This window comes from Capra hircus, chromosome 29 (assembly GCF_001704415.2).
Source record: "Capra hircus breed San Clemente chromosome 29, ASM170441v1, whole genome shotgun sequence".
Lineage (NCBI taxonomy): Eukaryota > Metazoa > Chordata > Mammalia > Artiodactyla > Bovidae > Capra > Capra hircus.
In genome coordinates, this window is record NC_030836.1 from 37,348,840 (window position 1) to 37,420,928 (window position 72,089).

At 42.6% G+C, this 72,089-nt stretch overlaps 1 pseudogene; it reads right to left on the reverse strand.

Annotated features, from left to right (window-relative positions):
- LOC102181842 lies at positions 28,099-42,066 on the reverse strand (annotated as a pseudogene).

The following is a 72,089-nucleotide window of genomic DNA, read 5'->3' on the forward strand; positions in this document are numbered from 1 at the left end:
CAATAACCTCAGATATGCAGATGACACCACCCTCATGGCAGAAAGTGAAGAGGAACTAAAAAGCCTCTTGATGAAAGTGAAAGAGGAGAGCAAAAAAGTTGGCCTAAAGCTCAACATTCAGAACATGAAGATCAAGGCATCTTGTCCCATCACTTCATGGGAAATAGATGGGGAAACAGTGGAAACTGTCAGACTTGATTTTGGGGGGCTCCAAAATCACTGCAGATGGTGACTGCAGCCATGAAATTAAAAGACGCTTACTCCTTGGAAGAAAAGTTATGACCAACGTAGATAGTATATTCAAGAGCAGAGACATTACTTTGCCGAGTAAGGTCCGTCCAGTCAAGGCTATGGTTTTTCCTGTGGTCATGTAGGGATGTGAGAGTTGGACTGTGAAGAAGGCTGAGCGCTGAAGAATTGATGCTTTCGAACTGTGGTGTTGGAGAAGACTCTTGAGAGTCCCTTGGACTGCAAGGAGATCCAACCAGTCCTTTCTGAAGGAGATCAACCCTGGGATTTCTTTGGAAGAAATGATGCTAAAGCTGAAACTCCAGTACTTTGGCCACGTTATGCGAAGAGTTGACTCATTGGAAAAGACTCTGATGCTGGGAGCGATTGGGAGCAGGAGGAGAGAGGGACGACCGAGAATGAGATGGCTGGATTGCATCATGGATTCGGTGGATGTGAGTTTGGTTGAACTCCGGGAGATGAGGCCAGGCGTGCTGTGATTCATGGGGTCACAGAGAGTCGGACACGACTGAGCGACTGAACTGAACTGAACTGATTCTGCTGTCTTTCCAATTTTTGTTCTATCGTGTCTGTTTTTCCTTCTGATTACATTTCTTTGGTTGATTGTTTTAAACAATGAATTATCATGCACCTTTGAATAGTTGTCCTATTTCTTGTCGTTGAGTTAATTGAACTTCTGTGTTAATGGGTTTAAAGATTTCATCATATCTGGAAAATTTTCAGCCAGTAATTAGGACGTTCTTTTCTCTATTCTCCTTCCTTCACTTCCTGTGGGATTCTATTTACATATATTTCAGTATTCTTAAACTTGTTTCAAGTCTCCATGATGCACAATTAATTGTTTCCCACAGTCTTTTCATTCCTATTTTCCATGTCCCTATTTAACATACTCACTATTCTTCAGCTTCATGACTCTAAAGATTATTATTCTAGGAAGCATTTTAATGTCCTTCCCTGCTAATTATGTAATATATATTTTAACAGTGTTTTTACTAATTGATTTCCCCCTCATCTTGGATATTTTCTTGCTTCTTTACACATTGGAAAATTTTTTTTCTTCTTAAATTTATTTATTTATCTTAATTAGAGGATAATAAATTTACCATATTTTGATTAATGTAGGACAAATATTTTCACAATTCATATGGAAATTTTAAGTTGGATATTGGATATGGCAATTTTTACCCTTTGGATGCTGGATATTCTTAATTTTTAAAAACTATTCATGGCACTGTTTGCAGACACTGTTAATTTCTTAGAAACAATTGTATTTATTGAAGGCTTGTTGTTCAGGTTTTAGCTGATATAAGACCAGCCTTTAGACCAGGTTTACTATTCCCCACTGCTGCTGCTGCTGCTAAGTTGCTTCAGTCATGTCTGACTCTTTGCAACCCCATAGACTAGCATGCCAGGCTTCTCTGTCCTTCACCAATTCCTGGATCTTGCTCAAACTCATGTCATCGAGTCAGTGATGCCATCGAACCATCTCATGCTCTGTCATCCTCTTCTTCTCCTGCCTTCAATCTTTCCCAGTAATAACATCTTTTCTAATGAGTAAGTTCTTCACATCAGTTGGCCAAAGTATTGGAGTTTCAGCTTCAGCATATGTCCTTCCAATGAATATTCAGGATTGATTTCCTTTTCTATGGACGTGTTGGATCTCCTGGTAGTCCAAGGGACTCTCAAGAGTCTTGTCCAACAGCACAGTTCAAAACCTTCAATTCTGCGTTACTCACCATTCTTTATGCTCCAACTGTCACATCCATGCATGATAACTGGAAAAATAGATTTGATTATACTGAACTTTTGCAACAAAGTAATGTCTTTGCTTTTAAAAATGCTGCTAGGCGTGTCATAACTTTTCTCCAAACAAGCAAGCATCTTCTAATTTCATGGCTGCAGTCATCATCTGCAGTGAATTTGGAGCCCCTAAAAATAAAGTCTGTTACTGTTTCCATTGTTTTTCCATCTATTTGCCATGAAGTGATGGGACGAAATGCAATGATCTTCATTTTTTGAATGTGGAATTTAAACCAGATTGCCGGGAGCCAGCGTGGGGAATTCCACCCGTGGCAAAGGTCATGAAGAAAGGGTCCTAACAAAATGCAAAGGTGAGTTCAGGCCTCGAGGAAACTCCTCTGGGCTTTCTCGAGCATCTACCCCCAAAACCAGAGTCTGCCTGCCTTACTGCATTATGCTTTCCACCTATTCTTCTGACATTACAGAGGGGCTATCTCTGACCAACTTTTTCTGGAAAAGGTTAACTTAGAGCTCCAGTTAACAGTCTCCTGCATATAAAAGTAGTGTCTCAGCTCAAACCCCTCTGATGGTTCGCTAACTTGCCTTACCCGGACATTTACAACTACTCATGTGATTTTTTACAGCCCCCCAACTGTGAGCAGCATGGGAAGCCTGAATCATAGAGCCTTTCAAAGACTTAAAAGTTATTAGAGTAGTACTGGTGTAAGATTTCATTATTGGGCCAATGCTTGTTGCTAAGTTCCCATATCTCTTATCCACTGCGCACCTTGGAGTGCATTAATTAACATAGTTGGAATGTAAGAAGACAAAATAGTAGCCTTGAAATTAACCACATCAGAATTTGAGCTAATTGGTTCTTTCTTTGTTGTAACTTACTGCACCTTTGCTCCGTGAGAAATGTAACTTTGTTTGATCCTTTCTGAGGCTAACATAGATTAGAAATATAAAGAAAAAACACTTCAAGGGAAAAATAAGTTTTCTGGTTGAGCAGCCTTTATCAAAAGAGGGTCATAAAGTGTTTCACAGGCCTGAAGACCAGAAGATAATGTACACAACATCATTTGTGGGAAAGGTATAAAAATCTTTTTGAAAATAAAAGTAACGGGCTTCACTCGAAGAAGCTTGGTCACCCCGTGTTTTGTTTTGTTTTGTTTTGTCTCACTTACTCTTTTTTCAGGCTGATCCCTTGGAGCATAGAGGCTCCCTGCATTCACTTATCTGCCCGGGTTTCTAAGACCTGAACAGGAAGACGTTCTACGTCTTCACTCCCTTGGGAGACCGGGAGGGCACCTGTGGCCTCCGTGAACAGGGCAAACTCCATGTCGGGGGGTTTTATTGGCTTTCTATGTAAACCAAGGAATATCAGCCTCTTTCTCTCCTCTATTTTCTTATCTACAACATTCTTTCCTTATCTCTCTCTAAATCAATCGCCAACTCTTTCCCCACTTCAAATTACCCTGGATCCACCGGGGCTGGACCCCGGCACCAGTTGTTTCACTCTCTCGTTTCACTTTCATTAAGAGGCTTTTTAGTTTCTCTTCAAATTCTGCCATGAGACTGGTCTCTTCTGCATATCTGAGGTTATTTATATTTCTCCCACCAACCGTGATTCCAGCTTGTGCTTCATCCAGTTAGGCATTTTGCATGATGTACTGAGCATATAATTTCAATAAACAGGGTAACAATATACAGCCTTTACTTACTCCTTTCCTGGTTTGGAACCAATCTGCTGTTCCATGTTCAGTTCTAACTGTTCTGTCTTGACTTGCATACAGATTTCTCAGAAGGCAGGCAAGATGGTCTGATATGCCAATCTCAGTAAGTTTTCCAGTTTGTTGTGATCCACACCGCCAAAGGCCTTTACATAGTCAGTAAAGCAGAAGTAGGTTTATTTCTGGAATTTTCTTGCTTTTTCTATGATCCAATGGATGATGGCAATTTGACCTCTGGTTCCTCTGCCTTTTCCAAATCCAGCTTGAACATATGGGATTTCATAGTTCATGTACTGTTGAAACTTTCTTGGAGAAATTACTTTGGTAGAATGTGAGATGAGTGCAAGTGTGTGGTAGTTGAACATTCTCTGAAATTGCCTTTCTTTGGGATTGCAGTGAAAACAACTTTTCCAATCCTGCGGCCACTGCTGAGGTTTCCAAATTCGCTAACATATTAAGTAAGCACTTTAACAGCATCATCTTTTACGACTTGAAATAGCTCAACTGCAGTTCCATCACAACCACTAGCTTTACTCATAGTGACACTTCTTAAGGCCCTCTTGACATCACATTTCAGGATGTCTAGCTCTAGGTGAGTGATCACACCATCGTGATTATCTGGGTCATTAATATCCTTTTTGTATAGTTGTTCCATATATTCTTTCAACCTCTTCTTAATGTATTCTGCTTCTCTTAGGTCCATGTCATTTCTGTCTTTGATTTGGCCCATCTTTGCATGAAGTGATCCTTCCCTACCTCTAATTTTCTTGAGCAGATCTCTGGTCTTTCCCATTCTGTTGTTTTCCTCTATATCATGCACTGATCACTTAGGAAGACTTTTTTAAAATCTCTTCTTGCTATCTTTGGAACTCTGCATTCAGATTTGTATGTGTTTCTTTTCCCTTTTGTCTTTCCTTACTCTTCTTTTCTAAGTTATTTCTTGTTACAACCTCACCAGAGCCACGACAGGCTCAGAGAGGTGCACTAGGCCAAAAATAATCCCTGAGTCATGCTTTTGGGGCTTCTGGGGATGATAACTCTGGCCAATCATAGAGATGATAACTCTGGCCAATCAGAGGGATGATAACTGGCCAATCAGTAAATACCAGGAAACCCTTGCAGCCAATCAACCCTTGCCAACTTCCCGTCTTTGTTCTAAACTTATGAATACTGCTGTAAATCTGGGCTCGGGGCTCTTGCTCCACTTCACTGCATTGGATGTGGTGGGAGGCCCTGGCTCGAGCTAGCAATAAACCCCTTTATGCTTTTGCATTGCTGTGGATGTCTTATTCTCTCAGTTTTGGGGACTTGGACACTGGGCAAAACATTTGGGGGCTCATCCAGGATCCCTTTAACTGGGAAGAATAACATTCTCCCCGTAGAAGGGGTTTCCTCACTAGGAGGAGAGATATCTGAACACCGGTGTTAGTTTTGGATTAAGTCCAGCATAAGGCCGAGGCCCAGTATTGTGCCGGGGAGGCGGCTGGCTCTGGTTACTGGACTAAGTTCAGCATAAGGCCAAGGCCCAGCATCGAGCTGGGGGGGCGGCTGGCTCTGTGAACATCCTGTAGGTAAGATTGAATGCATTGTTGGTGGCCACCTTGCGTTTGTTATCTGTTTGTCTATTTGTGGTGTCTGCATTGGTCTTTGTGTGCTCTGTTGGCTCCCAGTGTACTTTTCTATGATCATGGGACAAACAACTTCTACTCCTTTATATCTTATGACTAACCACTTGTCTGATTTTAAGTCTAGAGCACAGAATCTATCATTGCTGCTGAAGAAAAGCAAGTTAGTAACTTTTTGTTCTGCCGAGTGGCCTGCTTTTGATGTCGGCTGGCCACAAGAAGGTACCTTCAGCCTACCTACTATTCAAGCTGTCAGAGAGAAGGTGCTCACCCCCTACCCTTTGGGGCACCCAGACCAAACTCCATACATTCTGGTCTGGCAGGACCTGGTGGAAACCCCCCACCCCCCCGCCAGCCTGGCTAAAACATTTTTTTTTTCAGCCCCTCACTTCCCTTCCCTCTTCCCCGTCCTCAGCTTCATTACGTCCACAGGTACTAGTTGTGGAAGCATCCAAAGAGAAAGAAGACAAAAAGCGCAGCAACCGGGTGAAACTGGTATTCCAGGAATCCTCACTATACCCCAATTTACTCAACCTGGAGACAGAACTCTCCCCGCCCCCCTATGGGGATCCACTTTTGCCCCCGCATGTCCCTCAGGTCTCTTCTGGAGGGATACAAAGGGACACCGAGCCTTCGGCCCCAGCCCGGGAAGGAGGCCCCACCCAAGGGACTCAGGGAAGAACCAGGGGCATCACCAATATGGCGGAAGAAAACAACCCAGAGGCCCCCTCCTCCACAGTCTGGGCATTTCCAGTTCGGGTGGGGCCTGCCCGAGCAGACAAAGAACGGACATACCAGTACTGGCCCTTTTCCACCAGTGATCTTTACAACTGGAAAACTCAGACCCCTTCATTCACTGAAAAAACTCAGGGCCTCATTGACCTTTTAGAATCTATCCTTTTCACCCATAACCCCACCTGGGATGTCTGTCAACAGTTGTTACAAGTGCTCTTTACTACAGAGGAACATGAACAGATCTTGTCAGAAGCACGAAAGAATGTGCCAGGGGTAGATGGGAGACCCACTACACAGCCTAACCTGATTGATGAGGGATTTCCTCTGACGTGGCCCCGCTGGGACTTCGAGAGCGCTGAGGGTAGGGAGCATCTCCAAGTGTACAGCCTGACTCTCATGGCCGGCCTCCGAGTGGCTGCCAGGAGGCCAACAAATTTGGCTAAAGTAAATCTGGTTAGACAAGAGCCAAATGAGAGCCCGGAAGCTTTCCTTGAGAGATTAATGGAAGCTTTTAGGCAGTACACCCCCATGGACCCACGAGCCGATGAGTCGCACGAAGCAGTCATGCTAGCATTCGTGAATCAGGCAGCCCCAGATATCAGGAGAAAACTACAAAAAATAGAGAGGTTGGGAGAGCAATCCCTGCAAGACCTGGTGAGAGCAGCAGAGAGGGTTTTTAATCACAGAGAGACACCAGAGGAAAGGGAGGAACGTGTTAGGCTAGAGGAAAGAGAATTCAGGGCCGAAGAAAGCCGTAAGAATCAGAAAAAATTAGCCCAGATATTCTTTGCAGGGGTGGAACAGGGAGCTAGTTCTCAGAGAACAAGGGAAGTCCATTCGAAGGGTGAAGGGAAGCCAGCGAGGCAAGGACTTAAAAAGGACCAGTGTGCATTTTGCAAGGAGATAGGACACTGGAAGAGTAAATGCCCCAAGAGAAACCTAAGGGAGAGACCCACCAAGCAGGAGGTGTCCTCCACGTCCTCCACGGGGGCCCACATCCTATATGCAGAAGAGGATAGTGATTAGGGGGGTCAGGGCCCGGCACCCCTCCCCAAGTCCTGGGTAATTATACATATGGAGGGGAAACCTGTTGGCTTCATGGTGGCCATGGGAGCTCAATACTCGGTCCTTAACCAGAAAGATGGACCAATGTCTAAAAAGACCAGCTGGGTACAAGGGGTCACTGGGACTAAATGATATGGATGGACTACTAAACGTCAAGTGAACTTGGGGGCCCAGCAGGTGACCCACTCTTTTCTTGTAATACCAGAATGCCCAGCACCCTTACTATCTAAAGTTAATGCCCACATTCACTTTGACCACAGAGAGATATCAGTTCTAGATGGGACCAGACATCCCATACACGTTTTGTCTCTGGCACTGAGAGACGAATACAGACTGTATCAGCCAAAGCCGCTCATGGCCATTGACCCCAATGTACAACCTTGGCTCCAAAAATACCCTCTAGTCTGGGCAGAAACTGCGGGGGTAGGACTAGCCAAACAGAGACCTCCCATCATTGTCAAACTGAAGTCAGACGCCACCCCTATCCGGGTAAAACAATACCCTTTGAGCCTAGAAGCCCGGTGACGAATCGCACCACATATACAATGGCTTCTGGAGGCAAAAATTCTTAAAAGGTGCCGATCTCCATGGAATACTCCTTTGTTACCTGTGAGAAAGCCAGGGGGAACGGACTTTAGGCCTGTGCAGGATCTTCGTGAAGTCAACAAACGGGTGAATGATATACATCCAACCGTCCCTAACCTGTACACCCTTTTGAGTGGCTTTCCGCCAGACTACGTCTGGTATACTGTTCTGGACTTGAAAGATGCCTTTTTCAGTTTACCCTTGGCCCCCTTGAGCCAAGAGATCTTCACATTCGAATGGATAGAAGAAGGCAGCCAGACCTCAGGACAGCTAACTTGGACTCGACTTCCGTAAGGCTTCAAGAATTCACCAATGCTATTCAATGAGGCTCTGGGTGAAGACCTCCATGAGTACCGGGTTGATAACCCCAACATTGTTCTATTGCAGTATGTTGATGATTTATGCTAGCCTCAACCACTGAGGAGGCATGCCTAGAAGCAACAGGCAACCTTCTTCAAACTTTGGGGACCTTGGGGTACCGGGCTAGTGCAAAGAAGGCCCAAATTGCTAAGCAGCAAGTCATATACCTAGGGTATAAAATAAACAAGGACGGAGATGGCTGACACAGGCCATGAAAGAGGCCATATTGCAGATCCCTGAGCCGGCAACTCCTCAACAAGTGAGAGAATTTCTTGGGGCTATTGGGTATTGCTGGCTATGGATCTTGGGATTTGCTGAAAAGGCCCGACCACTATATAAAGGAAGTAGAGAAAATAAAAACTGGACTTGGACTGAACCAATGAAACGGGATTTTCAAGAACTCAGACAGGCTCTGCTGGAAGCCCCAGCCCTTGCTCTCCCTGACCAGTCCAAGCCCTTCCAATTGTTTGTAGATGAAAAACGGGGAATGGGAAAAGGAGTCTTGATGCAGCGGTGGGGGCCTTGGAGGCGACCAGTGGCCTACCTATCCAAACGACTGGACCCAGTGGCTGCAGGGTGGCCACCTTGCCTCCGAATCATTGCTGTACTGCTCTCTTGGTCCATGATGCTGACAAGCTGACTTATGGACAGCGACTCCTGGTCTACACTCCCCATGCCATTGAAGGGATTCTGAAGCAGCCACCAAGTAAATTGATCTCTAACACCCGTTTGACCCATTATCAGGCTTTGCTGCTGGACACCCCATGGATACACTTCCAGACGACCTGCTTCCTGAACCCGGCTATTCTCTTACCCAACCTGGAGGAAGACAGCTCCCTCCACGATTGTGGTGAGATATTGGCTGAGACGACGGCAATACGAAAAGACCTAACAGATGTGCCTTTAAATAATAGTGCGCTGATATGGTTTACAGATGGAAGCAGTTTTATAAAGGATGGACAGAGAAAGGCTGGAGCCAGTTGATGACTCTGGGAAGATAATATGGGCTGAAGCCCTTCCCCCAGGTACCTGTGCCCCAAAAAGCGGAACTAATAGCCTTAATACAGGCTCTGGAGAGAGCACAAGGGAAAAGAGTCATTATTCATACCAACAGTCGGTATGCATTCATCACCATACACATCCAGGGCCAAATATTTAAGAGTGGGGGTTTTTGACAGCCGAGGGAAAAGAAGTTAAAAACCTGCCTGAGATCCGCAGACTCTTAGCAGCTGTCCAACAGCCTTGAGCAGTGTCAATAGTACATGTCCCTGGACATCAAAAGGGAAGAGACATCAAGGCTTGAGGCAACTGAGCCGCTGATATGGCGGCTTGTGAGGCGGCAGACAAGGACTGCACTGCCCCTATACTAACTGTGGGGCTGCCACCCCCAGGTATGGGAACCTTGCCCCCAACCCCCAAGTATTCCTCTTCTGATCTCAATTGGATTAAAAAAAAATGCCAGCCCTCAGGAGGGTGAAGACAGATGGTATCGGGACCAAGATGACAACTTGATACTTTCAACCAACTTGGGTCAACACCTCTGTACGCACCTACATCTGACCACCCATCTAGGAGAAAAAAAGACTCTAACTCTCTTACAGACAGCATGTTTGCGGTTTCCCCGACAACGGGCGACTGTACAAGACATAGTCCAGGCCTGCAAAGCTTGCCAAATGATGAAGCCAAGAAAAGGACAGCATACGGGAATGAGGGACTGGGGAGAGAGGCCAGGGCAACACTGGGAGATAGATTTTACAGAGGTAAGACCAGGCAAGTATGGGTACCGTTATCTGTTAGTTTTGGTGGATACTTTTTCTGGGTGGGTGGAAGTATTCCCTACTAAGGGAGAAACAGCAATGATAGTAGCTAAAAAGATTCTAGAAGAAATAGAACCTAGGTTTGGGCTGCCGGTGACTATTGGCTCTGATAACGGGCCTGCCTTTGTGAGTCAGATTGTACAGGGACTGGCCTTAGCTCTGGGGACCAAATGGAAGCTGCATTTTGAATACAATCCCCAGAGCTCAGGACAGGTTGAGAGGATGAATCAGACTCTAAAAGAAAATTTGGCAAAGTTGGCAATAGAGACTGGCGGGGACTAGGTGACTCTCCTTCCCTTCGCTCTCTTCTGTGCGTGTAATACCCCCTACAAGCTGAACCTAACCCCTTTTGAAATTATGTATGGGAGGCTCCCTCCCATATGCCCTATTTTTGAGGGAAGAAAACAACCACCCCCTACTTTAGGACAATTCCAGGAAGCCCTGATGGCATTAGGCAAGGTGCATACGCATGTCTGGAAATTGATCAGGGAAATCCATGAGGGTCAGAACAAGGGGACCATCCCCTCACATAATGTTGGTCCCAGAGATTGGGTCTGGGTCAAGCGACACCAACCCAAGACATTAGAACCTAGATGGAAAGCTCCTTATGTTGTTCTTCTTACCACCTCCACTGCTTTAAAGGTCGACAGTATTGGACCTTGGGTGCACTGCAACCACGTACGCCAAGCCACTCCAGAAGAGCAAGAAAAGGCCCAAAAAGAATGGGAGGTAATGCCACACCCTTCAAACCCCTTCAAGATAAAGCTCATCTGCCAACAGGATCCAGACAAGTCATCCTGACTGTCCTATTGGTGACCATCCTTCTCGACCCTGGAGCCACCCATAACAACCTGCACCAGCCGGCCAAAATCACCTGGAAGCTTCAAGACGGACTAACACAGGACGTGCTCAACTTAATCACAGAAGTACATCCTCCGAACACCTGGTAGCCAGACCTATATTTTGACCTAAAGCCGGTGGTGGATGTACCTTGGGCAAGGGGTTTCCTCCAGATGCAGGGGTTCTGGGCATGCCCGGGCAACCAGAGGACCAAATGGAAGACTTGTGGGGGGGTACAAGATTATTTTTGTAAATCATGGGATTGTGTTACTTCTGATGATGGGCCTCGGCGCTGGGAAGTAGGAAATCGGGACCTACTTAACTTCTTGTTCGCAAAGCCCACCCCCAGAGCCCCTGGGGACCCAACTTTTGAATGTGGAGAGAGTTGTAACTATGCACAGGTTAAGATAAGGTTCAATAGGAAAAAAGCAAAAAAAAAAAAAAAAAAGAGAGGGCATGGATTTCTGGCTTATCCTGGGGAATACAAGCAAGAATGGTGGCAGGTGCGCAAATTTACGGAGGAATTATAATTATAAGCCAGGTTCTAGAACCAACACAGATACACAGTATAGGTCCCAACCCAATGGAGAAAATTGACGTAACTCCCAGCCCGACCACAGCGGTTTCCACATCCTTAGTCTCACTCAATCCTCCGGGTCCCATCCGCAACCTCAAAAACTCAGACCCATTATGAAAATTAGTTAAGGCAGCCTATATAACCTTAAATCAAACTAACCCGGAAGCAACTAAATCTTGCTGGCTTTGCCATAATCTATACCGCCCCCCCCACCCCCTTACTATGAAGCAGTGTGTCTTAACGCCTCTTATGGCCTCACTGATCGTATAGATCCTCCTCAATGTCGCTGGAGAGAATGGAAAATGGGCCTCACAATGAAAAAGGTTTGGGGAAAGGGACTCTGTGTGGGCAGAGTTCCACCCGAAAATTCCCCCTCATGTACCTACACAACCAAACCCACAGAGCTAACTGAGATTAAATGGATTATCCCAGAGGTGGGGGGATGGTGGGTCTGCTCATGTACTGGTCTAACCCCTTGTTTACACATCTCAGTATTCAATCCTAAAGAAGAGTTCTGCATCTTGGTGGCAGTTGTGCCAAAAATCCTGTACCACCCTGAAAAGATAACGTACGACTACTGGGCCCAAAAAACAAACACCCAGTCAAATGATACAAGGCAGAACCAAGAGAGAACCTATTACAGCCATCACCACAGCGACCATGTTCGGCTTTGGGATCGCTGGGGCACGGACTGGGATAGCAGCCTTGTCCCTCCGAGGCCAGGGATTTACTTCATTGAGGCCATAGATGAAGACATTACCCGCCTAGAAGAGTCAATTAGTCACCTAGAAAAATCGCTGACCTCCCTGTCCGAGATGGTCTTGCAAAACTGAAGAGGGCTAGATCTAATTTTTCTGCAGCAAGGGGGGCTCTGCGTGGCCCTGGGAGAAGAATGTTGTTTCTAAGCAGACCACACCGGGATAATAAGAGAATCTATGGCAAAGGTGAGAGAAGGACTAGCCCAGCGAAAGAGAGAGCGAGAAGCCCAGCAGGGATGGTTTGAATCTTGGTTTCAACAATCTCTGTGGCTGATGACATTAATTTCCACCCTGGTGGGACCTCTTATGGTGCTTTTACTAATACTCACCTTTGGCCCATGCATCCTCAACAGGCTCATTACATTTATAAAAGAGCGTATTAATACAGTTCAACTATTTGTGCTTAGACAGCAATATCAAACTGTACCCCAGAACAAAGAGGAAGATTCCTCTATATGATCTAAAGACAAGGGGGGAATGTTACAACCTCACCAGAGCCATGACAGGCTCAGAGAGGTGCACTAGGGCAAAAATAATCCCTGAGTCATGCTTCCGGGGCTTCCGGGGATGATAACTCTGGCCAATCAGATAGATGATAACTCTGGCCAATCAGAGGAATGATAACTGACCAATCAGTAAATACCAGGAAACCCTTGCAGCCAATCAACCCTTGCCAACTCCCCATCTTTGTTCAAAACTTATAAATACTGCTGTAAATCTGGCCTCGGGGCTCTTGCTCCACTCCACTGTGTTGGATGTTGGGGGGGGGGGCCCTGGCTCAAGCTAGCAATAAACCCTTTTATGCTTTTGCATTGCTGTGGATGTCTTATTCTCTCAGTTTTGGGGACTCGGACACTGGGCAAAACATTTCTAGGGCATCATCAGACAACCATTTTGTCATTTTGCATTTCATTTTATTGGAGATGGTCTTGATAAGGTATGTAGAGATCAAAAAAAAAAAAACAAAAAAAAACAAACCGAAGATTACTGCATCCAGTTCCATTATTTCATGGCAAACACATGGAGAAACAATGAAAGCAGTGACAGAGTTTATTTCCCTGGGCTCCAAAATAACTGCAGATAGTGACTGCAGCTGTGGGAAAACAAAACAAAACAAAACAAAATAAAACAAAACACTTGGTCCTTGGAAGAATAGCTATGAAAAACTTTGACAGAATACTAAAAAGCATAGACATTACTTTACCAGCAAAGATCTGTAGAGTCAAAGCTGTGTCTTCCCCAGAAGTCATGAGTGGATGTGAGAGTTGGACCATAAAGAAAGCTGAGCACCACAGAATTGATGCTTTTGAACTGTGTGCTGGACAAGACTCTTGAGAGTCCCTTGGACTGCAAGGGGATCAAACCAGTCCAGCTTAAAGGAAATCAGTCCTGAATATTCATTGGAAAGATCGATGCTGAAGCTGAACCTCTATTATTTTGGCCAATTGATGGGTAGAACTGACTCATTATAAAAGACCCTGACGCTGGGAAAGATTAAAAGCAGGAGGCAAAGGGGAAGACAGAAGATGAAATTGTTGGGTGGCATCATCAACTTGATGAACATGAGTTTGAGCAAGCTCTGGGAGTTGGCGATGGACAGGGAAGCCTGGCTTGCTGCACCCCATGATATAGCAAATACTGGACATGACTGAGAGATTGAACTGAACTGATGTATTGAGGACAATCAGGGAGCAGGCAGAAGTCTTTAAGGAAGGAGGAAGGAACAAGTCCTGGATAGCTGACAATTTTGGGTCAGCAGGCCATTTCAAGCTGGAGAAGCTGTAGGGAAGCAATTCTATGCCAGGTGGAGAGAATGGTAAGAGAAAGGCAGGGCGGCAGTGCTGGGATTTCCCAGAGGACCAGATCCCACTTCTATTAAACTTTATCAATGTTCAATATTGTTAGGTGATTGGAAGCATGAGTTTTGTTTTGGAAGTGGTAGAACAATATTCATTAGAAGGACTGATGATGAAGATGAAGCTCCAACACTTAGGCCAATGATGTCAATACCCAGCTCTTTGGAAGAGACCCTGATGCTGGGAAAGATTGTGGGCAGAAGGAGAGAGATGAGAGTATGAGATGGCATCCCCTACACAAAGAACATGAGTTTGAGGAAACTACACGAAATAGTGAAAGACAGGGAGCCTGTTTTATTGCCGAAATGTAATTGCAAAGAGTGAGACACGGCTTAGCAACTGAACGATACCAATGAGGACACAGGGTCCAGGGGAGGCTCTGGTCCTGGTTGGAGTGGAGAAAGATTTTGTTGGAAAGAGAGGCTTCCCATCCTCTGGTGCAGGTCCTTGAATCCAAGGCAAGGAGCACAAGATTTTGAATGTGTTACCAAAAGCTGTTCTCTAAAAATAAAAAGAAAAAGAAAAAAGAAAACTTTTCTGCAGGAGAGAGAGCTTTGACTGAATTTGTTCTCTAAATTTTACTGAGGGATGTCAAAGGGATCTGGAGTGGGCTGAGTCTGCAAAAATTAGGTGACCAGCTACAGGAAGGCCAGGATTATTGTAGACATTCTGCATTAGGTAGAAAACAAATCCATAGAAAAAGTGTCCCTTCTGGAGTGTACATGCCAATGTATCACAGTGTTTCAGGAGATCACTTCAAAGTTGTTTTGGGGCAAGCAAGAAACGGATGGGTGGTTTGCTTTTGTCAATTCCTGCGGGTAGTTAGATGACTAAATGTCTGGTTACTTCATTGCATGGTCGGAATCATACTTGGGAAAGAAAACTAGATCAAGTCCACACATATTTGGTCGTTAAACAGAAAGCATAGGAACGATGCTAAGGCAACTGTAGGTAATTTAAACATGAGGCGCCAAATGGAGACAGTTACATTTAACAGGCTGAGATTGGACTGTACAGGTTGCCATAGCTGTTTCTCTGACAAGTAGCCATAACAGCAACTTCTTGCTACGCTGGAGATGTGGGAAACCGAAAAGAGACCAACACGTTACAACTCTCCTTGCAGTGTGATTTCAGGCTAGAAGTAGTTGACGAGGAAAGGCTGACTGGTAAGCCTGAGAAGGGAGCAATCTGAGCCAGTAATGATTAGCTCTTGTTGGGGCCCAGAAAACAGAAGCATTGGCTCAGTCAGAGTTCTGGGTCAGGTTCAGAGATAGATGTCATTTGGCTTGAATCAGTATTTATCCTTGGGGATGTCAGCCATAACCTCTAAACAGAAGATTTCCATTTCCCCAGGTGGCAAAATAATTAATACTTTTTCCAGACTCAGGAACCCAGTAAGCCCTCTCAGGGCCACCTCTTCTTAGCAGGCACACATGCATCTAGAGGTGGAATTATCATCATGGTGCCCATTGACCAGATGAGCAAACTGAGGTTAAGGGACTTGATCAAGGTCATACAGCTAAGCACGTGAAAAGCCATGCAAAAACCCAGGGTAACAGTCCTCAAATTGTGTGTTTTTGCTCTACACCCACTGGGAGTGGTGGGGGGTGATCTGGCAACAATGTTTAGGCAGAAGCAAGAAGTATTCAGGCTTTAATTGAAGAAAGTAAGGAAAACCATTAAAACATTCAGCTATGACCTAAATCAAATACCATATTATTTTATAGTGGAGAGGAAAAATATATTCAAGGGATTAGGTCTGGAAGCTTGAAGATCTATGGATGGAGGTTTGTAACATTTTACGGGAGGTGGTCACCAAAATCATCCCCAAGAAAAACAAATGTGAGAAGGATAAGTGATTACCTAAGGAGGCCTTAAAAACAGCTGAGAAAATAAGAGAAGTGAAAGGCAGAGGAGAAAGGGAAAGATATACTAAATGGAATGCAGATTTCCAGAGAATGACAAGGGGATATAAGAAAGTCTTCATAAGTGAACACTGTAAGAATTAGAGGAAAATAATAGAATTGTAAAGAGTACAGATCACTTCAGGAAAATTGGAGCTCCCATAGGAATACTTCATGCAAGGATGGGCACAATAAAGGGCAGAAAAATCAAAGACCTAACAGAAGCAGATCAGATTAAGAAGAGGTGGCAGGAACGCACAGAAGAACTGTACAAAAACAGTCATAAAGACCGGGATAGGGACGATGCTTGGGTCACTCATGTAAAGCCAGATATACTGGAGGATGAAGTCAAGTGGGCCTTAGGAAGCATCACTAGAAACAGTGATAGGAGAGCTGATGGAATTCCAGCTGAGCCATTTAAAAATCCTAAAGAATGAGGCTGTAAAAGTGCTGCATTCATTATGTCAGCAAATTTGGAAAACTCAGCAGTGGCCACAGTGCTGGGAAAGGTCAATTTTCATTCCAATCAAAAAAAAAAAAAAAGGCAATTCCAAAGAATGTTCAACCGATCATGCAATTGCACTCATCTCACTTGCTAGCAAGGTAATGCTCAAAATCCTTCAAGGTAAGCTTCAACACTACATGAACTGAGAACTTCCAGATCTAGAAACTGGTTTGAGGAACCAGAGATCAATTTGCCAACATCCATTGGATCATAGAGAAAAGCAAGGGAATCCCAGAAAACATTTCCATCTGCTTCACTGATTATGCTAAAGCCTTTCACTGTGTGGACCACAACCAACTGTGGAAAAGTCTTACGGAAATGAGAGTACAGTATCACCTTAGCTGTCTCCTGGAAATTCTGTATGTATGTCAAAAAGCTGCAGTTAGAATCAGACATGGAACAAGTGAAAGATTTAAAACTGGGAAAGAAATGTGACAAGGTGTACATTCTTGCGGGGGACTGCCCGTGAAGGGTTAAGTCTTGGGAGCTGCTCGGCGTTATGCAGAGCCCTAGGACATGTGCCTAAGCTCCCTGTCCCGCCACCCTCAAGAATTTTTATAGCCCTTAAGGCTCCAAGATGTTTGGTTTCAGCAACATGTCATAGAAGATAGATTAGCTTATTGTGATCTGTATACAATGGTACGGGTCTGGTGATTGTATCTGGAGATGAAAAACAATCTTGTAAAGGTCAGAAATCACGTATTTTATCCTATATATACTGCAGCACAATAAAGCAAGGTATCAGCCATTTTGGTCTGATCCTCTCAACCCCATCTTTTGTCTCTCTCTTATTTTCTTAGCGGGGACGCTCCGTTCTCTCCCTGTGCAGGTGCGACTCTTGCTTGTGCTGGCCGCGGCAGGTGGCGCCCAACGTGGGGCTGTTCGACAGTTTTCCTCGCCACTACTCTCATTAATTGAAAAGAGTGAGTATATAAGTATACAAGTGCATTAACATAGAGGAGGAGTAGTAAGGTATATAGTTGAGAGTATAAATATGGGACAGACGCATAGTCGTCACTTGTTTGTACATATGCTATCTGTAATGTTGAAACATTGGGGAATTACTGTTTCCAAACCTAAACTAATCAATTTTCTTTCATTTATTGAGGAGGTTTGCCCTTGGTTCCCCAGAGAAGGTACAGTAAATTTGGAGACATGGAAGAAGGTAGGGGAACAAATCCGGACTCATTATACTTTACATGGCCCTGAAAAAATCCCTGTTGAAACTTTATCCTTTTGGACACTAATTCGTGATTGTCTGGATTTTGATAATGATGAATTAAAACGTTTAGGAAATTTATTAAAACAGGAAGAAAATCCTCTCCATGTTCCCGATTCGGAACCCAGGTATGCTGTTCCCGAGGGAGTTGAAGGTGATCCTCCGCTTCCTAATTTATTGCGTCCTTCAGATAATGATGATTCACTTTCCTCCACAGATGAGGCAGAATTAGACGAAGAAGCTGCTAAATACCATCAAGAAGATTGGGGTTTTTTAGCACAAGAAAAGGGGGCGTCAACATCTAAAGATGAATTGGTTGAATGTTTAAAAAACCTCACTATTGCTTTACAGAACTCAGGAATCAAGTTTCCTAGTAACAATGCCAAATCTCCTTTAGCAACACCTCTTATGTTATTTAACTTCTATATAGGATACATCATTTAATATGCTGGACTGAATAAATCCCAAGCTGGAATAAAGATTGCTGGGAGAAATATCAACATCCACAGATCCCGGGGTCCAGCCCCGGTGGATCCAGCGTGATTTGAAGCGGGGACGGAGTCAGCATCCTTGGAAAAATACATATTTAATTATAGATATAGAGAGAGACTAGAAACGGATAGTGTAGTAGGAAATATTAGTGGAGAAAAAGAGGCCGAATAACTTGGTTTATGTGGAATAGCATCCATGCTCCAGATGAGAATTCAGCCAGAAAAACGGGGAGCAAGAAGGAACGACATGGGAGAATCAGTCTTTCCAGAAACTGATTCCATTTTTTTATTTTTAGGTTTGCTTATATAACTTTTGTTACACATAGGGATGAATACAGAGTCATGCGGGGGTCAGCAGTCCTGACCTTTATCAAAATCAGGTGCTTTACATAAAAAAAAAAAAAAAAAAAAAAATTCTTAGGGGTTTTACATCAGCTTCTGGCCATGAAACCTGCTGACATTTTATGACCCTTTCTTTCTGATAACCAAAAACTTATTTTTTCCAAGGGTGTTTTTTCTTAAACCAGGCACCACCCTCCAAATAAAGTTGCATTCCTATAGGGTGAGGGTGTAGTAAGATACAATCAAGAAAGGAATTTATTTAACCCAAGGTTAACATGATCAATCTTAAAGGTTAATACTTATTTCTCCTATATGCTAGTTATATTCATTATAAAGGCAGGGAATATGCAGATTTAGCAGCAAAACATCAGCCCAACAAATGAAAATCCTTTCACCAATGTTCCCCTTAAGATCTATTTAGTCTTAAGATAGTGATAAAGTTGCATTTTTACATAGCAAGGATACAGTGATTTATAACAAAGTATAGTGATCTATTACAAAAGAGAAAATTCATTAACTCAAAAAGTCTAGTATTGCTAACGTCAAAAACTACTATATTTCCTTTTCTATATTCCAAATACTTTGATTAATATATTCCCAGGTGCCTAAGGATATGGAAGCCTGGCGGCAATCATTGACTCAATGATGAGAAAAGCCCTATGCTAATTAAGACTCTCAAAATACTCCAAAACTCTCTGTGCTGTTTATGGTTGAGAGGTTGTCACACAAGCTAGTCTGTCAGCAAAGAGGTTTGACCTGAGACACCCTTGTCACACCCAAGGCAGGGAGTTAGCAGCAATTATTGGCACAACAAATGAAAAACCCTTCACCAATATAATTCCTAACCAACCCACTATACTAATAATTTCTAATTTCCCAAAAGAATTTGCCTTTAGTAAGTCTAAAACATCTCGTGCCTCTCACAGTTGGGGGGTTGTAAACAATCACATGTGGCTGGACGAACCTGTACAGGCAGGCTAGGTAACCTTCAGAGTTCGTAAGTTGAAACACTCTTGTCATGCCCAAGAATTTTTATTAACTTGGAGCTGCAAGTTAACTCCTCTGAGAGAAATGGTTATGGGGGAGAGCCCCCCATAAAGTACTCTGTTTTGGGGGGTAGATGCTTGGGAACAGGGGGTATCCTGAGGCTTAATCACGCCTTTGTGTATGCTGAAGCCTCCTTCCTCATGACCTTTGCCATGGGCGGAGTTCCTCACGCTGGCCCCCGGCATCTCCCCCCCCCCCCCCCCGCCTTTTTTTTAAATAATCAGGTGTAGCTCAGTCGAGAGCTTCTGAATGCTCTGCCAAAGAATCCTGACAATACAAGGAAGAATGATTATAAGAAGCAAAATTAAAGCACCAACAGCAACATAACTGAAGACATTAGCCAGAATGTTTTTTCCGGAAATAAAGTTAGAGAAGGTGTGGAAAAAGTCATTAGCGGTTCCAGAGGCAGAAATCCAAACGAGAGTGTTCCAAGGTCTGTATCTGATTTATGAAGTTTTCCTAAGTCCAGGCCAATATCAGAGCTGTTTCAAACACCTGAATTATGATTTTTCAACATATTGGGCATTTGCACTTATTGAGTCAATGATATGCTGCCACAGTAACAGTAGTAGTTGTTGTTATTAAAGCTGAATTCCCTAAAATTAGTAAGCCCACTAACCATCCTGATTGTATTAAATCTTAACAAGATGAGAGCATACATTGTTTACAAGACAGTACATTAAGTCCACCTGTGTAATTCATATGAACATTAAGTTTCCCAGAATCATTAACAAAGAGAAAAACATAAGGATAGGGTAAACAAGCTAAAATAGAGTAAATAGAATCATTTGTTGATCAGAGTTCACACTGCAGCAGCTGTCAGTCCCGCCGGGATCCCGATGTTTATCTCGCCTCTTTTGCCGGTGGGCACAGCGGCCAAGCGAGCACAGACTCTGGCGGGGCTGCTGGCTGCAGGCGCGTTGCACTGGGTCTGGTCAGCCAGGCTGGCTCCGCCCACGGTTCCCGGCGCACTGCTGTTCCGTTTGACGGCGGCGGCAGCAGGGGCAGAGGAGTGCCCTTTGAAGCAATGGGGGATCAATCTGTCCGGGAAACTAATTGGTTAATCTGCATCCTGTGGAAAAAATACAAGCACATCCTCTCCCACAAGTTAGCAGTATAGCTGGCCCTTTTCACTCTCCTGTAAGGAGATCTTTTTATTTAACCAGAGGCTGAGTCGTAGCCCCTTTCAAAGGCTGAATAGAAAAGAGTATGTTGGAAGGTTTGATGGGGAGAGGTATACTTAAACTCCCCTTCTTTTAGTTTTTGAATTAACAAAGCATGTGAGGGTAAATGATGCAAAACTTGACCACAAAATTTCCTATAGTAATCTGCCAATCTTCATCAAACATTAGAAAAGCATCAAGTTGTTCCTTATATGGAATTACAATCTCTGCTGGCTCTTTACCAAACAATTTAATACTTTGTTTTCTCCCTTTTAATATCAATGTTGCTATCAAGCCTGGATAAGGAGCCACTACTTTTTTAGCTTGGGCGGGAAGATGGATCCATTCTAAGGGATCCACAGAACTCCCTTAGGTGCTCTCAGGGTTGCTAGGCAAAGGAATTGCCAGTTTACTGTTAAGTCAATTTTTTTGTTTTACATAACTATCAGATAAAGCTGCTTCTACTTTGCCTAGGGCTTCCCAAGCCTCAGCAGTCAATTGTCTTTTAGAAGTAGGGTTAGACTCTCCTGGTAAGATGTTAAAAAGAGAATTTTAGTTCAGCAGTGGTTAATTTTAAATAAGGTCTAATCCAGTTAATATCACCTAAAAGTTTTTTATAAACATTTAAAGTAGCAAGATGGTCTTATTTCAATTGCAGCGGGGCAAGAGTCACAGTTTCTGAATTGATAACCCTTCCTAAGTAAGTTATGAGTGGGTTAGTTTGAATTGTCTCTGGGGCAAGTTTTAAAACTCTAGCTGTCAACGCCTTGGTCAGACCTTGGAGGACAGTTTGCAAATGAGCTCTATTAGTATGAGCTATTAAAATAACATCCATGTAGTGAATCATATATACCTGTTTATATTTAGTCCTAGTATCTTCTAGGGCAGCATTAACAAATTTCTGGCATAGGGTGGGGCTATTTTTTATTTTTTAAGCATCCCAAATATAGAACTTGCTTTTATTAAACAGGGGAAAAATCAACATATTTTCCAAATAGGCAGATATCCCAGTAACTAAAGTAACATCAGTTTGTTTGACAAGGCATTTAGAATTAGCAAACAATTAAATTCTTCAGGTAGGAACAGAACATCAACAAGCTTCAGATTCCAGAATCGTTACAAGCCAACAAGTTAGGCATTGTTTTGCTTAACCATTTTAACTTTAATGTGAATATATATTATTTAGAATATTAGCTTCTGAGCTACATAATGACTTTATCACTGTAATTAAAACCAGGATTTCTGAAACCTCCAAGTAATCTTTTAAAGTTTTCCAATATGGACATAAACTAATCCCTATTTTTCTCCACATATCAAATTTGAAATAACTGTCACAATATATCAACATTTTCACGGAAGAATTTTAAGGCTTCTGGCACATAAAATGTGCAACATCTGTGTGACAATAATGTTATAATTATATACAGAAAATATTTAAAATTCTCCTTGAGCAACTTAAGTTCTAAAGATTAAAAAACTTTTAAGTGTCCATGTTAATAAAATATTAAAACACTATGAGCTTTTTGATAAACTTGACACTGATTTTGTAATTACATAAAGAATGTGCAAGACCTGCAGACTAAGTGATTCATCATTGAAATTAAATGTTAAACTGAATATACTTATTGATATCATTAGTTTTTTAGATCAAACTTTCAGTGCAAACAGGCTTTAATATAACTTAAAAACATTTCCAATTAAACTGCAACGTTGAGGCAGCAAATGTCAGATCTATATTTGCCTAGCTATTTAGGTGTCACATAAATAAGTCTATGAATCCTAATTTATACTTTTGTCTAAGTCGCCATTGTAGATAATGTTTTAATAAGTGGAAAATAAGTGAAATCAACAAAAAATGACTATTTCTCACTATTTAACACCTTGTCTTAAAGTTCTGAACCAGCATATTCAGTTCTTAAGGCAAAAAAGGCCAAACTTATTATAAATTATAAAATCTGGTAATTTTTCTTTTGGCATTAAAAGTCACAGCACAAATTCTCATGCTTTAGTAGATAATATATTAGTGTATATCTCAATATACATTTGCTAACATTCTCCATCAGTATGAAGTTGGGCAGGGCTATTTTTCGTTTCCTGGGGCAAAATCTTCCACTGAAACTGTAGGTAAGGCTGTTTAAGTTTATTTGATGGCAGGCTAAAGGTGAATCGCTTTTTATCCCCAGCATTTAAGGGAATGGTGAAAAAGCAGTCTTGTAAATCAATTACAATTATATTATATCCCTCTGGAACGGCTATTGGAGAGGGGAGCCCAGGTTGTAAAGCTCTCATGTCCTCTATGGTGGCATTAATTGCTCTTAAATCTTGTAAAAGTAGCCATTTATCAGATTTTTTTCTTAATAACAAAAATAGGAGTGTTCCAGGGACTATCGGAGGGCTCAGTATGCCCCAATTTTAGTTGTTCAATAATTAACATTTCAGCTGCCTGCAATTTTTCTTTAGGTAGAGGCCATTGTTCCACCCACACTGGATCCTGAGATTTCCATGCAATGGGGTTGCAGCAAAAACAATAGCCTCCATTATAAATTTGGATACCCTAATTCAGTATGTAAGTTTCTAGGAGTTGGGGAAATTTGCTCAATTATACCGGTTTGTTGTTTACCCAATCCTTTTGATGGATCGTAGCCCATCTGTAGCATTTGAGAAGTCATCAGGGCTAAAAAGTAACACTCCCATTTGAGACAGCACATCCCTCCCCCACAGGATAATGGGGAGTGAAGGAACTACACATGGTTGAAAAGTTCCACAGGTATCTTTAAACCACCAATCTAACATTTTCGCACTTTTAGCTACTGTGGGGGCTTGAGGGCAAATGAAACAAAACTTGACCCCTGAAATCTATCAGGGAGACTTGCCAATCATCACTATTGTGTAAAAGACTTGCAGTTGATCCTTATTGAATGGAATTACTATATTTGCTACTTCTTTTCTAAGAAGTTCCACACTTCTTTTTCTTTCTTTTAAAATTAATTGTGCCACCAAGCTGGGATAAGATAAAACTATTTTTCTTGGGGTCACTGGTAGATGGAACCAATGGGCCTTCTTGTCACAAGCATCCTGGAATAATATAATCTCATCTTTTGGTAATATTAATCCTAATTAACTGATCATTTAAAGCCTTATCCACATTAACAAGAGCTGACTCTGTCTCACTAGTCAACTTTCTCTTAGAACTGTGATTAGGATCGCCTTTTTAAAGCAATCAAACAAAAGCTTTAAATCTGCAGTAGTCAGTTTTAAATGTGGGCGTAACCAATTAATATCTCCTAATAATTACTGGAAATCATTTAAAGTTAGTAAACAACTTCTCCGCAGCTTCAAAGGGGCATTATCAGTTTTCAAAATTTTTGGCAGACTTAAATATGAGAAGCAAGTAAAGAGCTGTTGCACAATATCTTTATAAGCTTTTCCAGTTATCCTTCCATAACCCAAATCTGGTCTATAGTTTTTTAGATGACAAGCAACTATCTAATCATTGATTGAATATCTCCAGCAACGGGGAACTCACTACTCTCCAAGGTTTTAAACTCTCCCTCACCTTTTCCTCTGCAGCATTCCCTCTCCACATACCACTTTCTCTAATCCCATCAACTCATTTTCAGTAGTAAATGGCCAGGAGCTGGACCAGTAAAGATCTTTTAAAGGCCTGGAAGTGGTAATTTCCTGCACCCAAAAAGCTAGATCACTAGATCCAAATCCTCTGGGGTTCCTAGCTTGAGAAGTCAAGGTTTTTCTTGTCTGATAATAAGGTAAAAGCAAAAGCTGTGCTATTCTTTGACTTTTATTAATTTGCACAATTTTAGTAGGTGGCGAGATCAAAACTTTAATTTCCCAGTATAATCAGAATCTGCTACACCAGGTACTACCGAAATTTCTTGAAAAGAAAGCGAGCTAAGCCCTGGCACAAGCCCAGAATGTCCTCAGGCAGGGGGCTAGCCGCTCCCGTTGGAATCAGAGTAACCAGCATGTCAGGGGTTAATATTGTTGCCATGGTGGAACTGAGGCCTAGTCCAGAGCTACCTGGGGTTAATTGGCATGGCTTGTTGTCTCTGTTTAGCAGGACATTGCCAGCAAAAATGTACCCATTTGGCCTCAAGAAAAATATTTTCTATTTGTAAAATCCTTTTTGTTATGATTACTTTTCTTTCTTTTTCTCCTTTTTTGTTTTCTTTCTTTCTCTCTCTCTCTCTCTTTTTTTTTTTTGTCGTTTACTCTTTTTTTTTTTTGCTTAGGTGAGGTCCCCCTGAGGGGGTTTTCTGCAAGGAGCAGGCTCTGCTTTAAACCCTCCTTTGTTTACCCTATCTTTTTCAACTTTATGCAATGTTCTGGGAGGCGCTAGTGGAGGTGGGGTGGTCACCTTAAATTAGAAAATGTTGGATAAATTTTTAAGGGCTTGCATAGAGGGGGAGGGGGCTCACCAGGGCGCCCGACCGCAGCGTCCTGTAAGTCCTCTCCTTCCTAGGGAGGTAGAGGATAGTATCCCTCCTTTTGTTCGCCAATGGCAGAAAATAAGACCTGCATAGAAGGTGGAGACCCATTACCATCCACCGTTATAGCCTCTCTCATAGTCTATTTAACAACCTCATGACAGGGATCCAGAACATTTTTAATCATATTCCACAGAGCAAAAGCATTTACAGGCCCATGCAAAGTATAATAAGTTTTTAGCTGTTTTCCTAGCTTCAACCAAGTATCTAAGTTAACAGAGCCCTTGTCTGGAAACTAAGGACATTGCTCTTGTACAAACGAAAAAATGACTGAATATTGGATTTCTTAACTTTAATTCCTCTCTTACTTAATAACTGTAAAATTACTCCTATGAAGAGCTGTCTTTAGTTTGACTCATTGTTACCCATGTCAGAAAGTTTCTATAGAGAAAGGTTTAAGATTTCAGTACAGATTTGTTGTCAAGAATCAACACTTCAGGTTTCTTTTGAACCTATCAACCAGGTTTCTTTTCAACCCATCAACACTTCCCACTCCTACTCACCCTGTCTATCCTACAAGGGGCTCTGCAACACCCTAAGTGGGGTCCTATCCGTCCCGAGAACTCAACACGGGGGAGTAACCGAAATTACTCGGGTGGGGGGGAGTGATTGAATCACTCTGGGGGGAGCAACAGAGAGTAGTCCAGGGGGAGCAACAGAGAGTGCTCCAGGGAGAGCTTTTGCTCTGAAGAACTTACCTTTAAATAGCCTGTTCCGGGCGCCACTTGCTGGGGTCCAGCCCCAGTGGATCCAGGGTGATTGGAAGGTGGGGATGGAGTCGGCGTCTTGGGAAAAATACATATTTAATTACAGACATAGAGAGAGATTAGAAATGGATAGTGTATTAGGAAATATTAGTGGAGAAAAAGAGGCTGAATAACTTGGTTTATGTGGAATAGCATCCATGGTCCAGATGGGAATTCAGCCAGAAAAATGGGGAGCAAGAAGGAACGACATGGGGGAATTAGTCTTTCCAGAAACTGATCCCATTTTTTTTTTTTTAAATTTTTAGGTTTGCTTATATACCTTTTGTTATACATAGGGATGAATACAGAGTCATGTGGGGGTCAGCAGTCCTGACCTTTATCAAAATCAGGCGCTTTACATAAAAAAAGTTCTTAGGGGTTTTACATCATCTTCTGGCCATGAGACCTGCTGACATTTTATGACCCTTTCTTTCTGATAACCAAAAAACTTATTTTTTACAAGGGTGTATTTTCTTAAACCAGGCACAATGAAGATTACACTGCTCTAATGGCAGAAAGCAAAGAAGAACGAAAGAGCCTCTTGATGAGGAGAGGAGATGCAAAAACTGGCTTAAAACTCAACATTCAAGAAACTGTTCACAAAAATATACTCATTCATGGCATCTGGTCCCACCACATCATGGCATATAGATGAGGGAAACATGGAAACAGTGGCAGATTTTATTTTCTTGGGGTTGAAAACCACAATGGACCTTGACTGCAGCCCCAAATTAAAAGACACTTGCTTCTTGGAAGGAAGAAAGTCTATGAAAAACCTGCACAGTGTATTAAAAAGCAGAGACTCACTTGGCTACAGAGGTCTGTAGTGTCAAAGCTATGATATTTCTAGTTATCATGTACAGATGAGTGATCTGGACCATATGAAATGGTGAATGCCAAAGAATTGAGCTTTTGAACTGTGGTGCTTGAGAAGATTCTTGAGAGTCTCTTATAAAGCAAGGAGATCAAACCAGTCAATCAGAAAGGAAATCAACCTCTGACGCCTGCTGTCTTAGCTGAGGAATGTACTGAGGGGTACAGGTGGAAAGAACGGATGCTTCCACTGCAAAGGTGCTTAACCATGGCAGCTCCAAGCAAATAGTTTGTAGCTCCATCCCTGGAGGAAGCTCAGAAAGGCTGAAGGCTCTGTGTACCCTGGGTCCCCCGATACATGCATTGCATTTTCCCCAGCAGCATTAGAGGCCAAGGAAGGGGCATTCTGGGCCCTGGAGGAGGGAGATGGCTGAGGGATCCCCGGGGCCCACCACTTGCCAAGTAGGACTGGAAAGGACAGAGCAGGCATATGTGGCAGAGAGCTGGTGGCTGGGGTGTGGGAACAAGAGGCAACCATCTCTGCATGAAGTACTTCACCCAAAAATCACCTGGAGGAGAAGCCCATTGATACGTTTGTCTGAGATGGGATGAAGAGAGTCTATTTTATTACTCCTTTTAATTCCTCTGAATGAGGAGGTGGTGGAGTTTGTGGGTCATCACAATCTCTTCCATGGCATAGACCATCTGCCAGTTTATATCCTTGGGGCTGCCTCTCCCCAGCTTCAGTCATGTAGTTCTGGAGGAAATTGACAGCATATGTCCTTATGGGTCAGGGCCAAAGACCATGAAAAGCCAGTCATAAGACCCCATGTCCCTGCCAGGATGCCTGATCTAGGGCTGTACATGTGAAATGAGGTAGGTCATTCAGTGAACACCCTTGAACTCTGAAGTCTGCAAACTTTTTTCCTTACTAGGTGATGCCTTCAGGATTTAAAACCTTACAGCAGGTAGCTTGAACTCCCTCACTAGGTGTAGAAGCCTTAAGGAAAAAAGTTGCCAGGCTAAGACCATAAAAGAAGACCGAAGGGAAATAGCAAGGATTAAAGAGAATTGATGACTTCTGATTTCTTGGGACCAGTCACTGAGATCTTTGTATTTGCTCTGATTCTTGTATCCTGGATTCCCAGAATCATTTCAATGAGTCTCCCCTTTCCTTGAAGCCAGTTGGAATAGGGCTGCTCTCAATTTTGATTCAGACTTGGTTCTAGAACCTTCATACCCAGACACATACAGAAACAACATTTGTTTCAGCACCATTAAGAGTGAAACCCTTTATTCTTTACTGACAATAGGGTGTACAGACCACCAAATACAGTTCACCAGCATCCTGGGCAGGAATGCCCAAAGTGTAAGTGAGTGTGTGTTGGAGCGGCCTTACTGATTCCTGAACCACTTCAAGCATTTACACTGCTGGTGCCAGGCCAATCCTGTCATTTCCTCGATCAAAGACTGAGAAATACAGCCTCAGGAAGACGTCACCCAGTAACCAGCTCTCTGTAGATCCCCTCACTCTTTTCTCTTTAAAGGCGGTATAGCAGTAGCCTCTGGAATCCTGGAGAAGTCAGAGACATGCACAAGTCTGCATGAGCCCTTACCAGTGACTCCCCCCAATATCCAGACCCAGCAAAATTCTTTGTTTTATTTCCCTCTTTTAGTAAGTATCAAGGGTTTTCTCAGCATCAGGAGATATGAGAGTTCATCTACAACCAAAAAGGGCCAAGACATGAGGTTGCCATGAGGAAGGATGTGGTGAGTGGAGGACTGGGATTGGAGAAACAGAGGAATGAAAAACAACAACGTCCTACTGTAGAATGTCAGGTATATATTCAATATTCATTGATAAGCCACATGAAAAACAACAAGAAAAAATATTTTTATGTGTATAACTGAGTCATATTGTTGTTCAGTAGAACTTAATGCAACACTGAAGATTAGCCACACATCAAAATAATTATTTAGAAAAGAACAAGTGTGTCCATAGTTCCCCTCACTCCCTGTTTTTTTCCTTCTGACTCCTACTCCTTATTTACTCTGCAGAGAATGCTGGTTCTCTTCCTACATCCCCACAATCTGTACTTTATTTAAAAACTTTATTTTGCATTGGAGTATAGCTGATTAACAATATTCTGAGTTTCAGGTGGGTAGTAAAGGGACTCAACAGTATGTATCCAGGTATCCTGGTCCCAAAGACACTACTCCCATCCAGGCTGTCATATAACTAAGTGGAGTTCCTTGTGGTACAAAGTACCTCGATGTTGGTTATCCATCTTAAATAGAGCAGTGCCCACAACATGTTCTTGAACAATTAACTCAGGAACTCTGAGAAGCCTCCTTGGGCCCACACTCACCCTCTTTGGCCACTCCAAGCTTAGGTGGGTAACGTACTCTGGTTCCCCATCCCCACTGGTCAGTCTGTAGCCCTCATCAGCCCTAGTAAGTCCCCAGTGCCTTAGTGCAGGCCACCTTGTGATGCCATTTGCTTAGAATCCAGTGCACTTTTGCCTAGAACCAAGCAACCCTCAAAATGGCTCAATGAGTTTGTCGTTTTAGAATTCCTGAAATTCCCTCTCTTCCTCAAATCCTCCTTTGAGTCCATTAGCCTGCCCTGAAGTCTCCAGGGAGCTGACATGAAGGCTCCACCCTGCGCAGGGGCTGAGCATTCACTGGGCACCGTTTATTCACCTTATTATCCAACCTCCCGACAGAGTGGTCGGGTATCCTAACTGACAAAGGAGGCACCTGTCCAGAGCAAGGGGAAGATGCAGGCGAGGACTAGGCTGACCATGCAATTTATCATCCAGACCAGAAAAATCTTGAGAAGGGAAGGCAGACTGTTAACTTATGTTGGGACATCACACTGGGACTGTCCCCAGCCATTCTCCTTGTAACATGACCTATTTCAGGGACGGCTACAGCTGAATTTCATGTTCATGCACCTAAGGGTTCAGATTGAATTGAAGCTCTTTGAGGACTGAGGACCTTAGTATTCTCCTCTCCCTGACTCTCACCATTCCATATGATGTGGCCTCTCCACATTTATTTCAGAAAGATCAGTGTCCCACAAACCCTTTACTCTCAAGTAATTGGTTTTGTGGGAGGCACTGGCCCAGCCACAGGGCTCAGTAGCATCTGCAGTGGTGTGACATGGCCTCCAAAGGGCGCTCTCCTCTCAGCAGCAGCCCGAGGTTTCCTGCCAGTTCCAGTTTGAGAACCAACCATCAGTATTTTCCCCTCACCTTGAGGATGTAGGCTTGAGCTGGCACTGGGTAGTTGATGCCATTGATGGTGAAGATAATAGAGGGCAGAGTATTGACTGCAGAACATGAAACATAGTGCTGTTAGAGAGAGAGGGTTAGAGGTTGGCCATGGTGATCCTTGTTGTGTGTGGAGACTGGGAGTGACCCTAGGGCATGACCCTTCACCTTGGAACCCACTGGCTTGGCACCAGTGAGCTTCTGTATGTTATTGACCAGTCTTCCTGGGCCTCAGATAAGTGATGTCCCAGTGTCCATAAGGGCCGCACAGCCAACAGAACAAGCAATAACCTCTCTTTTCATGGTGATGCTGAGAGACAATGGAAGAAAGCGGGCATCAAGGTCATTCTGAGTCTCCCCAGTTTTGCCCCTCTTCCTGACTGTCTCCTAAATACATCTTCTTCTCTTGCCCTCTTTTCCTTTGCTCTTGACACAGCACCTTTCCTGAAATCCTCAAATGTGGTAGTTGAATACACAAGGATCTTTTGTACCTTGACACAAGCTGGTCTTCCTTCCTAGAAGATTCCACTCCCCTTTGACTAGTATATTTCTTCTCATCTTCCAGATTCCAGCTTAATTATATTGTTTTCGGGAAGTCTTTCCCCTGGTGTTTATCAGTTTCCTGTCTTGGTCACTTTGTAGACCCTTCCTCATGACTGCTGCTCTGGTGCTGCTAATTCACTTCAGTCATGGCTGACTCTGTGCGACCTCATAGAGAGCAGCCCATCAGGCTCTGCTGTCCCTGGGATTTTCCAGGCAAAGTATTTTAGTGGGTTACCATTGCCTTCTCCTCCTCATGTCTAGCATGTACCAAAGTCACAATTCACTATGTGGGCAAGTCACTTCATGTACATTTGCCTTCTTAGATGTGAGGGCGAGTTTTATTCTCCTTACTGAGAGGGTAACAGGCAGGAAGGCAAGGGGTCTCCAAACGGAGGAAATAGCCTGTAAGTGTCAGACATTTTTATCTCTCTTAAGAGGGAGGAGGAAACAAACTAGGGATATTTTTTTCCTTCTCTATACAAATTTAAAAGGAATTTTCTCTTAAAATACTGTGTTGCCATAATGACACCCGGTTTCACCTGAAGTTAAATATTCTCAAACCTAGAGATAACCAATGCCTTTTTCTTATGGAAATGTTTATCTTAAGCTATGATAACCAATGCCTTTTTCTTATGGAAATGTTTATCTTAAGCTATGCTAATGTCTCTTGATGAAAGTGAAAGAGGAGAGTGAAAAAGTTGGCTTAAAGCTCAACATTCAGAAAACGAAGATCATGGCATCTGGTCCCATCACTTCATGGGAAATAGATGGGGAAACAGTAGAAACAGTGTCAGACTTTATTTTGGGGGGCTCCAAAATCACTGCAGATCGTGACTGCAGCCATGAAATTAAAAGACGCTTACTCCTTGGAAGGAAAATTATGACCAACCTCGATAGCATGTTCAAAGGCAGAGACATTACTTTGCCAACAAAGGTCCATTTAGTCAAGGCTATGGTTTTTCCAGTAGTCACGTATCGATGTGAGAGTTGGACTGTGAAGAAGGCTGAGCGCTGAAGAATTGATGCGTTTGAACTGTGGTGTTGGAGAAGACTCTTGAGAGTCCCTTGGACTGCAAGGAGATCCAACTAGTCCATTCTGAAGGAGATCAACCCTGGGATTTCTTTGGAAGGAATGATGCTAAAGCTGGTCCAGTACTTTGGACACCTCATGCGAAGAGTTGACTCATTGGAAAAGACTCTGATGCTGGGAGGGACTGGGGGCAGGAGGAGAAGGGGACGACCGAGGATGAGATGGCTGGATGGCATCACGGACTCAATGGAAGTGAGTCTGAGTGAACTCCGTGAGTTGGTGATGAACAGGGAGTCCTGGCATGCTGCGATTCATGGGGTCGCAAAGAGTCAGACACGACTGAGTGACTGAACTGATGTAATGTACTATACGTTTACCCCAAACTCTGTCTTCAAGTCGGTTTTGCCTTTTGGCTCAGACCCTACTTGACAAACCAGTATGTTATACTCAGATATTGTTCCCCTAATCTATGTAAGTAAAACTATTTGTATGGTGATCTGCCTTTCTTCAAGATTCAGGTTAATCATTTTTGGCCCAGGATGAACCATTTGGTGCCAAGATTATCCCAAAATGCATCTTATGGGTGACGGGCCTGGTGCTTCATTGCTTTCTTTCGTTAACAGACTGCTAGTGATTGCCACCAGTGCACTAAGCGCAGGCGGCTGCGACTGGCACACTAAATGCAGCCGAGAGGAGCTACCCCACGTCCGAGGTCAGGGGCATTGGCCAAGTAAGCTACCCCGAGTCTGAGGCCAAGGGCAGAGGCTGGGAGCAGCCACCCACGCCTGAGGCCAGGAGCGGCAGCTGGGAGGAGCAACCCCATGTCCAAGGAGCCATGGCTGCTCAGGCACAGGAGAGCGTAAAGGAACTATCCCACATTGAAGGTCAGGAAGGGCAGCAGTGAGGAGATACCCCTCATTCAAGGTAAGGAGCATCAGCTGCGCTTTGCTGGAGCAGCCGTGAAGAGATATCCCACACCCAAGTTAGGAGAAACCCATGTAAGGTGGTAGGTGTTTCAAGAAGGCATCAGAGGGCAGACACACTGAAACCATACTCACAGTAAACTAGTCAATCTAGTCACACTAGAACCACAGCCTTGTTTAACTCAATGAAACTGAGCCAGGTCCGCGGGGCAACCCAAGACGGGTGGGTCATGGTGGAAGGGTCTGACAGAATGTGGTCCACTGGAGAAGGGAATGGCAAAACACTTCAGTATTCTTGCCTTGAGAACCCCAGGAACAGTACGAAAAGGCAAAATGATAGGATACTGAAAGAGGAACTCCCCAGGTCATTAGGTGCCCAATATGCTACTGGAGATCAGTGGAGAAATAACTCTAGAAAGAATGAAGGGATGGAGTCAAATCAAAAACAATACCCAGCTGTGGATGTGACTGGTGATAGAAGCAAGGTCTGATACTGTAAAGAGCAATATTGCATAGGAACCTGGAATGTCAGGTCCATGAATCAAGGCAAATTGGAAGTAATCAAACAAGAGATGGCAAGTGTGAACGTCGACATTCTAGGAATCAGTGAACTAAAATGGACTGGAATGGGTGAATTTAACTCAGATGACCATTATATCTACGACTGTGGGCAGGAATCCCTCAGAAGAAATGGGGTAGCCATCATGGTCAACAAAAGAATCTGAAATGCAGTACTTGGATGCAATCTCAAAAATGACAGAATGATCTCTGTTCATTTCCAAGGCAAACCATTCAATATCATGGTAGTCCAAGTCTATGCCCCAACTAGTAATGCTAAAGAAGCTGAAGTTGAACAGTTCTATGAAGACCTACAAACCTTTTAGAACTAACACCCAAAAAATATGTTCTTTTCATAATAGGGTACTGGAATACAAAAGTAGGAAGTCAAGAAACACCTGAGGTAACAGGCAAATTTGGCCTTGGAATGTGGAATGAAGCAGGGCAAAGACTGATAGAGTTTTGCCAAGAAAATGCACTGGTCATAGCAAACACCCTCTTCCAAGAACACAAGAGAAGACTCTACACATGGACATCACCAGATGGTCAAAACCAAATCAGATTGATTATATTCTTTGCAGCCAAAGATGGAGAAGCTCTATACAGTCAACAAAAACAAGACCAGGAGCTGATTGTGGCTCAGATCATGAACTCCTTATTGCCGAATTCAGACTGAATTTGAGGAAAGTAGGGAAAACCGCTAGACCATTCAGGTATGACCTAAATCAAATCCCTTATGATTGTGCAGTGGAAGTCAGAAATAGATTTAAGGGACTAGATCTGATAGAGTGCCTCAATAACTATGGAATGAGGTTCGTGACATTGTACAGGAGACAGGGATCAAGACCATCCCTGTGGAAAAGAAATGCAAAAGAGCATACTGGCTGTCTGGGGAGGCCTTACAAATAGCTGTGAAAAGAAGAAAAGTGAAAAGCAAAGGAGAAAAAAAAAAGATATAAGCATCTGAATGCAGAGTTCCAAAGAATAGCAAGAAGAGATAAGAAAGCCTTCTTCAGTGATCAATGCAAAGAAATAGAGGAAAACAACAGAATGGGAAAGACTAGAGATCTCTTCAAGAAAATTAGAGATACCAAGGGAATATTTCATGCAAAGATGAGCTTGACAAAGGACAGAAATGGTATGGACCTAACAGAAGCAGAAGATATTAAGAAGAGGTGGCAAGAAAACATGGAAAACTGTACAAAAAAGATCTTCACGACCCGGATAATCACGATTGTGTGATCACTAATCTAGAGCCAGACATCCTGGAATGTGAAGTCCAGTGGGCCTTAGAAAGCATCACTACTAACTAAGCTAGTGGAGGTGATGGCATTCCAGTTGAGCTATTTCAAATCCTGAAAGATGATGCTGTGAAAGTGCTGCACTCAATATGCCAGCAAATTTGGAAAACTCAGCAGTGGCCACAGGACTGGGAAAGGTCAGTTTTCATTTCAATCCCAAAGAAAGGCAATGACAAAGAATGCCCAAACTACTACACAATTGCTCTCATCTCACATGCTAGTAAAATAATGCTCAAAATTCTCCAAGCCAGGCTTCAGCAATACATGAACCATGAACATCCAGATGTTCAAACTGGTTTTAGAAAAGGCAGAAGAACCAGAGATCATATTGCCAACATTTGCTGGATCATAGAAAAAGCAAGAGAGCTCCAGAAAAATATCTATTTCTGCTTTATTGACTATGCCAAACCCTTTGACTGTGTGGATCACAATAAACTGTGGAAAATTCTGAGACAGATGGGAATATCAGGCCTCCTGACCTGCCTCCTGAGAAATCTGTATGCAGGTCAGGAAGCAACAATTAGAACTGGTTATGGAACAACAGACTGGTTCCAAATAGGAAAAGGAGTACGTCAAGGCTGTATATTGTCACCCTGCTTATTTAACTTATATGCAGAGTACATCATGAGAAATGCCGGACTGGAAGAAACACAAGCTGGAATCAAGATTGCTGGGAGAAATATCAATAACCTCAGATATGCAGATGACACCACCCTTATGGCAGAAAGTGAAGAGGAACTAAAAAGCCTCTTGATGAAAGTGAAAGAGGAGAGTGAAAAAGTTGGCTTAAAGGTCAACATTCAGAAAATGAAGATCATGGCCTCCGGTCCCATCACTTCATGGGAAATAGATGGGGAAACAGTGGAAACAGTGTCAGACTTTATTTTTGGGGGCTCCAAACTCACTGCAGATGGTGACTGCAGCCATGAAATTAAAAGACTCTCACTCCTTGGAAGAAAAGTAATAACCAACTTAGATAGCACATTCAAAAGCAGAGACTAAGGTCCGTCTAGTCAAGGCTATGGTTTTTCCTGTGGTCATGTATAGATGTGAGAGTTGACTGTGAAGAAGGCTAAGTGCCAAAGAATTGATGCCTTTGAACTGTGGTGTTGGAGAAGACTCTTGAGAGTCCCTTGGACTGCAAGGAGATCCAACGGGTCCATTCTGAAGAAGATCAACCCTGGGATTTCTTTGGAAGGAATGATGCTAAAGCTAAAACTCCAGCACTTTGGCCACCTCATGCGAAGGGTTGACTCATTGGAAAAGACTCTGATGCTGGGAGGGATTGGGTGCAGGAGAAGAAGAGAACGACAGAGGATGAGATGGCTGGATGGCATCACTGACTAGGTGGATGTGAGTCTGAGTGAACTCTGGGAGTTGGTAATGGACAGGGAGGCCTGACGTGCTGCAGTTCACGGGGTTGCAAAGAGTCAGACATGACTGAGTGACTGAACTGAACTGAGTGACTGTGTAACATCCAACTGACGACTAGCAGGGGGGGCTCTATTTCTGCCCCCTTCTGATTCCTGTTAGAAGCTTTCTCTATCTACTATATACTTTAATAAAATCTTATTACACAAAAGCTCTGAGTGATCAAGCCTCGTCTCTGGCCCTGGATTGAATTCTTCTCCTTCAGGGCCAAGAATCTCGGCGTCTTTGCATGATTCAACAACAGTCGTTCATTGCCTCCTTAAAGTGCCTGACGCACAGTGGATGCCCAGTGCTTATCTGTTCAATGAGTTAATGAAGATGGAGAAAACAATAAGAAACCTCAAAAGAGCTGTATCTGGTGGGGAACAAATAACGGGTTGCACACAGAGTGAAGATGGAGATTCGCAGAGGCAGCAGATTCTCATAGGAGGGGGATAGAAGGGCTCCTCTGGGAGAGGGTATCTCCCAGCACCGCTCCTACAATCAGCTCAGACCCTGAGACCCTGGCCAGGAAATACATGACTAGCCCACAGAAACTCCAAAGTAAAGGTCAGATTTTATCTGAGGGTGTCACACAGAATCCTGTCAATTATGCCTCATGTCCTCAAGTCACTCCTGGATCCCACCTTCCTCATTCTCTGTAATAGCCCCTGTCCCACTGTGTGCCCAAGAACTTGGCGCCTTTTTTTTTTTTTTTTTTTTTTTTAGTTTCTTTCACGTCTTAACACTGCAGGCAACCTCTCTCCACTGCTGGGTAGCTGCTCCCTAAGAAGACCAGTTTTCCCCATTTTCTCAGGACTGTCCCTGTTTTTTAACTGACATTTATCTGTACTGAGAACTTCCATATCTCTGTAGCCCTGGACAGTTGGTCATCTTATCATAACTCTGTTCAGGCTGGTGAAATTCTCCCTGATCCTCTGTTCACCACACTGTAGAGTCCTCTAACCATGCTCCCCACCTCAAAGGGCAGTGGGTGCAGGCCTCTCTCATCTGCACAAACCTCTCTGGTCCCTTTTAGGACCCTGGTCAGAGCCATGCTCAGAAGGCCTGGGGATTATGAACCCATGGGTCGTTTGTGTATTTGTGTGCTTGTGTATTTGTTTGTATGTGTGTTTGTATGTGTCTCTGTGTGTGCTTGTGTGTCTCTGACTAGCTATGCATGTTTTTATGTGTCTCTGTGTAGATTTATATGTGTCTGCTTGTATGTTTCCAAGTGTCTGTGTGTCTGTCTGTGTCATTGTGGGTGGTGTATATGTCTGTGTGACTGTGTGTCTGAGAATGCATTTGTGTGTCTGCCTGTGTCCATGTACAGTAGTGAGAGCATCACTTGGGGTGACCCTCAGAGTGAGAGGCTTACCGGTCTATGTGTACACTCCAGTCATCAGCTCGGATCAATGGTACCCAGTTGAGCTCTCCCTTGTAGTAGTGGTGGTCCACCCCACCAAACATCACCACACTGCCCTCCTGCTCATCTCTGTAGAGAGAAGTGAGGGTGTGATCCTTGGAAGACAGTAAGAACAGCACTGTCTGAGAGCTGTGCTTGTTCAACTATCAATGCCCTAATAAGGTCCCCATGTACAGATGCAGAAATAGAGTCTAGGAGACATAGAGATTCAGCCTGAGGTCTGTTACTGTCTCATGAATGGCACAGAGGAGGTTAGAAGCTGAATCACTTGTCTGAGCTCCATCCCCTATGTCTTCTGAAGAGGCCCTGGACCTCCAGCGACCTGAGTGCTCAGACACCCTCATAGGACAGGGTGCTGAAGTGTTTTGGCTTTCCGCATGTCCACCTTGTCATTTTTTCAGGAAAATCAAGGCCTGGGAGTTCTAAGGGTGTGGGTTCAGGTTACCCAGTGGTGGCTCCACTGGCCTGTGACCTTCACTGTCCAAAGGGCCCCACACTCAGAAGGGACCCCACCTCTGTTCTCCTTGTGTTGAAATGCCTAATATTTCTTGAACAAGGCGTCCCGCATTTTTGTGTCCCACACTTTCGTATCTCACTGGCTCCACAAGTAGGGGAGCTGATCCTGGGCTCCCAGTGAAGTGCCAATGAGGAAGGAAAGATATCCACCATCTTTCTCCTTCCTTCCTTATGAAATTCATAAACAAATCATATTGCTTTTTCCTCCAGCTTGTTTCCTGTTGCCTTCCATTAGCCTCCCTCATAACTCGCCCAGCTAGATCAAATTACTGGTCTTGAGCCCAGGAGTAGGGTTGTGTTGCAATAAAATTTTATTTATAAAAGCCAGTGGCCAAGCCAGGTAGGGCCCTGGGGCCATAGTTATCCTTGGTTATATCACTCTCAGGATACTTCTTTGTCAAGTGTTCTGTAATTTTTGTGCAACTGAAAGCATCTTACAGTTAATTTGGAGAAGGCAATTGTCCATCTCAGACTTAGTTGGTCAAGTAGAAGGCAAAAACAGGCTCAGAAATGGCACCTTGATTTTTCAGCTTGTCAAAGATGGGGATGGCCCCAGACCAGGATCGTTTGGGGTAGTTCAAGCCCAAGACACCATCAAATCTTCTGCCCTGAAACCCGTATTCTGCCATGCTTAGCCCGAACGGCTGGTCAGTACTTACAAGGTCCCCAATCTGTGGGAGAGAAGAGTGTTTCCACTTACAGATACGTGAAATGGGGCTAGGACTGGCCTGGGGTGCATTGCCATTAGATCCTTAGAGAAGAATTGAGGCTGGGCTCTGTCTTAGGTTGCCCACAGACGGTTAGAGAAAGGTGGAAGGGGAATTTGGGTTCCATTTGAGAGAGGCTGTGAATTTTAAAACATCTGCCCCTCTGAGAAAGACCACCTGAGTGAGTCAAGTTGGTCTCTTGATTTCTGTTGAGGTAGGGCAACCAAGAGTAAGGACAGGTTCCACTGGCGCCACCTTATGGAGAACACTATCGAGAATAAGATAGCCTTCTCTTTGGCATCACTGTGACCTAATGAGAGGAGTGGACTGAATTCTCTGTAAGGTACTGTGGATTCTCCATTTGTCCAGGAAGACAGAAGCCGAAAACGCAATCTTGCCTGCAGGTTTCTATGAAATTACTGCCTGGGGAATTCACTTTTGGAGATATGTGTTTATTTCTGTGACTGTGTATGAGAGATACACAGAGAGAGGTGAACTACTCAAGTATTTTTTGGGGAGGTAAGCCATAGGTTTATTAGACTCTCAAGGGTCCTCTAGAGTGAGAACTCATTTATCAGGCCCCTTGACTTCTCAGGCCTCCAGTTTTCCACTCTGGACACCTGAAGCCCTTGGCTGCCCCCCAGGGTCCCCAGATCAGTTTTATCCTGTCCCCAAACACCCCACAGCAACTTCAGTCCTGAAAAGCCAGCCTAACTCCACCTTTTATCACCTGTATGCTCTCAGCAAGGCCCTTGCTGTCTGGACCTCAGTTTCCTCATATTTCTCATGAGCTAATCAGAGTAACTGCTGTGTGGGGTTGTTGCAGAATTAAGTGGAAAGTGGCTGGAAGAGTCTGTTAATATAAAAGTGGGTGCTTTTATCCCTTCTCACTCCCAGCTAAATCAACCTGAAACTGCTCATGGGCATTAAAGCTGCAAGTCCACACCTCAAGCCACTCTTTTCATGGGCACAGCCACCCCAGAGACATGATCCTGTGGATAATATGGCCAATATCTATTGGAGTTAGGCTAGGAAGTGTCCTGCCAGATGGTCCTGCATCTGTTTCACAAGCAGTGGTCGCCTCATATCCAGTCCTGACTCAGCATTTGTTACACTGTTACCCAAACTGTGTCATGAGCAACAACTCCTTCCATTTTCCCAGATCCATAGGCGATCCTGAAGGTCTTATCGGTAGGAAGGAAGGTGGAAGACTGAAGATGTCTGAACATAATCTTTGTAGCTGCAGACAGAAGAGATGAGTGTCATCAGGTGCCAAGGATGGAAAACAGGGTGGCAGGGCAAGTGAAGGATGGTCCGGGTATGGAGTGTCTCTACTCACAACAGGCTGGACTGGGGCAAAAGTCAGAGGGCACCCACAAGTCAGATGAGCCTGTGTCAAAGATAACCTGGAATTCCTGAGCGGGTGTTCCAATGGTGATGTTACCCATGTAGACCAACTACAGGTGGAAGGAGGGAGTGGGTTAGTGCAGAACTGGCCACCCTCTACTCCTACACTGATGCCTCCCTCTGGGAGTCACATATAATATCTCTTGAGACCGCTTTCTAACCACCATGCAGCTCACAGACTTTGGTCACAGAGGTATCTGCATTTGATATATTATTTTCCAGTGCTACATTGTATGCAGGATATTGACTCTATGACCAAGCATTGAAGTGGTATCTCCTGCATGGTAAGCCCAGAGGCATAACCACTGGGCCTCCAGGACCTCTGGACACTCAGGGAAGTCCTGGTGCCTTCATTTGAGATGCTCTGTAGTCTCTTCAAACCAAGCCTTAGCACTTTCTTCTCCAAGAAGTCCTTCTTGATCAACCCCAGCAACTCCCTCCAAACTCAGACCACATCCAGTCAACACCACACAGGTGACCCTTTCATTTGACATGTATATACTCTTTGCCTATCTCTCAGGCTGGAATGGGCATTTTTGAAGACAAAATAAGCCTTTTGCTAATTTAAAAACAGTAAGCACTGTGTTAGATTCTTATGGCCATACATGGAATACAGGTTCAGTAACATTTTCCTGCTTTTGTTCTTGCAGCTGTGGAAACCAAATTCCTCTACCTGGGGATTCACAGTTGCTTTGCATTTGGTTCTACCTTTTGATCAGTGATGGTTCACTCTTCATCTGTAACTGAGGTGCTCACTTATTTCAGAAGGAACAATCACCCTCAAACTAATGACACATGTTTGACACAGAAATGGATATTTACCTGCCACCTGGTAGTTGCTAGGCCCAGTCACAAAGACCAACAGCTGAGGATGAGAGTGCCTTCTTCTCTGAGTGGAGCCCCTGTTTTCCAGTGTTTCGGCCTCCTGCAGGAACCCCAACCCCAACATCCCACCTGGCACCTCTAGATGAACCCCATGCTAAGATAGAGCACCAGGGGGCGCTGTGGAGCTCCATCCTCCCAAAATACTCACATCTCTGATGTTTCTCAGTGGGTGAACAGTTAGATTTGAGCCACGAAAATAAATCTGGGACAGTCTGTAAGGATGCTCCTTCAAGAAATTCTTCAGCATGTTTTTTCCACTGAGGGTTTTTCTCATGGTCTTCACTTTCCTTAGAGGTATTCTTTCACCGAGCATTTGACAAAGAAAACAAAGATGCTACAATTAGCTGCATGTGTTAAGGTATAACTGTCATTGTAATGGCCCTGTGTGTTTTCTAATCATTTTTATGAGGCACATTATTATCAGAATTTTATGCATATACCATGGCAAAGACATAGATTTGAATACAGTTTCTTTTCTGTAATCTTGGGTAAGCCATATGACCATGTGGTGTCTCAGTGTCCCCTTTGGTAAAATGGTGGAATGTAACAGTACAAACCCTCCAAATAGAATATCTTGAGGATAAGTGAAGTGATGGATATAAGGTACCTGATAAACAGGAAGTGTCAACAATGACAGCCATTAGCATTGTTGTTGCCATCCCACTCATTCCTTCTCAAAGGACCTCAAGGAAGAAGAACTCATTCTATTTTACAAGGGAGCAATTTGAAATGCAAGTGGTTTCTGAGTTGGGTGTGGTCACACTGCTTGTCAGATATAAAACAGTGTATCTTTCTCCAAGTTGAAAGAGAAGAAAGAGTTGAAAGAAGAATCCAAGATATAGGAAAAAAGTAACGGAAATTCAGAGGCTTGATAAGGAAGTAAGAGTCAAATGAACATTTAAAAGCAAACAACACAAAGAGAAATAGACTGCCAGTGACTTCCAAAGAGATGGAGAGATAAATGACAGTGATACAGAGATGCAGACATAGGCATATACACACTGAAATAGACAGGGAAAAAATAAGACATGTTGAACAAAATGTGGAAAAGTGCTATTCCACAGGACCACATCAATATCTGCATAGATTGTGCATGGAACAACTGTGCACTGACCTGTTTCATTTTCAACAGGTCATGACATGACTGGACCCCAAATGTTGTGCAACCCAAATCTAAACCAAGACCTTGGGATCCACAGTTCCTATAGCAAGTTACTTATCAATAAGTAAGAATTGAACTTTAAGACTCTTACCGAACTATTCCATTCCCTTCTAAATCTGATGGGTGGAAGAATAATCAGATGAAAATTAAAATCCGAGAAAGGAACATGATGTGACATTCAGTCCCCATACTTACTTGACTATGCACTCTGAGAAGGCCACCAGCCTGAGGAGCACAAGCCCCTTCATGCTTCTTTCCCGGCTCCAAGTACTCAGGGAAGTTTGGGTTCTTAGCATGTAGTGGAGACTGGGAGTCCCTAGTTATATAGGCTCTGACCTACCCTAGTTTTCCCCTTCAGGCCACTAAAAGATCTGAAAAAAACACAAAGGTCTCAATAAAAACTTTGCCTTCATCAGTGTCCTTGATGAATGGACTTTGAAGCTTTTCAGAATACAGAGAATTGAACTGTTATCTCTTCCTTGAATCTTGGCTGGAAAATCATACTGATCTGCATGGACATCTAAGAAGATGGAAAATCTTCCCTACTTGGAGAAAAACTGCTAACAACATTATTAAAATGGATATTAGGGGCCATGCTTGACACGCGTGGTTTCATATAATCTTCCTAGCCACTTCATGAGATATGCATTGCTGTCTTTGTTGGCGAGGACATTGCTAGGGTATAAGTCATCAAATGGCAAAATGAAGACTTCAGGGACAGCCCAGGGACATACAACTTGGTTTAGGTAGTGGGTCTAATGGCAGACATCAGGGGCACCTATGATGCCAGGCTGCATCAAAGATTTAGGGCAGAGCAGTACTTCAATTGCATGCTTTCAGTATTGGAAGAAATGTCATATGCATCCACAAGATATTTTCTATCATCCAACAACTGTACAAGGAAGAACTGTGTGCTAGGTTCTGGGTTAAAGGCTTCAAAGTCAAAGTTGATCAAGACAAAAGTAGTCTTTATCTTAAGAGAGCTAGAAGTCTAGTTCTCACAAACTCATGGCCCCAGGAGGCAGGAAATATGATACTAGGACTAGGCGGCTATGTTTGAATCTGGGCAGCACAGGTCTTACCTCTGGGAGCAGCATTTTCTGCACTTCACCTGTGCTGTAAAGCAGGCCAGTTGGCCATGTTTTGAAGAGAATCGGAATTTTGGATATTTATGTACAGTCTAGTGATTTTAATGTTAGCAGCTAATTTTATTTCCCAAAAAAGGTGGGAACAAAATCTCCATAGCGATGTGCTGGAATCAGCCTTCAGTCTCTGCAGTTTTTTGTTTCTGGCCTAGAGTTGGGAGTGCAGTGGGGACAGAGAGAAATTTAATTTTTGTTGCTTGATTTTAAAAGAGACTGTATGCATTCTAGACATGTTGACTCATTGGAAAAGATACTGATATTAGGAAAGATTGAAGGCAAGAGGAGAAGTGGAAGACAGAGGATGAGATGGTTGGATAGCATCACCAAGTCGATGGACATGAGCTTGATAAAGCTCCAGGAGTTGGTGATGGATAGGGAAGCCTGGCATGTTGCAGTCTATGATGTTACAAAGAGATGAACACAACTGAAGGACTGAAGTGAACTGAACAAATTGAGAATAAAGACTAATAAATCTAATTGCATCAAGTTGTTGACTAGCTACCTGTAACAACACATTACTCAAGTGGCTTTAAAATTCAGACTCTACATTCAGAGTGGAATATTTTCTAAGGAAAAACAAAAATCCGGCCAATCAAAACAAAACCAAAGAAAATCAAAAGAAAAAAAAGGAAAGAAATCTGACAATATATTCAACAACTTCAGTTCAGTTAAGTTGCTCAGTCGTGTTCAACTCTTTGTGAGTCTGTGAATGGCAGCATACAAGGCCTCCCTATCCCTCACCAATTCCCGGAGTCCACACATATTCATGTCCCTTGAGTTGGTGATGCCATCCAACTCTCTCATCCTCTGTAATCCCCTTCTCCTCCTGCCCTCAATCTTTCCCAACATCAGGGCCTTTTCAAATGAGTCAGCTTTTTGCATTAGGTGGCCAAGTATTGGAGTTTCAGCTTCAGCATCAGTCCTTCCAGTGAACATTCAGGACTGATTTCCTTTAGGATGTACTGGTTGGACCTCCTTGCAGTCCAAGGGACACTCAAGAGTCTTCTCCAACACCACAGTTCAAAAGCATCAATTCTTCGGGGCTCAGCTTTCTTGATAGTCCAATTCTCAAATCCATACATGACCACTGGAAAAACCATAACCTTGAGTACGTGGACTTTTGTTGACATAGCAATATCTCTGCTTTTCAATATGCTGTCTAGATTGGTCTCAAATTTCCTTCAAAGGTGTAAACATCTTTTAATTTCATGGCTACAATGACCATCTTCAGTGATTTTGGAGCCCAGAAAAATCAACTCAATCACTGTCTCCACTGTTTCCCCATCTATTGGCCATGAAGTGATGGAACCACATGCCATGATCTTAGTTTTCTAAATGTTGAGCTTTAAGCCAACTTTTAACTCTCCTCTTTCACCTTCATCAAGAGGTACTTTATTCTTCTTCACTTTCTGCAATAGGGTTGTATCATCTGAATATCTGAGGCTATTGATATTTCTCCCAGCAATCTTGATTCCAGCCTGTGCTTTCTCCAGCCCAGCGTTTTCATGATGTACTCAGCATATAAGTTAAATAAGCAGGGTGACAATATACAGCCTTGACATACTCCTTTCCAGTTTGGAACCAGTCTGTTGTTCCATGTCCAGTTCTAACTGCTGCTTCCTGACCTGCATACAGGCTTCTCAGGAGGCAATTCAGTGGTCTGGTATTCCTATCACTTTCAGAATTTTCCAGATTTTCTTGTGATCCGCACAGTCAAAGGCTTTGTCAGTAGAGCAGAAGTAGGTATTTTTCTGAAATTTCTTGCTTTTTTGATAATCCATCAGATGTTGGCAGTACAATCTATTGTTCCTCTGCCTTTTATAAAGCCATCTTGATTATCTGGAAGTTCATGAATCACGTATTGCTGAAGCCTGGCTTGGAGAAGTTTTAGCATTACTTTACTAGCATGTGAGATGAGTGCAATTGTGTGGCAGTTAGAGCAATCTTTGACACTGCCTTTCTTTGGGATTTCAATGAAAACTGACCTTTTCCAGTCCTGTGGACAATGCTGAGTTTTCCAAATTTTCTGGCATATTGAGTGCAGCACTTTCACAGCATCATCTTTCAGGATTTTGAATAGCTCAACTGGAATTCCATCACCTCCACTAGCTTTGATCACAGTGATACTTCCTAAGGCCCACTGACTTCACTTTCCATGATGTCTGGCTCTAGATGAGTGATCACACCATCGTGATTATCTGTGTCGTGAAGGTCTTTTTTGTACAGTTCCTCTGTGTATTCTTGCCACCTCTCCTTAATATCTTCTGCTTCTCTTAGGCCCATGCCATTTCTGTTCTTTATTGAGCTCATCTTTGCCTGAAATGTTCCCTTTGTATCTCTATTTTTTTGAAGTGTTCTCTAGTCTTTCCCATTCTGTTGTTTTCCTCTATTTCTTTGCATTGATCACTGAGGATGTCTTTTTATCTCTCCTTGCTATTCTTCAGAACTCTGCATTCAAATGGGTAAATCTTTGCTCTTCTCCTTTGCTTTTTGCTTCCCTTCTTTTCTCAGCTATCTGTAAGGCCTCCTCAGATGGCCATTTGACTTTTTTGGATTTCTTTTCCTTGGGGATGGTCTTGATTCCTGTCTCCTGTACAATGTCATGAACCTCCGTCCATCGTTCATCAGGCACTCTGTCTATTAGATCTAGTCCCTTAAATCTATTTCTCACTTCCACTGTATAGTCCTAAGGGATTTGATTTAGGTTATATTTGAATGGTCTAGTGATATTCTCCACTTTCTTCAATTTCATTCTGAATTTACCAATAAGGAGTTCATGATCTGAGCCACCATCAGCTCCCACTCTTGTTTTTGCTGACTGTATAGAGCTTCTCCATCTTTGGCTACAAAGAATATAATCAGTCTGATTTTGGTGCCAACCATCTGGTGATGTCCATGTGTAGAGTCTTCTCTTGTGTTGTTCAAAGAGGGTGTTTGCTATGACTAGTGCATTCTCTTGGCAGAATGCCTTTGCCCTGCTTCATTCTGTACTCCAAGGCCAAATTTGCGTGTTACTCCTGGTGTTTCTTGACTCCTACTTTTGTATTCCAGTCCTCTACAATGAGAATGATACCTTTTTTGGGTGTTAGTTCTAGAAGGTCTTATAGGTCTTCATAGAACTGTTCAACTTCAGCTTCTTCAGCCTTACTGATAGGGGAACAGACTTGGATTACTGTGATATTGAATGGTTCACCTTGGAAATGAACAGAGGTCATACTGTCATTTTTGAGATTGCATCCAAGTACTGTATTTTAGAATCTTTTGTTGACCATGATGTCTACTCCATTTCTTCTAAGGGATTTCTGCCCACAGTAGAAGATATAATGGTCATCTGAATTAAATTCACCCATTCCAGTCCATCTTGGTTCACTGATTCCTAGAACGTCTATGTTCACTCTTGTCATCTCCTGTTTGACCACTTCCAATTTGCCTTGATTCATGGACCTAAAAATCCAGGTTCCTATGCAATATTGCTCTCTACAGCATTGAATCTTGCTTCTATCACCAGTCCCACCCACAGCTCTGTGTTGTCTTTGCTTTGGTTCCATACCTTCATTCTTTCTAGAGTAATTTCTCCATTGATCTCCAGTAGCATATTGGGCATCTACCGACCTGGGGAGTTCATCTTTCAGTGTACTATCTTTTTGCTTATCATACTGTTCATGGTTTTCTCAAGGTAAGAATACTGAAATGGTTTGCCATTCCCTTCTCCAGTGGACCACATTCTGTCAGACCTCTCCACCATGACCCACCCTTCTAGGGTGGCCTCACACCGCATGGCTTAGTTTCATTGAGTTAGACAAGGCTGGGGTCCGTGTGACAGATTGGCTAGTTGTCTGTGCATGTGGTTTCAGTTTGTCTGCCCTCCGATGCCCTCTCTCAGCGCTTACCGTCTTACTTGGGCTTCTCTTACTTTGGATGTGGGGTGTCTCTTCACTGCTCTCCAGCAAAGCACAGCCGCTGCTCCTTACTTGGACGTAGGGTAGCTCCTCTAGGCTGCTGCCCATGATTTGGATATTGGGTAGTTCCTCTCCACCATGCTTCTGAGCTGCCGTTGTAGCCGCCATGCTTCTGCACCACCATCGCAGCTGCAGCGAGCAATAATTCAACAACTTATTGTTCTTCATATTGTTTCTGTTATTGTGACAGAATCATATTCATGTTAAGAGGTAAAAGCAAGACAAGAATTAAAACTAATGTCTTAAAGTCAGCCTTTCAGTGGCTAGAAAAGGAGGTTCACATATAACATATACAAGTTTAATTCAAACCATGCTGTCTTAAATCTTGAAGTGCAAGCATAAGTTTGTACCAATTATATTCCTTTTTATTTTAATTTTAAGGAAAATGTGTACTTCCTCCTCTGACCACTGTAAAGCGTAGAAGCAGTGCCAACTTGATTACAGTGACTATTTTGAGGTCTAACATGTAGCTTCTAAATACATTTCCCATCAGACGACCTTAAAGAGAGAGTTGATTTCAGGACTGAATAAAGAAATGCACAAAATAATCTTGCAAATCATGAAGGACCAGAAAAGTGAGGGACTTCAAAGACCAGTGGGATCTGGACAGAATGTTTAGGAATCCAAATGAAAAGGCCAAACATCTACCAGTTTGCTAGGCAGAATGAGGTTTCTGCTTCTCAACACACTTTATCTTTCTCATAGCTTTCCTGCCAAGAAGTTAATGTCTTCTGATTTCATGGCTGCAGGCACCATCCACAGTGGTTTTCGAAGCTAAGATGAAGAAATTTGTCAGTGCTTCCAGCTTTTCTCCTTCTATTTGCCATGAAGGATGCAGCTGGATCCCATGATCTTAGTTTTTTCATACTGAATTTTAAGCTAGGTGAATGTGTCCAAAAGTTAATAGACAACATCCAATTTGTCAATGTGATAGACTGCTAGGACATCAACTCACCATTCTGAGCACTGAGAAAGGAAAATAATCATAAATATTTAAGCTATTTTTGTTTCTATTAAGCTTAGGTTATGTAACTACAAACAGTTCCAGGAAAACAAGCTAGACTGTCCCTTCTGGGGGTGATGAGAGAGTGACGGGGAGCAGCTATAATACAGATGAAGCCTCACTCACTGGCCTGCAGCTCATCTCCTTCTGTGGAGGTCTGGTTCCTAATAGACCAAGGACTGGTACTGGTCCTGACCCACTGTGCTGGTATTGTGGACTCCTGCTCTAAAACCAATAGTGCAGCATTCTGTAAGACAAACCACCCTGCTTCCTCTCTGTTTCTGAACAAATAAATGGCATTAAAATTGGGAGAGGAACAGTTATTTAGTCCTATAGGAGAACAACCGAGTACAACATATGACTACATTCTTTCAATAAACTGTGAAAAAACATCTGCTTTTTGAACATCAGGGAAATTTGCACATGGACTGGATATAAAATGTTCATTTTGGGGGGAACAAAAGAGCGTTTTTTTCATATCCTATCATTCTACCACAAATACTGATTATGAACATTTGGTGAAATGTTCATCTTGTCTTTAAAATACTTCAGGGAAAATGAATAAGCATTAAAACAGAGAGAATAAAATGATGGTCTGTCTTGATTTAAAAACAGAAAGCTTCTATGCTATGCTATGAATTGAATTATGTCCACCCTTGACTGCCAATGTGTTGGTATTAGGAAGTAGGGCCTTTGGGAGGTATCCTGTTGACGTAGGATATTGATGGTGGTCCCTCATGATGGGATTAGTCTCCCCTTCTTTTTCTCTCTTATTCTCCCTCTTCTTCCTTCCATTCAACCACCACATGTGAGAGCATAGCAAGGAGAGAAGGGCTATGCAAGACAAGAATGCCTTTGCTGGGAACTCAATTGGTCACCACCTTGAAGTTGCATAGTCTCCAGTCTATGACAACCTGTGGGACTAAGAGGTTAGTTTTGTAGTTATTGATGCTTAATGATGAAATATAGGGTTCATGACATTCTTCTTTCTTATATTTGTTTTGTTTGAAATTGTTTGGCAGTAAGATGATTATGGAAAGTCCATTTTGAAAGTTCTGTCTTAGTATTACCCTGAAGGGCCGAAGAATACAGATTTAGGCAAGTCCCAAATGAATGAGTGATTGGAGGACCACAAGCTCTTTACCCAACTCATCCCTTGTCATCTAAAACCTGTCCCCCACAGCTGACACCTTTACAACCCCCATCCCCAATCTGCATCTCCATTCTTCTTCTAAGCTCAGTCATGTAGCTGGAGATGTTGATAACTCAGGACAGGGTCTGGAAGCAGAAGGAATGTGGACATGTCTAGAAAGAATGAACTTGGAAGACCCGTCTTGGTTTGCCCTCCTTTAGTGTGATTTGCAGGTGAGGAATTGGGCCTGGGTAGGGAGGGAGCCACAAGTGAGACTGCCTAGATATCTAAAAGTGAAGGGAGGAGGAATTCAGAACCCAGTAACCAGAAGGTGGGCAGCTTGCACAGGACGCAGGAGGGAAGGAAGAAGCACTGGGAAAAGAATAGTGCCTACCTGTGGGCCAGACCTTCTTGAGTCTTTCGGTTAAACTTGGAGGTCACGTCCTTCCTGTTGGAATTCCTGCTCCAGATGTAGAGGGGAGAGAGCTGTACTCACTCCTAATGTGTGAGATGGCCAGCATCCTCCAGAGGCCCTTTGATTCCACTGTGACTGTGGGTATCATCCCAAGCCAGAGAGCAAATGGCAGGTCATCCAAAAGATGACCTACTTTAAATTGTATTTAAAATACTACAAAATTTGTCGAAGAGTCCTGGCATATATAGTTCCCAAAGTATTTTGGAGAGATGATTCATCACCCAAATTTGGGTTCTGCTGAGGAATCTACATGCTTCCCCATTTGGTAACTTCTGAATTATAACTACCTGATCTCATCCCACAGAACCCAAATGATGGTAAGTTCCAGGGGGCAAGGCCTCTAAGGTCCTCTATGGCACAGCAGCTGTGTGCCAAGTGGTCTACACCTTTCAGTCCTGAGCCCAGGACCCATGAACATCACCAGACAGTTACATCCCCCTGCCCACCAGAGGCAACCTCATCATCCTCAGCAACAGTCACCTCTGAGCCACTTGTCCACTGATTGGCATTGAGTCTTATTCTGGAACAAGTGTTCTGGAGCATGTGCAGTCTCCCTCATACAAAAAATGGGAAACTGAACCCTGGGGTGTATGACTCACCTTAGCTGCAGGTAAGTTTATGAAGACTTGGGACCTAGGAATTCTGGTTCCCAGACTAGGAGACTTCCAGGAAAAGAAAGATAAGAGAAAACTCCATTGCATTCACTGCTGGGTAGCTCTCAGATGTCTGCAAGCACCAGAGTGGAAGTTTCTTTCCAGTTGCCCCTCAAGTCTGGTTCCAATTTTATCAGCAGACCTGCCTCCATGTAGCAGCAGGAAAGCAATATTCAGGGCTATTTATTCTGGGCTCCAGGCACAGTGAGAGAGCCCCAGCGGTAGTGACCCTAGGAGGCCGTCGTGCAGGTGGTGACTGACTTACTCCCAACTCAGATCCTCAGAGCTCCCACTCCTCATTCATACAAGACAGATCCTTGGCTGACTGGGTAACATGAACCTGCATTCACAGAGAGAAGCATTCTCTTCTCAGCCTTCTGGATATGTGCCTTATGTTTCCTCAGGGAACTACTGGCTGAGCAATATTGGGGTCTGAAACTATCCTAGATGCAGGGTATGTGTTCCCACTTTGATGCGCCAAAAAGACCTTAGAGATTCAAAGGCCTTGAGAGAATTACAATCACCCTTATATTTTGTATGGACTTTGCTTTATGAATCTGGTTGGAGAAAAAGGACAGAAACACAGAACAAGGCTGGACATCTCTGGGTCCCAGCTGACTGTGATTAGAATTCCAACTACCAGGCTTCAGAGTCAGGTGCTGATGTTATTCACAAGTCATCTTTGAAGAAGCAAAAGAGGAAAGAGTTTAGGGAAGACAGCAGTGTGGTCAAAGGGCCGTGGGAATCACACGGGGCAAGATGAAACAAGAGTCATTACTTGTTTCTTTGCTCTATCGGTTCCTTGGCATTCCTACTTCTGAGAACAAGTACATGGAGATAGTCAGAGGCATTGGTGGTGCCCCTGGCACCTGATGCTTCTGGTGATAACCAGTTTGTGGACAAGTCCCTGTGTCCAGAGCATATTTAGCCTCGTGATAACCCCAGTTTCTCCCTTCTTGGGAAAGCTGACATGGCTCATTGCTGCTAACTCACAACTGAAGCATGGGATGAGGTCATGGTTGACAGGTATGCCAAGTTCCAAGCATGGAAAGAAGATTAGCTGTGGAAGTGTAGCCATTTATTAAACTTGTTTACCTTGTTCCTTAACTGGGGCTACTTCCCACATGTAGAATGTTTTTTTCCCCAGATTTTTGCATGGCAAAGTCCTTCTGCACATTCAGCATCATCTCAAATGAGTCTCTCTCAGGCTTGCTTTCCCTGGCCACTCCACTCTCACAAGCACTGACCCTGATTCAAAAAGTGCCTAGAAACTTCCTTCCATCAAAACAATATTATAGTTACAAATGTGGAAATGTTGGAGAGGGATAAATTGAGAGTTTGAGATTAATATATGTATACTACTTTATTTAATAGATAATCAGTGGTACAGCACAGGAATTCCACTCAATAGTCTGTAATATCCTGTATGGGAAAAGAATCTAAGAAACAAAGGATACATGTGCCTGTATAAGGAAATTAATTTCTGATACAACTAATATTAATACAATGCTGTAAATCAACTACACTCCTATATAAATTAAAACCTGAATTAAAAAAAAAATGCTTACATGTAGAGACCCATGCAGTTCTTTAGATTCGCAGGATTTCAGATATGATGCTGGAGATGGCAGACTGGGTGCAGAAATCTAGATATTATCTGAGGTTTCATTTTCCTGAGCTTTGGTGTCTTTTGCTTCTAGTGTCACCTTTGATTTGTTTTTGGAGGATCTAATACAAAGGCTTGGAGACACCAGCTGGGTGTTAGTTGAAGGATGACAGGCAGGCGCTGGTGGGAGAGTGAAATCCCAGCTCCATAGCCTTGGGTTGGGGCATGTTTGAGGCACAACTTATATCTCAAGTTTTCTGTGAAAACAGGCTGTAGCTTCCCTTTCCATGACTTGCATGATATCAGACCCAGAGTGGTTTCATTCTTTTTCATGTCCTGCTTCCCCTGAGACCTCACTGGTTACTTTGGAAGGATCTTTTTTTTTTTTTTTTGCCAGCACTAGGTCTTCTTTGCAGAGAAGGCAGTGGCACCCCAATCCAACACTCTTGCCTGGAAAATCCCATGAATGGAGGTGCCTGGAAGGCTGCAGTGCATGCAGTGGCTGAGGATCAGTCACAACTGAGTGACTTCACATACACTTTTCACTTTCATGCATTGGAGAAGGAAATGGCAACCCACTTCACTCTTCTTGCCTGGAGAATCTCAGGGACAGGGGAGATTCTATGGGGACTGCCATCTATGGGGACTCGCAGAGTAAGACAAGACTGAAATGACTTAGCAGCAGCAGCAGGTCTTCACTGCTGCTCAGGACTTCTGTATTGTCAGCGAGCAGGGGCTCCTCTAATTGCAGTGCACTGGCTTTTCAGTCCTGTGCTTCTCTTGATATAGGTCACAGGCTCTAGGTCACTCAGGCTCAGTAGTTTTGGGTCACCGGCTTAGTTACCCTGGAGCATTTCCAATCTTGCTAAACCAGGTCTCAAACGCACATCTTAAGCACTGGATCAAAAGGGAAAACACTCTGGAAGGAATTTGAAATAATTCACTTTTACATGAAACTAGGCACCCTAGCCTATTTATGAGGAGACTGATCAAAGATTGTCCCTGCTTCAAGCAACCTCCTGAGATCAGGACTGATTGAGGTTCCCCTCTCAATGGTTCCTACAGGATCTTGAAGCTGTCCTGCCATGTGGCTTTGTTCTTGCTTCAATTTATGAATCCCACACTAGAGCACAGCTTCCAGAGGGCAGGGCTGTCACTTGACTCACTTCTAAGTACACATCAATAGATATTGTCACACTCATACCCTAATGTCAAGACAAGGCTAACACAAAGATCAGTTATTCTATTATGACTGTTAGGTTTCAGGTTCAACGACTGTATTCAAAACCTAAATAACATTATCTTAAATACAATTTCAATTCTCTGTCATGTAATGTTAGTGCAGGTTTCTCCACAGAGATGAGGGCCCACTTCTTTCTTGTCACATCTTCCACCTGTGCTACTTATTAAAATTAAAAATTAAAGAAAGGTAAAATATAAATATATTCACTAAACGCAACAAAATAATAAGACTATATCATGTTAAACACATAGTAGTATCAGGATTAAGTTTGGATGCACATTGAAAAAAACTAAAACAACTATAACTTTAGCTAGATAAACTTAATTTTTCTCTCCCACTGAAAGAAAGCTGGAGGTTGGCCAGCCCGAGCTTGGGTGGCATCCGTCTCAAAGGTTAAGTGATTGTCCAGTACAACTGCAGGAGTTCCAGTCATCACGACTAAAATCCAAACAACAGTTAGGAAGAAAGTAGGGAAGGGAAGAGTCCCGTCTTTCAGCTAAATCAGCTCCTTGAATGCAGTCTTCCAAGAAACCCCTCTTACAGATCTTCTTGCATCTCTAAGTCACCAGTCATGACTAAGAGCATGGGTGCATAGGAAGGGCAGTCCTGTAGCTACTGGGCTCATGGCTATATAACAAACTATTTTCAGTTTTGAAAGAGAAGCAGAGGATAGATCATTTTGTAGGTAGACTGCAGCACCTGCCTTAAAGAACAACAACAACAAATAAAATGAATGGAGTAGGCTGAACGGCTGGCCACAGTGTGTGAGCCAGGAGAAAGAAACAGCAATGAGAAACAGCTAGAGGGATCTGAACTGTGCTTCAGAAAATAGAGGCAGACTGGTCGGTAAAAATCTTCTAAGGAATGAAGTGAGGATTACACATACCACATACTAATTTTTCTTGAAAACTGCTTTTCCGACTCAGGCCCCAAATCTCTCTCAATTCTTCAGCTTCTAAATACCTTGTGTTTGTTACCTGATATTCTGACCTACCTGTTTCACCCTCCTTATTTTTGTTCACATCACTTCTCCAATAGTCCACCAGCATTACAAGATCCAGTATTGAAAATTTAGCAACACTTTTGAGAAGTGGGTAGAAACACAATGACTATCTCTACTTAAATATTTATTTGTCCTCATCAAGATCTTTTGAAAAGATTGATGCTATGCCCAAGTTGCAAAATCTCCCAGTGACCACCAAGGAACCGATATCCGATGCAAAAGCAAGAGAGTTTTTATTACCAAGCTCGAGCTGGGGCTCCCACCGATACCGATGCAGCAGCTATAGGGAGGAGCCCCAGCTGGAGCTGACCTCAGTGTAGAAATAAAAAGGAGTAAATTAACCACTTTTTGCAGTGCAGTATTGCCAAACTTTCATGTAGGCTCGCCCTCAGAAGGCACCTTTTACTTGGGAACTGTACACTGAGTCCGAGATATCATTTTCTGACTGCGGACTGGACACTCTGACCAAGCCGCCCCCTCCTTGGGCAAAACCTTTTTTGCCTCAACAGGTATTTTCTACCGTTCAGGTGTTGGTGACACGTGTAGGAAAGAACCTGAAGAATCCCAAGGAGCCTGAAACAATGGCGCCGCTATACCCCATCTTGCAAGGGGGAATTGTTAGGGGAAGCACACTGATTGAAACCGCCCACTCTGGCCAGGCACCAGAGTAACCATTTGCATAAAACTCCTGTTTTATGACAGGAGATCCTGATAAGGAATACGGAACTAATAAGCCTCCACCAACTGGAAGAGTTCGGGAAAGGTCTAAAGGAGACACCACGTGTACATTGTGAGCCACGTGGCAGAGCAGTTCTCCTGGGTTTCCTTACCCTGCTGCTCTCCACCTGGGTGCCCTTTCCCAATAAAATATCTTGCTTTGTCAGCTCATATGTCTCCTCAGACAATTCATTTCCTAGTGTTAGGCAAGAGCCCAGTTTCGGGCCCTGGAAGGGATCCCTCTTCCTGCAACAAATGGTGACTCTGGTGGGACTCTTCTTCACCAAGACTGACATCCTGACCACTTGGGGTACTTAGGGGCCAGCTTGCATGCCAATGAACCAGACCCAGCACAACTGGGACCCTTTTGTCCCTGGTCTCCTCCTGACGTGGACAACTGGCCAGAGTGCCCCGACCGGTAAGGAACAAGAGATTTTATTGATCTCTCTCCCCTTCCCTTTCTCTTTCCTCTCCTTAACCCTTCCTATCCTTCCCTGTTTTTCTAGTCTCCCAGTCCTAGACGCAGGAATCTGGTAGAAGGGCCCTCAGCCTGAGCTGAGGATTGGAGACTGATCACCTCCTCTTGGCAGAGAACTCGAATTCTGGTTCTGGTTTCTGGTAGGGCCCAGTTCCATTCCTCCCTTCTCTGGAGGCCCAGGGAAATGTCCTGTAACACCTGGATGTCTGTAGGTGGCAGGAGACATCTGTAAGACCACCCCTTTTGCCCCCCCACCCCCTTCTTTTCAACCTGGCTTCCTTTCCTCCCTTGAAATCTTTGATGTTAGTACTTAGATCTGAAGTTCTGTGTCTCTATAGGAGGTTTTCTGAGAGAATGTATTCTTGTATTTAAGGACTTCCCTGGTGGCTCAGATGGCAAAACGTCTGGCTACAATGCAGGAGACCTGGGTTCAATCCCTGGGTCAGGAAGATCCCCTGGAAAAGGAAACAGCAACCCACTCCAGTTTCTTGCCTGGAAAATCCCATGGATGGAAGAGCCTGGTAGGCTACAGTCCAAGAGGTCGCAAAAAGTCGGACATGACTGAATGGCTTTCTTCTTTCTTTCTAGTGGTACCAAGGTTAAAGCATCTGCCCGCAATATGGGAGACCTGGGTTCGATCCCTGGGTCGAGAAGATCCCCTGGAGAATGAAATGGCAACCCACTCCAGTATTCTTACCTAGAGAATCCCATGGACGGAAGGGCTTGGTGGGCTACAGTCCATGGGTTGCAAACAGTCAGATACGACTGAGAGACTTCACTTTCACTTTCACTTTGATGAGGACTGCCGGGTTTATATGTGTGTGTTTTAACTTTGTGTTCTGTGTTGTAATTTTTGATGGCCATTTTGCTTTGTCTGGCCACCATGTGGTTTAGACCTGCCACCATTTTGTTAGAACTTGATTTTCTTTCCCTGTGCCTTGAGACCAGGGCTCTCAGGAACACTTATCTAGACCATCTCTAACTCCTGACACTGAGGAAAAAGGGGGAAAAAGAAAGACTTGAAGCTAGATCTTGTACTGTGTCTGTCTAAATATATATTGGTATGTCTCTGTCTCTGGGTAATATTTTTGAGGTTAATTTGTATATGAGCTCTATTTATTTGGCTTAAAAAAAGGTAAGCACTTGCAAATCAAGTAATTCTAAATTAAACAATAAATTCCAGGTTCATGTGAACTGGGAAATATTCAATATTAAATACCTGATATTAATGTTTGTTTGTTGACCTGTCTAATATAGAGATGTCTTAGAGTAATTAACGTTAAGTAGGATATTTTCATTGTACCTAGGTTTAATATAAGTTAAATATTATATCTGTTACGTTTGTCAACAAGGAAATTACCTCAAGTAAAAACAAAAACAAAAACAAAAAAACACTTCCTAAATAGAACTCTTTTGAAGTTCTTTTGATCTCTAGCTAGCTTTGGGGTGCTTCAGAGGGCCCCTGCAACATCCCAAAGAGAGATATTAAACTGTGTTTATTTGGTTGGTTAAATTACATGGAAAACATTATCAAATGAGTAATAAATCCACTCATGTTATAATGCATGGTAAAATAACTAATACAGATATCCTAAAAATTATATGGAGTTTTTAACATTCTGATATGTCCTGGTATTTTAATGGAAAACCTGATGACTTCACAAAAGTTAACAAAAGGACTGAATGAACCAGTGAATATGCTTATAATTTTTATGGTTTCTATCTGAAAAATTATGGGTTTGAATCTTATGTTTTCAGGGAGTAGGGAAAATCTTCCTCTCAAACTAATTATGACAATACTTTGGTAAAATTAAATGTTATAAACAAAACAATTATATTTTCTGATTGATCTAAAAATTGGAAGTTCTTAGGTTTCCAGTAAGTTTGTCAAATGAGTTAGGAAGGTTATCTAACGGGCACAAAAATCTCAAGAAATTTTTGAGACCTTAAAAAGGGAAAAATTCACCTAGATTTGTTAGGCAAAATCTGTGATAAACTTTCGGTGTGAGTTTCCTAACCCTGTTTTATTTTAAAAGTTCAGGCTGAGTCTCTATAAATGATTCAGCAAAATAAAAAGCCTATAATCGATTATGGTTATAAAAATCATCAGACCAAAATCAGTGAGAACAGACCTATTTTGCAAACAAACTAGCCTTAATTTGGTTATATTTAATAAAAATAAGGGTAACTTTAAGGAGAAAAAGATATTTCAAAATGTTAAATACCAGTTTGTTAATGGAGGTCTGCATCTAGTAAGACTCATATCTTAAATAGTTCTTTGCTGTTATGTGATATTGATGTAAAATTTAATTGAATTCTTGAAGAACACCCTAAGTTTGTTTCTGAAGCTTATCTCAGTAATCTATCTTTGGATGAAGATCAGATGCCTCATGACCTGCAACCAGGACTGGAAAAAGACATAATTTAAGGGACTGTCTCCAACATGGATGGAAGGACTTTTTTATCAGAAGAAACTACACTACACCAGGATGAGAAGACGACGACATCAGAGGTAGACAGCTTCCCCAAGATGCTGGACCTGATTTGTATGATCATTTATGTTTTCTTGACTTCTTAGACCTTTGCATATAAGTCAAATGCTTTTCTATCATAGGCCTGATCCTATGCTAGTTTTAAAAATCAATCCAATTGTTGGGTTTGTGGCCAATTACCTGTGTCTAGTTCTGGGTTACCTTGGTAAATTTCTCTACTACCAGACTCTAACTGGTTGGCCCTGAGAAAATTTACTTAAAAAATTATAGTCATAGTCAGGTCACTGTGATATTACTGGATAGGATCCCCTCACCAGGCCAATTAATAATGCCTGCTCTGACTCTGGCTATAAATTTGAGCTTTTTCTTATTACCCAAGCTCAATCAGAACAAGAAAAGTTTCCATAAAGGAGGGGAAAATCGCCCACAATTATGGGATGGATTTATATATAGATAGATAGTACCAGGCTACAGTCATTTAGGTTTAAAGTCTCCTCTGTGTTGAAAAAAAAATTATACTAAAGATAATCAGTCTAGTAACACTAGAAAACTGGGCTATGTGCCTTATAGATGGTGCCAATATATAGTTTCCCTGGAAGATAAAGATTCTACAGGGCAGACTAAGTCAGATGACCTGAAGATATACTGGGCTACATCTAATGGAAGTTCTTAACATGTCTTACTTGTTACTTTACTAATACTTTACTAATATGTTATTTGTATTTCACCTGTTTTACAAAATTGCTATTTCTTACACTGTCAAATATGTGTGTGAGGCCTCTAATAGAATAATATATAGGCCCATATGAAAACGATGATGGTAACAGTGTAACTCTAGATATGGCAAGAAGTAACAAGAGGGAATATTTTCCTGGACCAAGAAGCTAGTAAGACAGGTGGTCCAGAGAATTTTGGATACTGTTTTATGGCCTAGTCCAGTAACAGCACATCGAGTGGTCTGTCAACAGAATCTTTGCCAAACCTGAGAATGGACATTCTCAGCACCATGGGATAAAACGGTCATGAAATGCCCCCATCAAAATCATGGTCAAGTTTATGAGCAAAAAAGGGCTCTGCCAACTGAAGACTGATGCTCGCCATCTACATCTATGAAGATTAAATCATGGCCGCTGCAACTGCTGACTTTCAACGCCCCTGAAAGGAATTCAGGGTGAAAATCAGGAATAAGGCACTCTGTGCTCTGGGAAAAACCGGCAGAACAGGCCTTCAGATAGTTAGATCTTTTCAGGAGAAGATTTTATGGGTCCCAATTCTTACATCTTCTCGTACCTAGCGAAACACTGACATCATTAACGGTGAAATCTGCTTTGGCTATTAAGGAAGAGTTTACAATTAAAAGTCAAAATAAAGTAGCTATGGTTCAGATATCCTGGGAAATAACTAGGTGATGCTATGGATGTACTTTCAAATTAGACCTTGTATTGCTAAACACTTGAGTTTTCTGAGTCGTGTCAGGCTTGGATGCCACCATTTTCAAAACAATGTCTGCTGGAAGCTAGTAACCTTACTTTTTATAAAACTTGGCCACTGGCTACATGGCTACAAGTCTCCCTGAAGTGCCAGGTCCAGACTGGGTTTCAGGCCTATTCTTCTAAAAAGAAATGAGATTGATTTTGTCTACTAAATTCCAGTTATCACTCCTCCAACTACTTCTAACTGGGTCTGTTACACCAAAATGGCAGACCAAGGGATTGGGATTTTAATCATATAAGACTCAGATCTAGAACTTGGAACTCAGAAATACTTCCAATTCAGTGTCTATACTCCAAGCTGGGGCAGTCCTATGCCCCATTTTGACAGGAAGTTATCACAGACATAGTTGCCTAGTTCCCTAAAATTAAAACTAAGAGGGACTCTGTGGTTCTCTGGAGTACAGATCTGTTCTGTGTTCTCCATTTCTTATCTGTAGGATATAGACTTTGTTCAGCCTCCTTGACCTTCTCTGAATTCCAAAGCGTGGATTCAAACAATTGATAATCAGGGAAGGGAGGGGATACAAAAACAGAAACAATAAAATTTTGGTACAGCCTCCTGGTTCCTACTCAAAAAAAAAAAAAAAAAAAAGCATAACTATATCTTTGAGCCCCCACCCAGGTGGAAGATGGTAACTTCAAACTGAACACAAGATTCCTGGAGCACAGCTCTGTTGCCTCAGCACCAACCAATCAGAAGGGGTCAAAAACCCTGCAACCCTCAACCCAAATGTTGCCTTCTGTTTCTGGGGACCAGAGATGACCATCCTGTTAGATCTCTTGTTTGGCCCTTGTCTATTTCACCTCTGAGAGGGGCCAACTAAATTGCTGTTATTACAAGGATAGAAGCTGGTTTCAGATGTGGAAAACCCCAACTTAGATCAGGTAGAGAGAAACTTCTGCTCTGCTAGGCAGGCCTATGCCCATGCACAGCAGGAAGAAGTTACAGAAGAAAGAGACCTCTGCCCCAATTCCCAAGAAGTATCTTGAGTATGAAGTCCCTCAGGAGGCCTATGTGCTGCGTTAGGGGAAGAACGTTGTTTTTATGTGAATCACTTGGGGGTAGTCAGGGAGTCCCTGGCCAAGATAAGAGAAGGGCTGAGTCAGAGAAAAAGAGAAAAAGAAATGTCTCAAAATTGGTTTGAATCCTGGTTCAACTCATCCCCCTGGTTCACAACTCTCATATCTTCCTTGGTAGGGCCCCTGATTATCTTGTTACTGCTACTCACCCTCAGGCCATGCTTACTAAAGAAATTGGTGGCCTTCATTAAAAGCCGCATCAGCTCATGGTGCGCAGATCCCAGTATACGGCCCTGCCAATGGTCCCCTTAGTGGGAGACAATATAAAGCTGACCCCAGACCCATGATTGGGTCTGTCCTGGATCCTAGAGAAGGAGGGAATGAAGAATCTAAGCTACTCCATTTTGTTAACAGAAACACTCCATTTTGTAAGGTTCCAGGAAAAGAGCCTTTGGAAATCCAAAAGCCTTTGGAAATCCCCTGACCTCATCCCACCGCCCACGAGCCAATTGGACCTCAGACCAAAATCTCCTGACTTAATGCTCAGGAACTTGTGGTCTACCTAGACAATAGGGACCAATCAAGAACCAACACACAACCCTTCGAAAGAAGTGACCAATCAGAGGTTCCCCTAACTAGAAATCCTTTTTTCCATGTATACTCCCTATATAAGCAATGTAATCCAAAACCCGGGGCTCCTCCCTATAGCCACTGCATCGGTATCAGTGGGAGCCCCAGCTCGAGCTTGGTAATAAAAACTCTCTTGCATTTGCATCGGATATCGGCTCCCTGGTGGTCATTGGGAGATTTCACGACTTGGGCATAACACTGAAATGGCTAGAATTATGGAGATTTCATGTTTCCTCTAAAATCCCAACCAAGAATGTGACTTCCTTGGACCTGGAGGGGATGCGTTCACTTTTGGATCCACAGGTTTTACCAGAACAGTAAGTCCCCTGTATATGAACATGTTACATTTGAAAGGGAAGTTCAAAAATCCCAATTTCTTCATAAATCCAGCAAAGCTTCTTAGGTAGCCAACTAGGATAATTGGTTATATATTACTGTAGTTTAATAGCTTTATGACAATTTTCATGCAATTAATACATAAAAAACAAACACAAACAATAAAAGAAACATTTTAAATCTTGTGTACCTGGATAGGGCATGGCAACCCACTCCAGTATTCTGGTCTGGAGAATCCCGATGGCAAGAGGAGCCTGGCATACTGCAGTCCATATGTTGAAAATTCAGACACAGCTGAGCAACTAAGTACACCTTTAAAAATAGAATAGTAGTGGTATCTGCATTACCACTGCATTTATGTTTCCTTTCAGACAGCGTAGGCTTGAAATAAAAGTCCTGCACTATTGTACTCCATACAGTTCTGTACAGTAAAGTACACAGATACACACCAACTTGTCTTGGATGTGCCCACGACAATGGGTGTCAGATCTGTGAATTAACTGATGTGATTGCACATGCAAATGCACTTTTACATGTTTGGAAGTTTTCAACTTGAACGTTTGTATGTAACAAACTTGCTACACAGGTTTTCAGTGAATGTATATAGTGAAGGAACAAGAGAGGAGAGTAAGGAGCTGCCCGTTCTTTCCCTTTTTGCGTGTATTATGGCCACTCTGAATAGGAATTTCTTTGGGTGTAATTTAGGCCCAGTGCATGGGAACATGGCTGCAAGTGATAGAGGACCAGGATCCCAGGAGGTAGGACAAAAGCCGTGGTTGGTTGAAAAGAGCCAAGAGTGCGAAATAGGAAACAAGTTTTCACCAGTTTATGTGAAAGACTCGGCAAATATCATCTGGCTTTGTGTGTAGTGATTGAGCTGTGGTTTAGAGGAGCAGTCCCTGTTGCCCAGGATGAGCAAGAGATGAGACTGAACAGTGAAAATCAAACACGAATATCTAGTATTGTCTATGTATGTCAAGTATGTCTAGTATTGAAGAGATATAAGTCCTGTAATTTATCTGCTCCTTCCCGGGCAGAATTAGCGTTGTAAAAGAGGGAAGGTCCGCACTATGCTAGCACCTTCTTCTTTTGTCCAATGAACATTGATTTCTAATGCCATTTCTTTATAAACAAAGGATATACTTTGTATGATTGAACTCTTCTAATTTACTGTTCCATATAAACTTTTGATGCTGTTCTGTGCCCAGGTACATGGAGCCCTGGGGCCTGGCAGGCTCTGTTTCTGCTGCAGAGTGCAGTATATGGTGATCTGCTGTCGTCCGGGGCCTGGGTTATATCTTGAGTCTGGGTTCTCATCTGAGGGGTTAAATCTAGTTGGGTTTAATTCTATCATCTTGCTCTTTATCTTCAGTTTGTCCCATGTTCTTTCTTCCCATGTCTCATTTTATCCGTGACTTCTTTGTGACTGAGTAGGTTTTTGGATTCCCTTTTATATCCTTTGTCACTTTATTAACTGTCACTGTTTTTTATGTAGTTTTAAGATCCATGGTATGGATCATTAAGTTGCCAATCTATCATTATTAATTATGATAATTATTAAATTATTTATTCATTTATCATTTCTTTGTACTGGGTCTTAGTGTGGCATGCAGGATCTTCCTTGTAGTAGGGACTCTCTATTTGTGGAGGACAAGCTCAATACTTGTAGCATTTAAACTCTATTTGAGACATGCAGGCCTAGTTGCTCACTGGCATGTAGGATCTTAGTTCTCTGGCAAAGAAACAAAACTTTTCCATTTGCGAATCCGTAACCACTGGACCACCAAGGAAGTCCCCGTATTTACATTTTAATACATATTATATGTTTGTCATTTTGGGTACTGTTCATTCCCCCTGTAGATCCAGATTTTCATTTTGTTTTAAATTCCTTCTGACTTGGGACCTTTTAAAAAAACATTTATTACATTGGTCTGTTGGTGGTGATGTAATCTTGTAGTTGTTGTCTGTCTGATAAACTATTTTATATTGTTTTTGATATGTATTTTCCTGTCTCATCCTGTTGTCTGCTTAGTCGTCATCAATCCAGACCCCTCCCCCACCCCAGAGGCTGTAGTTTACCCATCTCCCCTCCCCCATCCCCCCACTTGCTCTGGTCATAGCCATGCTGTGGTCCACAGTGTGTGTGCCCTTAGTCGGGTTTGTGGTTTGCCTTCATGTCTCATTAAATGGTGTTTTCCCCCCATAGCAGTAAGTTGAATTGGTGTATCACTATGCAGTTACAGGAGAAGGCAATGGCAACCCACTCCAGTACTCTTGCCTTGAAAATCCCATGGATGGAGGAACCTGGGTGGCTGCAGTCCATGGGGTCACACAGAGTCAGACACAACTGAAGTGACTTAACAGTAGCAGTAGCATAGAATTCTGAGTCAATTATATTTCTCTCAGCAATTAAGATGTGGTGCCAGAGTACCCTGGCTAACATTGTTTCATTTGCCTAATCTGCTGTCCTCCCCATTTTTTGTTCTTCTGTGTCTGTTTTTCCTTCTGGTTACATTTCTTTGGTTGATTGTCTTAATCCCTGAATTATGATGTACCTTTGTAGAGTTGTCATATTTCTTGTCCTTGAGTTAATTGAGCTTCTGTGCTTCTGGGTTTAAAGCTTTCATCATACCTGGAAATTTTTCACCCAGTAATTATGAAGTTCTTTGCTCATTTCTCCTTTCTTTCACTTCCTGTGATTCCATTTACATATGTTTTAACTCTCTTAAAGTTTCTTCAAAGGTCTCTGGTGCACAATTAATTTTTCCCCACAGTCTTTGCATTCCTATTTTCCATGTCTCTATTTACCATACTCAATATTCTTCAGCTTCAAGAATATAAGAATTATTGATATAGTAAGCACAATGGCACCCCACTCCAGTACTCTTGCCTGGAAAATCCCATGGATGGAAGAGCCTGGTAGGATGCAGTCCATGGGGTCACTATGAGTCAGACACAACCGAGTGACTTCACTTTCACTTTTCACTTTCATGCATTGGAGAAAGAAATGGCAACCCACTCCAGTGTTCTTGCCTGGAGAATCCCAGGGACAGGGGGGCCTAGTGGGCTGCCATCTATGGGGTCGCACAAAGTCGGACATGACTGAAACGATTTAGCAGCACCAGCAGCAAGCATTTTAATGTCCTTCCCTGCTAATTATGTAATATATATTTTACTTGTGTTTTTACTAATTGATTTTGCCCTCATTATGGATATTTTCTTGCTTCTTTACCCATCTGGATTTTTTAAAAAATTTATTTATTTATCTTAATCAGAGGATAATTACCTTACCATACTGAAATGAAACTAGGACAGATACTTTCATAATTTATATGGATATTTTAAATTGAATTGTGGATGTGGTCACTTTACCTTTGGATGCTGGATATTTTTTAATTTTTTAAATTATTCCTTTCACTGTTTGCAAACACTGTTAATTTCTTGGAAACAATTGCATTTTTTGAAGTCTTGCTGTAAAGTTTTTTAAGCTGAGATGAAACCAGCCTTTAGACCAGGTTTACTATTCCCCATTAGCAAGGCAATATTGTCTCAGGGCTCTATTGATCTCATAGGAATGATGAGTAATTTCGGGGACAGTCCTAAGATGGTGGAGGAATAGGACAGGGATAATACTTTCTCCCCAACAAATTCATCAAAAGAGCATTTGAACGCTGAGTAAATGCCACAAAACTACTTCAGAATGTAGGAAGAGGACGTCAGGCACCCAGAATAGCAGCCCATTGTTTTTGAAATGAGGTAGGAAAAAATGTAACATACAAAAAGGGAGAGAAAATTGGTAGGGACAGAGATCCATCCCTGGAAGGGAGTCTTAAAAAATAGAGAAGCTTCCAAACACCAGAAAACACTCTCACTGGTGAGTCTGTGGCGAGCCTTGGAACCTCAGAGGGCAACATAAGTGGGAGGAAAAATAAATAAATAATTTAAACCCACAGATTACATGCCCAATGGTAACTCCCAGCAGAGAAGCAGTGCAGATGCCTGCATCAGCCACTAGCAAGCAGGGGGCTGGGCAGGGAGGTGCAGACTGCATTGCTTAGAGTAAGGACTGGGTCTGAATGCCCCAAGCGCGATCTGAGGGAATTAACTTGAGATAGCACACCAGACCCTGGGATAGCTACCCCAGCGAAAAGCCCTAAACTAAGACACCGTCCAGCCTGTTCACAGTCAAAGGAGTGAGCAGAGGTAGCCAGCTGCGGATAGGCCCATCCCCTGCCAGGGACAGGGGAGCAAGGGCAGCCAGGGCTGGAAGGGGGCAATTGTGGCCTCAGAGAGTCATCATCTACCAAATTGCAAGCAGGCTTCGTTGCTAACCAAGTCTTCCTGGGATTCTGGAACATCAATATCTGCCTGAGAAGATGCGCCAGTTGTACACACAGAAAAATGAGCAGCAGGCAAGGGAGAGGCAATAAGGAGGAGCGACAGCGCTCGCCAAACACCTGGTCACCGGACTGGCTCCCACCTGGGAAGGGCACAAAATCCAGGCACAACTGAGTCTGCGCTTTTGAGGATTACCTGAGTACCTGAACCTGAGCGGCTTAGACATGGGAAGTGCATACAACCTGGGGCATGCCTCAGACAGTTCCCGGCAGAGCAGCCTAGAGTCTGAACAGTGTAGCCTGGGAAAGCACACATGCCGTGAGCGGGGCCAAACCCAGTGTGCCTGAGACACAGGGAGCACTCCCCACTCACGCCATTGATATTTGTTTGTAGTGTTCCTCAGTCCCCACAGCACGAATGAACAAGTGAGCCTAAAAAGTTGTCCACCACCAACCTCTTTGGTCAGGGCAGAAAGTAGATACTGAAGAGACCAGCAAACAGAAGAACGTAAAACAGAGGGAACCACCCTGGAAGTGACAGGTGCAATAGATTAAAACCCTGCAGTTTGCACTGACTACATAGCAAGGGGCCCATAGATCTTGAGAAGTACAAGCTGGATCAAGGAACTACCTGAATGTGAACTGACCCCACACTGTCCACAACACCAGAGAAAGCCCTAGATATATTTTTACTATTTTCATTCTTTAAATTTTTTTTTGTTTTTAATTCCTCTACTACTTTAAATTTCATTTTATAACCTACTATTACTTTGAAAAAAGACCCTGTTTCTTAAAGCAAACTTCATATATATATATATATATAATAATTTTTGTGAGTTTTTTTCTCTTTAATATTGTATTTTTGAGAATCCAACCTCTTCTCTAGATTTTTAATCTTTGCTTTTTGATACTTGTTATCAATTTTCTATCTTTAAGAACCCAATCTTCAGTTACCATTTTTACCTGGGAGCAAGATCACTGTCCTGATTGCTCTCTCCCCCTTTAAATCTTCTATTTATCCACCAGATCACTTCTATCTCCTCCCTCCCCCTTCTCTTCTCTACCCAACTCTGTGAATCTCTTTGTGTGTTCTGGACTGCTGAAAATACTTAGGGAACTGATTACTGGCTGGATCTGTCTCTCTCCTTTTCGTTCCCCCTTTATCGCCCTGGTCACCTGTCTCCTTCCTCCCTCTTCTCTTATCTGTGTAACTCTGTGAACATCTCTGAGGGATCAAGACAGTGGAGAACACATAAGGAAGTGATTACTGGCTAGCTTGCTCTCTCCACTTTTGATTCCCCTTCTTCTACTCCTGGTCACCTCTACCTCCCTCCTCCTTCTCTGCTCCATGTAACTCTGTGAACCTCTCTGGATGTCCCTCACTGTGGAGAAACTTTTCATCTTTAACCTAGATGGTTTATCATTGGTGCTGTATAGATGGAGAAATCTTGAGGCCACTGTAAGAATAAGCCTGAAACCCAGAGGCAGAAGGCTTAAGTCCAAATCCTGACAACACCAGAGAACTCCTGACTCCAGGGAACACTAATCAATAGGAACTCATCAAACACCTCCATACCTACACTGAAACCAGGCACCATCCAAGGGCCAACAAGTTCCAGAAAAAGACATACCATGAAAAATCTCCAGCAACAAAGGAACATAGCCCTGAGTTTCAATATACAGGCTGTCCAAAGTCACTCCAAGCCCACGGACATCTCATAACTCATTACTGGACACTTCAATGCACTACGAGGGAAAAAATCCAGCTCCACCCACAAGAACACCGACACAAGCTTGCCTAACCAGGAAATCTTGACAAGCCACCCGTCCAAACCCACCCACAGTGAGGAAACTCCACAATAAAGAAAACTCCACAATAAAGAAAGCTCCACAAACTGCCAGAATACAGAAAGGTGACCACAAACACAGCAATATAAACAACAAGCAGAGGCAGAGAAATACCCAGCAGGTAAAGGAACATAATAAATGTCCATGAAACCAAACAAAAGAGGAAGAGATAGGGAATCTACCTGATAAAGAATTCAAAATAATGATAGTGAAAATGATCCAAAATCTTGAAATCAATAAGGAAATCCAGATAAATAGCCTGGAGACAAGGATTGAGAAGATGCAAGAAAGGTTTAACAAGGACATAGAAGAAATAAAAAAGAGTCAATATATAATGAATAATGCAATAAATGAGATAAAAAGCAATCTGAAGGGAACCAACAGTAGAATAACGGAGGAAGAAGATAGGATAAGTGAGGTAGAAGATAGAATGATAGAAATCAATGAAGCAGAGAGGAAAAAGAAAAACGAATTAAAAGAAATGAGGACAATTTCAGAGACCTCTGGGACAATGTTAAACGCCCCAACATAAGAATCATAGGGGTCCCAGAAGAAGAAGACAAAAAGAAAGACCTTGAGAAAATACTTGAGATAATAGTTGAAAACTTCCCTAAACTGGGGAAGGAAATAATCATGCAAGTCCAAGAAATCCAGAGAGTCCCGAACAGGATAAACCCAAGGCCAAACACCCCAAGACACATATTAATCAAATTAACAAAGATCAAACACCAAGTAGAAACATTAAAAGCAGCAAGGGGAAAACAACAAATAGCACACAAGTGGATTCCCATAAGGAAAACAACTTATCTTTCAATAGAAACTCTTCAGGCCAGGAGGGAATGGCAGAGCATACTTAAAGTGATGAAAGAAAAAACCCTACAGCCCAGATGACTGTACCCAGCAAGGATCTCCTTCAGATATGAAGGAGAAATCAAAAGCTTTACAGACAAGCAAAAGCTGAGAGAATCCAGCACCAGCAATCTAGCTCTTCAACAAATGCTAAAGGATCTTGTGTAGACAGGAAACACAGAAAGGGTGTAGAAACTCGAACCCAAGGCAATAAATTAAATGGCAATGGGGTCATACTTATCAATAATTACCTTAAATGTAAATGGTTTGAATGCCCCAAACAAAAGGCAAAGACTGGCTGAATGGATACAAAAACAAGATCCCTATGTATGTTGTCTACAAGAGACACATTTTGGAACAAGGGACACATACAGACTGAACGTGAAGGGCTGGAAAAAGATATTCCATGCAAATAGAGACCAAAGAAAGCAGGAGTAGCAATACTCATATCAGATAATATAGACTTTAAAACAAAGGCTGTGGAAAGAGACAAAGAAGGACACTACATAGTGATCAAAATATGAATCCAAGAAGAAGATATAACAATTATAAATATAAAGGCACCCATCATAGGAGCATTGCAATATGTAAGACAAATGCTAAGAAGTATGAAAGGGGAAATTAACAATAACACAATTGACAGGATCTGCATTAGACATTACTGACAAAATGGATGCATGGCCCCAACACGGATTCTGAGATAATACCTGAGGCAGGAACTCTGTCTGTAGGACAAGAATGATTTCTGGAAAAATTAATCTGGGTGGGGGAAACTAAAAATATCAAACCTCTGAACTAATGCTTTGGTCAAAGTATAAAAGAAAACCTGAAGCTTGAAATAAACATGTAGTTGCGTACTTTGAGTCAGAGGCTACACCATCGTCTGCAGACATGGCTTACCCCCTTCAGGCTGATTCCCTGGCTGCTGGAGCTGGACTATGGCACACTGTAATAGTGGGAGACTTTAGTACCCCACTCATAGCTATGGCTAGATCAACTAAACAGAAAATTAACAAGGAAACACAAACTTTAAATGATATAATAGACCTGTTAGTGGAGAAGGCAATGGCACCCCACTCCAGTACTCTGGCCTGGAAAATCCCACGGACAGAGAAGCCTGGTGTGCTGCAGTCCATGGGGTCACTAAGAGTCAGATACAACTGAGTGACTTCACTTTCACTTTTCACTTTCATGCATTGGAGAAGGAAATGGCAACCCATTCCAGTGTTCTTGCCTGGAGAACCCCAGGGATGGCGGAGCCTGATGGGCTGCCATCTTAGGGGTCACACAGAGTCGGACACGACTGAAGCGACTTAGCAGCAGCAGCAGCAGACCTGTTAGACCTAATTGATATCTATAGGACATTTCACCGAAAACAATGAATTTCACCTTTTTTTCAAGTGTACATGGAACATTCTCCAAGATAGATCACATCCTGGGCCATAAATCTAGCCTTGGCAAATTAAAAAAAAAAAAAAAAAAAAGAAAGAAAGAAAAGAAAAAGAAATAATTCCAAGCATCTTTTCTGACCACACTGCAGTAAGATTAGATCTCAATTGCAGGAGTAAAACTATTAAAAATTCCAACATATGGAGGCTGAATAACATGCTGCTGAATAGCCAACAAGTCACAGAAGAAATAAAAAAAAAATAAAAATAAAAATATGCATAGAAATGAATGAAAATGAAAATAAAACAACCCAAACCCTGTGGGACACAGTAAAAGCAATGCTAAGGGGAAGGTTCGTAGCAATAAAGGCATACCTCAAGAAACAAGAAAAAAGCCACATAAATTTCCTAACTCTGCACCTAAAGCAACTAGAAAAGGAAGAAACAAAGAACCCCAGTGTTAGTAGAAGGAAACAAATCTTCAAAATTCGGGCAGAAATAAATGGAAAAGAAACAAAAAAGACCATGGCAAAAATCAACAAAGGCAAAAGCTGGTTCTTTGAGAGGATACATAAAATTGAAAAACCATTAGCCAGACTCATTGAGAAACAAAGGGAGAAAAAACAAATCAATAAAATTACAAATGAAAATGGAGAGATCGCAACAGACAACACAGAAATACAAAGGATAATAAGAGCCTACTATCAGCAATTATATGCCAATAAAATGGACAACTTGGAAGAAATGGACAAATTCTTAGAAAAGTACAACTTTCCAAAACTGAACTGGGAAGAAATAGAAAATATTAACAGACCCATCACAAGCATGGAAATTAAAACTGTAATCAGAAATCTTCCAGCAAACAAAAGCCCAGGACCAGATGGCTTCCTAGCTGAATTCTACCAAAAATTTAGAGAAGAGCTAACACCTATCCTACCCAAACTCTTCCAGAAAATTGCAGATGAATGTAAACTTAAAAACTCATTCTATGAGGCCACCACTACCTTAATACCAACACCTGGCAAAGATGCCCCCCCCCTCCAAAAAAAAAAAGAAATCTACAGGCCAATATCACTGATGAACATAGATGCAAAAATCCTTAACAAAATTCTAGCAATCAGAATCCAACAACACGTTAAAAGATCATACATCATGACCAAGTGGGCTTTATCCCAGGGATGCAAGGATTCTTCAATATCTGCAAATCAATCAATGTAGTAAACCACATTAACAAACTGAAAAATAAAAGCCATATGATTATCTCAATAGGTGCAAGGAAAGCCTTTGACAAAATTCAAAATCCATTTATGATAAAAAGTCTCCAGAAAGCAGGACTAGAAGGAACATACGTCAACATAATAAAAGTTATATATGACAAGCCCATAGCAAACATTATCCTCAATGGTAAAAAATTGAAAGCATTTCCTTTAAAGGCAGGAACAAGATAAGGGTGCCCACTCTCAACACTACTATTCAACATAGTTTGGGAAGTATTGGCCACAGCAATCAGAGCAGAAAAAGAAATAAAAGGAATCCAAATTGGAAAAGAAGAAGTAAAACTCTCACTGTTTGCAGAGGACATGATCCTCTAGATAGAAAAACCTAAAGACTCCACCAGAAAATTACTAGAGCTAATCAATAAATATGGTAAAGTTGTAGGATATAAAATCAATACACAGAAATCTCTTGCATTCCTATACACTAATAATGAGAAAATAGAGAAATTAATGAAACGATTCCATTCACCATTGCAAAGAAATATTAAAATACTTACGACTATATCTACCTAAAGAAACTAAAGACCTATATATAGAAAACTATAAAACACTGGTGAAAGAAATCAAAGTGGACGCTAATAGATGGAGAAATATACCATGTTCATGGATCGGTAAAATCAATATAGTGAAAATGAATATACTACCCAAAACAATCTATAGATTCGATGGAAACTCTATCAAGCTACCAACAGCATTTTTCAAGAGCTAGAACAATTAATTTCACAATTTGTATGGAAATACAAAAAACCTCAAATAGCCAAACAATCTTGAGAAAGAAGAATGGAACTGGAGGTATCAACCTGCCTGACTTCAGGCTCTACTACAAAGCCACAGTCATCAAGACAGTATGGTACCATGACAAAGACAGAAACATAGATCGATGGAACAAAATAGAAAGCCCAGAGATAAATCCACACACCTATGGACACCTTATTTTTGACAAAGGAGGCAAGAATATACAATGGAGAAAAGACAATCTCTTTAACAAGTGTTGCTGGGAAAACTGGTCAACCACTTGTAAAAGAATGAAACTAGAACATTTTCTAACACCATACACAAAAATAAACTCAAAGTGTATTAAAGATCTAAATGTACAACCAGAAACTATAAAACTCCTAGAGGAAAACATAGGAGAGACACTTTCTGTCATAAATCACAGCAGGATCTTCTATGACCCACCTTCCAGA